Source organism: Malania oleifera, chromosome 8 (genome assembly GCF_029873635.1).
Source record: "Malania oleifera isolate guangnan ecotype guangnan chromosome 8, ASM2987363v1, whole genome shotgun sequence".
Lineage (NCBI taxonomy): Eukaryota > Viridiplantae > Streptophyta > Magnoliopsida > Santalales > Ximeniaceae > Malania > Malania oleifera.
The window spans coordinates 29,705,419-29,777,507 of record NC_080424.1 but is presented as its reverse complement, the minus strand read 5'-3'; the positions used below and the strand labels follow the sequence as shown (position 1 = coordinate 29,777,507).

At 35.4% G+C, this 72,089-nt stretch overlaps 1 protein-coding gene and 1 long non-coding RNA gene across 7 annotated transcripts; one reads left to right on the top strand and one right to left on the bottom strand.

Annotated features, from left to right (window-relative positions):
• Window positions 1-32,682: 32,682 nt before the first annotated feature.
• Window positions 32,683-34,873, top strand: LOC131161354 (NAC domain-containing protein 2-like). Its single transcript, XM_058117064.1, has 3 exons — window positions 32,683-33,082; window positions 33,191-33,465; window positions 34,081-34,873. Exons 1-3 carry the CDS (start codon window positions 32,923-32,925, stop codon window positions 34,540-34,542), a joined length of 897 nt encoding a protein of 298 aa, XP_057973047.1. The 5' UTR covers window positions 32,683-32,922; the 3' UTR covers window positions 34,543-34,873.
• An 8,931-nt stretch (window positions 34,874-43,804) lies between these two features.
• Window positions 43,805-57,129, bottom strand: LOC131162451 (uncharacterized). Of its 6 annotated transcripts, none has more exons than XR_009138815.1 (5): window positions 56,647-57,129; window positions 56,217-56,390; window positions 45,681-47,994; window positions 45,489-45,550; window positions 43,805-44,087 (listed from the first exon to the last, which is right to left on the bottom strand). It is a non-coding gene; the product is annotated as an uncharacterized LOC131162451 (long non-coding RNA). The 6 variants fall into 6 exon arrangements; XR_009138811.1 differs by having other exon boundaries at window positions 43,808-44,136; XR_009138813.1 differs by having other exon boundaries at window positions 43,902-45,550; window positions 45,681-45,770; window positions 46,775-47,994.
• Window positions 57,130-72,089: the final 14,960 nt, after the last annotated feature.

Here is a 72,089-nt window from a genome sequence, read left to right as displayed (position 1 = left end):
TGGAATAGCTAACACGAGGGCAGTAACCAATCGCTACTTCAATTCTTGAAAGCTCTGCTTATATTCATCAAACCATTCAAACCTCGCATTCTTTCTCGTGAGCCGTGTCAAGGGACCTGACAGTCTAGAAAACTCATCTACAAAGCACCGATAATACCCTATCAGTCCTAGAAAACTCATGATTTCTTAAACATTTCTTGGTCTCGCCCAATCTACCACAGCCTCTATCTTGCCTGGGTCAACTGCTATACCATTCCCAGATATCACATGCCCTAGAAAAACGACCTGCCTTTGCCAAAATTCACATTTCTTGAATTTCACACAACTTTCTTTCCCTTGATATCTGCAACACCAGCCTCAGATGATGCTCATGCTCCTCAAAATTCTTCGAAGAGACCAGTATATCATCTATAAAAATCATAACAAATTGGTACAGATATTGATGGAACACCCCGATTCATCAAGTCCATAAACGTTGTCGGTGCATTTGTCAGATCAAACAGCATAACAAAAAAACTCGTAGTGCCCATATCTTGCCCTGAAATTCATCTTCGAAATGTCCTCCACTTTAACTCTCACCTAGTGATAACCTGACCGTAGATCAATCTTAGATCAGACTTGAGTCTCCTGGAGCTGATCAAATAGATCATCAATTTTGGGAAAAGGATATTTATTCTTTATCGTCACTTTGTTTATCTCTCTGTAATCAATGCACATCCCCCAAGGTAACACACTAGGACTGATAAAACCTTTTTCTAACAACTCTTGTAACTGGTCTTTTAACTCTTTCAATTTTGCTGGAGCCATTCTGTAAGGCACTTTAGATATTGGTGTCGTCCCTAGGAGTAGATCAATTGCAAATTCTATCTCTCGATTGGGTGGCAAGTCAGCTAACTCCTTTGGAAAAATATCTTGAAATTCTCTAACCACTGCAATATCAATAAGCTTTAATTCTCCCCCTGACCTCTCCTTTTCATAAGCTACATATCCCTGACAACTGCCCTAAAGCAACCTCCTCACCTATAAAGCTGACACTAACTACAATGGGGTGTGCACACATGATCCCATGAATATGAATTCCTGCGCACCCGGGGGTCTGAAGATCACTTCTTTCTGATGGCAGTCCAAGCTGGCATGATTAGCTGTCAACCAGTACATACCCAATGTCATGTCAAATCTCTGCAGGTCTAATACCACGAGATTACCTGGTAGTACTTTCGCTTAAATGACCACTAGAAAATTCCTAAGTACCTTTATACACCTCACTGTAGATCCAGTCGGCGTGGCAACAGAAAACTCTATATCAAACATTTGTACCTCAATCCCAAATAATTTAGCATAACCCGATGATACAAATGAATGGGTGGTACCTATGTCAAACAAAACAACAACTTTATATGGAAAATTGGTAAGGATACCTATCCGGACGTCTACGGCAGTCTTAGCATCTCCCGATGTCAAAGCATAAACCCTCGTTGGGGCTACATTCCTCTGCTGGCCACCACCCATGGGTGCCAGATTATGTCTCTGGATCTGTCTAGGGACTGATGCTCTGTTCAGCGACCACTAACACTCCCATGCTATGTGTCTAGGTCTTCCACAACTGTAATAAACATTACACCCCAACCGACATGCTCCTATATGCCTCCTACTAGAAATATAGCAAATAGCGTATGCCTGCTCACCTCGATACTCGTGATCTCCTCTCTCCTGTCTCTGAATTCAACCAAATTTATTTCCCCTCCAATGGCCTTGTCTAAAACTCGTATGAAATACTGAAGATGCAAGCCTCTTTCTCTAACTCAAGGCAACCCCATCCCTCTAGCTCGGTGCTCCTGCATCTTCTGCTTACTCTCCTCCGCCACAGTGGCCCTATCAACAAGCTCAAAGAAGTTCTGTAGCTTTAAAACCACCACTTGTTTATAAATATCCCATCTTAAAGCCCTCTTAAACATCCTAGCCTTTTTCACCTCATCTGGACAATATAAGGGTGAAGCATAATAGCTCAATAAACTTCGCTGCGTACTGTTGGACTGTAAGATTTCCCTGAATCAATACTAAAAATTTTGCTACCTTCGCCTCCCTGACGGTGGCAAGAAACACCACTTGACCATAGTTTATAGGTAGCATAAAGAACCCTCTGCTCATTGATGCAATAGAGGACCGTCAGTATTTTTTTTATCTCCTGCATCGAATTCTCAGCCACTACAGGATCGGCTCCTCCTGAGAATGCCAAAGGATTCATCTTTATAATCTTCTCAATAGTACAACCCCGATCTGTCAATGGTCCTCCCTATTCTCTGGAGTTACGTGCAATCTCAGCCATAACCTATTAAGTCATACTACACAGTACTGCGTCTGAATCACAACCGCCCAAAGGGGCATGTACCATCATCTCCACTAACGTGAGCACTGCTACCCCTAGGGTCCATCCTACAATAAGATAAACATAGTCTGAGGACTTTGTCTGTACAACATAACCAGTATATTCATCAAATTTTGAAATATAAAAACATTAATTAATCCATTGTCCTTACCCTCAATTTAAGATTCAGTCCAGTAATTGAGAAACACAACTCGGCCATAGTTTATTATCGCTTTCCTGAAATCGTCACCCCACGAAAGACACAGAAACCAAAACAGAAATTCTGCTTCCTGATCACTAAACAAAACCCTAAATACTTTATCTTCATTCCCCAACATTGATTCACGAAATTCCTAATTTATTCCTAAACTCTGGTATTGTTTCTGCTACACTCTATAGTCTACAGAACCTAGCAACCTAAGCTCTAATACCAAATTATAACGACCTGAAATTTTCATCCATTTTTTTTCTATATTAACATAATTCCTAATACCTTGCATAAGCATAGCTATCATCATCACAGCCCAGAGTGGGACCGTGGTATCCTCTGCATTTCATATAACACCTAAACAGTAGAAGTACATACATATCCAACATATTCCAAAATACAATACTACGGTACTATATACCTAGCTGTACCCATACACACATATACATAACACTTCCCAAAAGTCCCAAAAATATTGTGGGCTCCACAGACTAACCCAAAACTCACCCCAAAAACTATGTCGACTGCACACCACCTCTACCTCTGAGTTAGCCCTGCTCGCATCTTTGGATTACTTGAAATGTTTAATAATGTTGGGGTGAGACACCTCTTAGTAAGGAGAAACATGTTATTACCAGTGTGTGGCATATGAGTTAATTGGCAACATATCATTTAATTAATACTACAAACTTTATACCTCAAGTAAAACATCTGTATAATAACACATGTTTATGTCATTTAGAATATGAAAATTTATGAGTTATCTATTCAAAAGTACTTCTATTTATAATGAGTAATCTTGACTTTCTGTGTGTACTATACATATACATAATTTTGTAAATTCCTCCCTACATGGCTATATGTCATTACTTATCCCCTCATGACTGGGTTGTACGGCGCGTAGGCGGGGCTAAACACTGGTTAGCCCTCCAGTGCTAGCCTAACTATATGCATATGCCTTTAGCACGAAAGGCCCGATACACCTGGTCTAGATGCCAGGGAGCTCAAAATTCTACCTGAGGGCACAATCGGCTATACCATACTTTATCTGAGACGTATGGTTGCACTGTCTATACTGTATCGCAATGATACCGTGCCCTATAAACTATTGTGTTTCATCGGGGTCTAATACTATATAATAATATTTCTAAATAAATCTAACTGTTTTACCATGATTCTGTATTTTTGTAGTAATATAGCCATGACGCGGTAATAACTGTATATCTGTATATTTTGTAGCTCTGTAATTATGTATGTCATGGCTCTATGCTCTATATAATCTATATTTCTGTATGTCATGGTTTTATGTTCTGTATAATCTTGGTACTGTATAATTACTATATAATCATCGTTCTGTAATGTGCTATAAAGTCATGGTTCTATAAAAATGTTGTATCATCATGTTCTGTAATTCACTATATAATCATGCCCTGAAACATAACATATTTAATAATTTAATAATGTAACTGTAAATCTGTAAAACTTGATATGGTCGCAACCCTATATATAAAAATTAATCATGTAACTGTAAATTTGTATAAATATTCTATATTATTACAGTATTTCTCATGCCACACAATTAAATAAAACTCTATAAATATATTCTGTAAAACTGTATAATTTTCATGCTCTCATCAAATACTATGTTTCACTGGTAATATGTCTAACAAAGCTGGTATAACATGTATTCCCCTTACCTGACTATCTAGCTCTAGATACTATTTTATAATCTTACGCATGCGGCATTCATAATTTTCAACACCCTGAAATAACACCCATATAATCCCCAGTCACACAACTGAATTTACCATAATAATTATCACATTCATATTTTTCCCAACTCCACATATCCAGAATTTCTAAACTATAATTTACCTGGGCTCTTGAAAAGATACCTGCTGGGGTCCTCAACCCATACCTGCAGGGTCCCAAAAATACCCTAATCCTAAAAATACAACACCCTAATCTTACTTCACAAAACTCGAGTATATCCTCATACCATACAAAATCTAGGCTCAGATAAACCTGGTAATACTAAAAATGCCCAAATAATCTACTTACCCTAATTTTGGGATGATGCTCAATTGCCCAAACCAACAATCTACTCCAGCAAACTTATAGAGAATCTCCCCAGGATCATCGTGGCGGCTTCTGATCATTGAAATGGGGAGAATAGAGCTAGAAACGTAGAGAGAAGGGGAGGGAACCGAACTAGAGAGAGAGAGAGAGAAATAAGAGAAAATGTTTTCTCTCACTAAAACATGATTTTCAGCTATTTATAAACCTCTAGCCACGTGGCCTTGTTGACGAGCCATGACACCTCGTTGACGAGTCCAGGAAGTTCTTCAACGAACACCCAACTCTCGTCAACGCGTTTCAGGCTTTGAAGTCAGCTCTCTCAGTAAGTTCTCATCGACAAGACATATTTCTATGTCAACAAGCCCAAGAAGATTGTTCGTCGACGAACTCTCTATGTTCGTCGACGAGCCCCTGCAAAGCCTCCTTGAAAAATTCTTTTCTCTCTCCTTTCTTCATTATTCAATTTCTATAATTATCCGGGTTACTACATTTTTTATTCAGAGAATATGTAAAAGCCAGATTTTATTACAGAAATATGAAAATGTTATTTACGAACAAAAATATATTTTATGAAATGTATTATCTAGTAACAGAATCTGGATGGTTATGTATATTAAAAGCATGGTACCATAACTAGTTAATCAGATCGGTGTAGTAGGATGTCCACTGAGTGCCGACCCCCAGAGGTTGTCGATGAGTAGGCTGGGTGGACCAAATTGGGTATAGCCAACACTGCAACCACACTGTTCAGGAAGTGTGGGTTGGTGGCCGATTAGCCCAAAAGTGTAGGCAGTGTAGTAGGATACCCACTATGTTACTGACCCCTAGAGGTTGTTGGTGTAGTAGGCTGGGCAGGCCAGGTTGTGTGAGCAATCATGCATAGTTATGTTATGTTTGACTTAACCTGGTAGGCCAGTCAATGTTAAGTCCAGCCTACAGGCCACACAACCTGAATCATGAGGGGTGGAGTCATGATACATAGATTTACATCTAGGGTATAATTTCAATAAAATATAGATTTAACAAATGAGTTTTAAGATATGAAAATTCATTATGATATAGTGTGTTTTAAAATAGAGATCTTCATATGATATCAGTTACAACTTAAGATATGTACATATTACAGTTACATTATTTGCAGTATATATTTATAGTATGATAATACTCACACTGCCACACACTGATATTAGTCCATTTTCCTTACTGAGAGGTGTCTCACCCTAACATTACAAATATTTCACGGAATCCCGATAGACGAGTGGAGCGAGCTCCGTGATAGAGGAGTTCGTAGGTACTATCCAATCGCAGGGTAAGTAGTCAGGTCAGACTCATGATGAATTTTTGGGGTATATATGTGAATATTTAGAAATAGTGGAACTTTGGTATTGTAAATATGTAAAGTGCATTTCGGTTCCACAACTTAGGTAATATGTATGTATTTATAAATAGGTAAATTGCCGGTACTTATGGGTCAAAGTAATATTATTGTATGTAAAAAAAAATGGTTCTATAGTCAGGGCGTTACACCTCTAGCCTGGTATGCAATGAACGAGTACCACCCCTGATATTTGAACATCTCTAAAATGTTTCCAAAGTGTTGTTGCATAAACGAGATGTCAAGGATCTTACCTAAGGTAGCCTCTTTGGGTAGAAAGTCCCTTTGAAACTTGATCCTAGAATTATTGGATATGAACCAATCAGCTGAGACATTTCCAGCTTCTTGGACAACTTTTCTCTTGTCTGCCTTCGACATTGTGGATTTGAAGGATGTTAAGGTTAGGAATTTTAGTTAGACTGAGAGGATGATAAGAAACAAAGGTTTCGCTTTCAAACAACCGTGAAAATGAACAGTTGGGTGCTGAAATATATATATATATATATATATATATATATATATATATATATACTCCGAAGGGTCGGTCGACTGAGGCATGTCTTGGTCGAGTGACGATCATTAAACACGACCTCTTACGTGTCTAGTAGGCCGACTGAGGAGAATGTGTTGGTTGACTAAATAGTACAACGGTTCAATTTCCGAAGGTCGATCGGCTAAGAGAAATGCTCAGTCGACTAGGGCTCAATGTCAGTCGACTGAGCTCTAGAAGAGAGCACCTATTGAGGGGCTGGTCGAATGTAGGTAAATCAAAGGTGTAACGACCTACTACTCATTTTCCAACTTTTTTGCTTTTTTTTATGATAAAATTTATAATGCTCTGATACCAAACAAGATTAAACCAAACCATCAACCTAAGTAGCGAGAAGCAAAATCCATATAAACACAATCAAGAAAATATACAATACCAGAGTGCTAAAATGTGTTCCCAAAATATACATATATGACTATTTTCCAAAATACCCTTAACTAGGCTAGGGCTATACATAAATACTCTAAAAAATACCCACTCTACTGACAGGGCAGTACTAAAGCCCCGCTATCTGTAAGCCTGATCTGCTTGCCTACCTGGATCACCTGAAAAATGTTAAAGTAATGGGACGAGACGATGCTCAGTAAGACGAAATATGCTATTGCTAATGTGTGGCAAATGAGTTATAATACTATGAAAAAATATTTCTATATAATCATGATTAACTGAATCTATAACTATAGTACAAATAATGTACCACCACCTTTCCCATGTTGCTTAACATATCTATATTTTAGGTTTCTATACATAATACTTTTATCATAAATATATATATATGACATGTTCTGTGAAACTATACATACATAATAATAACTGAAAACTACCCTGGATGGATAACTGTACGTCATGATTTAACCCCTCATGACAAGGTTGTGCAGCCCCGTAGGCGTGATCTAACCTGGCTAGCCAACCAGGTTAAACCACTATACTCTGTCAGTCTGATCAGCCCTCCTCAACCCATATCTAATGGGGAGCCTGTCCACTCGTGGGATCTCTACGATCGACTTATACCATGTATTATCTGAATAGGTGGCTGCACTCGATACTCTATATAGTTACGGTACCGTGTTCTGTAAACTGTATCTGTAATGTCCATCGAGGTCTGATACTATATAATACATCTCTATATACAACTATCTGTTTTACCATAATTCTGTAATAACTGTATTAATCATGACACTATGATAAATTATATCTATATCAACTGTATTTCTAAAATGAACTGTAAAATTGTATATCATGGTACTGTAAACTATATAATCATGGTATTCTGTAATTATTATAAAACATGTCCACTGTCTGTATATTATGTAAAACATAACTCTGAAAAAACACTGTAAAGCACATTTCTGTACTATATCTAAATTCTCAAGCCACACAGTAATTTAAAACATATTATTCATAATTAATAAACTGTATAAAGTTCTGCTGTGAATAATAACCTGGTAAAAATATACACTTCATACTAAGAATCATTCTAAAACTGCCTAGCATAGCATATTTCTCTTACCCGATTCCTGCTAAAATCCCCCTACTATAACGGGTCCTACACCCGCAGGGTTCTCCACTCAACACCCTGAAAACCATATATCCCAAAACAAAATATTATTATTTCTATGTCTACAGCATTTCCTACAACTGTTGGAAAGTCAATTTCAACAAAAAGACCTTATCCTGAATTTAGGATGAAATCCAACTTCGTCCCACCAACGATCCGCTCAATAGACTTGAAGAGAACTTCCCCAAGAGCATCGTGGTGGCCTCATATAGTCGATCCAACGACTAACGGGATCGGGATCGAAGAGAGAAGAGGGAGAGACCGTAGGAGAGAGAAAATGAGAGAATTTCGTTGAAAAATCATGCATTTAACCCGAATTTAGGCTATTTATATTGTAGGATTCGTCAACAAGTCATGTCACCTCGTCGACCAGTCCTGTAGAAAGTTCGTCGACGAACCTGCACCCTTGTCGATGAATTTCAGACTTCCCAAAAATTCTCTCTTGGTATCTTTTCGTCGACGATACGAGATCTCGTCAACAAGATCCTGAAGAATCCTTGTCGATGAAATCCCTGTATTAGTCAACAAGGCCTGGAAAAATTTCTTGGGATTATTACATCCAAAGTGTAACATCTTTCCTCCCTCTTTATTATTTAAATACCATTATTCTTCGGGTCGTTACAGAAGGGGCTTGATTGACTAACCAGTTGACTAAGACAGTAATGTGTAAAGCTCGGTTGACTGACCTGTATGGGTTGGTTGACTGAGGCGTCAATTTCTTTGTAGTTTGGCCTCTTTTCACCCTTTTGCATACAATCTACTAAGCCAAAGTATTTTTCTTTCTTGAATGACAAAAAATTGGATTTTAATCTTAAAACACTTGTTGATATTTAACCCAAAAAAAAATTCCTTCAAGTTTATTTTGAAGCATTTGAAGGGTTTTATTTGAGTTTTTAAGTCAAGGTTCTAAGGTGGGGACAATGGGACACGCTTTGACACCCATTTTTCTTTGAGTCTAGGCAGGAATAAACTCGGCGTTTCTTTGACTCTCCATACTTGATTGATCTTCACACCTTTTCTTTTGAACGGGCAATCAAACTTGACGTGGTCCTTTTTACACAGAAAGCATGTGGTGTGATCATTTGGTCAGGAGGAAGAACTAGCATAGCATTTTGATTCTTTCACAAAATACCCCATGTAGAGGTTTTTCTTTTCTTGTTCTTAATCCCATTAAATCCCCATTTTGTCGAGGATCTAAATCTATCCCACCAACTATAAACAAAACTTTAGAAAAAAAAAAATTTTATGTGTTTTTATTATAAAAGCAACTTAACTTACCATATTTTAAATAAAATTAATTATAGATAACATATACAATCTTTCAAGTAGAATAATACAAATTAAAATTAAAATAATACAAGTTACATTTGGTATGCGGAAAGCCTATTTCTAGAAATAGAATAGTTTTAATAGGTTAATTACAATTAGTTATATAAGAAATTATATTGTTTTTATAAAACAAATAGTAATGTCAAACATTTTGAGTCCATAACAAGGAATAAATAATAAAAAAAATAACTATTCCCAAATTTCATCTTAGGAGATATCTATTTCTCTTATATTACATACTGAATAAAATAATTAGGAATATATAAAGAATATCTATTCACCTATTTCTTAAAATTAAAACTATATTTCATCTTATTCCAAAGAATAATTATTCCGCTGAATCAAACAAGTCATTCGAAACTCTAAATATTTGATTTCTATTAAGTTTAAAGGTATTCAAAGGTAGTGCATATTCAAGGTAGGAAAATACACTTCCCACTTATTGTCCAAAATAAAATTCATCCCAATTATTACTTCAAAATTTATTTATTAACTATCAAAGTTGTCCCAATAGAAAAAAATCGAGACAAGATATCCACCTATCTAAATCCATTTATATAACTATGTGGGGGTTGTGGGGAGAGGTTGACTATGTGGATGTGGTGGGGAGAGGTTGAAAGTTCATTGGACCTTAAACTTTAGTCTGGTCCCTATATTAATTTCTTTTCTAAGCTCTATTAATTTTGAATTTGTAAGTCGACTAGTTAGGTTTAGCTAGTTTAGGAAAGAGTAGTCTCTTCATTACTAGGACTATGGTTTTCTATAGGTTGATAACTAAATTAAGTCATCTAAACTTTGAATAACATGTCTAACCTGAAATAGTATAATGAAACTAACTTCAAATTTGAGCTTGGGTTACATTTATTTAGTGAACGACTTAACACAATTTTCTTTATATTTCTGTATTTTTCATTAAACGAATCTAGCCATGTGAGTTAAGGCTTATCTTAAATCAAACCTACATTATTTATCAATAAATTTCAAAATTAAAGGTGAAGCATGTCAATGATATGCTGAATTGTGTATGGATCTTTGTTTGGATTATTATAGGTTTGAAAAAATTATGAATCCTCAAACTAAAGGAGATGCTGGCAATTGCTCATGACAAATTAAATAATTATAATTAAATCAAAAAATATTTCAAATATTATTTATTTATGATTAAATTAATCACTTAAATAATTTAATTTTTTATATTTTTATATTTTTTTGCAAGTTTTTGGCAAGAAAACTTTGAAATTGCAACTTTTTCTTTTCTTTTTTTTTATCAAATTTATGACAAGGTCCTATATCGATCAACTTTGAACTAGGTGAACTCTTTTTAATTAGTTTATGGAGATGAAAATTTAAACTGAGTAAACTCTTTTTAATTAATATGTGGAGTTGAATTTATATGTATAATTTTTCTTTTATTAATACAAATATTATATGTTTAGTGTTAATTATTTTGATATGCTTTCTTTCACTTCATGTTAGTGGCGAAATGAAATCATTCCTTACAAAAAGTTAAATCATTAAATCTTTTGTGATGGATTAATGATTTCCTTACAAAATAGTAATACTTAATTCAATTTATTTTAGGTTTATAGTGGCGAAACACTTTCTTTGTGCGATCTTCATTTCTTTTCTAGTGGTAGTCATTTTCTTTGCAAAAAATTGACACTATTTAATGTACTAGTAAGGAAAATTACTGTTTTGTTCCGATTTTATTTTCTTTTGTGACCAAAAAAAAAAAAAAAAGCTCACAAATTATTAGAGCTTTTGTGGAGCTTTATAATTTTGTCACAAAAAAAATTATTTTTTTGTAACGATTTTTCCTTTTACTAAAAAAAATAATGAGTCACACGTTATACAAGACAAATCTACAACAAATAGAATTTTATCAAAAAAAAAAAAACATTTTATGACAATTTTAACTTCTTGCAAGGAAAAGTGTGGCCACAAAAAAAAAAAAATGCCAATTCTTGTAGTGTGATTTGAGATAAAATAATTTTTAAAAAATAAATTTCTAAAGTTAATGTTGATTTAAAATAAATATTAAGTAAAATTTATGAATGAATCTCTTAATAAGTCCATAGGCAAATCAAATTGTAACCTATGAACAATCCTACAAACTTATTTCAATAGTCAACTTACTTGTGGTTTTTTTTTAAGCCCAAGATATTATTTCTTTGAACTTTATCCCTTATCAATGGTTGGAGTTTGATATTGTCCTTAGATAGGATAAGACCAAAAGGAGATATCATAGGCAAAATCCTTACCGAGTGCGCATGCACAATGGCCCCATGGGCACAGCCGTTCACACCTCATCATACCAATTTAAAAACCCACGGACATGGCGTGAAAAAGCATCATCAAGTAAGAATGAATATCGAGAATTCAATTTTAGGTAGATATACTCATAAAATCAACGGTATCTATGGATGATGAGAGTTTACTCTATGAATCAACGGGAATCATGAATGGTGAAAGTTAACTCTGTGAGTCAACGGATACCGTAGATGGTGAGAGTTCTTTGTAAGCTAGTAAAGACCGTGGATAATAATAGAGATGTGTGCCGGGAGTCAAGCTGGCCGAACATCCAACTGATGCACAAAAGCAGTATCCGTATTTTGGACTTTACCCTGATCATCGAAATTTTGGGGCAGAGGATGCTGATCCGTAAGTTTAGTGTCGCACCAAGGGATCTGAATGGCTCGTTGATGACTGGAATTCCAATGTATTAGAAAAAAAAAAAAAAAACTCAACTAAAATTGTTCCTAAGATTACAAATAAGAAATCGAGTCGGGTCAGTTCAAGTGGTAAGGGCGACTTGTAATTTTAGTGATTCCAATACCACGGATTCGATTCCCGTTTAAGGCATTACGCTGATAAATTATCAAAAGTACGTTAATGGGCAGACGACTTACACCCTCAGGGATTGGCGTCGCACCATAGTTTCCAAAGTAACGCGATAATGACTAAAGCCCCCAAGTTATTTAAAAAAAGAAAAAAGAAATATCTTTGAAGAGGATGAAAAGGCCCTATAAGGAACATTTATGGCAATAAATATCTCTGATTATACCCTCACCATATGAGACCGTGAGGACTTCCTTCCAAACCGCACATATGCCTTCGATTAGACCTTCCTTTCCACAAAATAAAATAGAAAACTATATTAAAGTTTTTTTTTCCAAATTCACACAAAGGTAGATTTAAAATCTAAAATCTGTAGTTCTAAAAGCTACCTTAAAAAATATAATTTTTCAATTCAACTTTGATTAAGGTTAAAAACGAAATCTAGCCCCCAGGCATTGGATCAATGGAAAGGGTGTGCTAGGGATTGCCGCTTGACGGTGAGGTCCCTAGTTCGATTCTTATTGTTTGATCAAATTCCACTTTATTCTTGCAGGGTTGTGGAGGCGGTTTCCACAAGCATGGAAATAGTCTGTGTACCCCGAAAACGCCGCCATAATTGGATGAGTCGGAAGAGCCAGGACACCTGATGTAATCTATAAAAATAAATAAATAAATAAATAAAAGGAATCTAAAAGTGCCACAACCCATGCATCTCTCTACAACTGTTCATATTTTACAAAAAGGGGTCAATATCTTTGATAAAAATTTATTCTTCCTTGAATCAAACTCTCTACACCTCCTAAAAGAATTACAAGAAAATTTATATTTCATTCTGTCTGCATATATTAAACAACAAATTTTTTTAAAAGATAATTGAAAATTAAGAAAAGTGAAATATTAACTGTATGTAAAATTAATATTTTTTGTTAGTCAATTTATTATATCTTTTATTTTCTTTATTCCTTTCCTAAATAATTGAACATAAAAACAGAATTTTTTTTCGTTTTTTTTTTTTTCATTTGCTAAGTTTTAAATAGAATACTAACAGGAGTCCATACACAAATTTCACCAAAAACTCTGTATTCATAATGTATTTCCAACTAATGCTCCCCCTTTTTCAACACACCTTTTTTTTTTTTCAACTGGAATAACATGATCCAGCCTATCCACCATTCTGGATTGGACTTTAGACTTCCCTACTCTTTGAGATTTAGACTCCATTTGCCTTGAGAACCTTGCTTGAGAAAAAGTAAAGAGAAGAAAAATGAAAAAAAAAATATATATATATATATATATATATATATTTCATTACATTTTTATTTATAACTATTGCTGCTAGGAAATCGAACGATCTTTACAAATCGTTCCTCGATCGCGACCACTCTGATGCCTGAGGGACTAATGAGAGGTTTTGAATTGCAACAGTAGAAAGAGTGAGTTTAAGTGAGATGTCTTACCTCCTCCTAGATTCTCTCTTTATAGTGGTGGAATCAACCCCTCCTTGAATTTGACATTTATGAGTGTGTCACTATGTTTAGCGTGTTATAGGTAACTTAAGGAGGTTGTGCAAGACATCGATAATAACTCTCTTATAACCGTACCATTAAACGTGGTTACGAGAGATATTAAATGTTCGTCTTATAACTGTCCAACCCTATAAGCATTCCTATTAATTTTGGATGTATTAATGACAAACAAAATTAGAAAAATAAATTGGTGTTAATGTGATTCAAAAATTAAGATAAAAAATCTAAGTTCAACTTGCTTAGTAAATAAATTGGGATGATGAAATATGAGATTGAGTACCCACACTAGTTTAGGTTATTTGCAATGCTGATTTAATTTAAATATGACTTTCTTATATAATTTGCCATGAATTTAATACCACAAGAAAACGTGATATATGAGGTATGAGGTGGTCTTATGGCACACGTACCCACTCATGAATGAATGACTTTTTCTTGTGAGGTAGGTAGCCAGAGGTGTGAAAGGTAGAGACGGAGTCATGGCTTCAAGTGTTCGGGCGCCGCCCACTACACTATATGGGTCATTCCAATTAAGTAGTAGAGGTATATGGTCAAAAATTTTAATTGAAAATAAGTAGTAGTGTGACGTGGACAGCTAAACCTCAATCCATCCTTAGTCCATACATGCATTAAATGAAATTTGAAAGTGGCCCCATCCCACAGTTTTCTTCTCCTTCTTCTTCTTAAGTTTGTTTTTCCTTTTTTTTTTTTAAATCTAGGGACGCTAACCACTATCACATCACTTTGGACACTATGATGCGACACCAAACTCGAAAAAGTTAAAATCATCCGCCCATTGAAGTATCTATGGTAATTCACGAGGATAAACTCTTAAGAGGGAATTGAACACATGATCTTGGGATTACCAATCGTCTTTACCACTTGAGCTAATCTGGTTGAGCTTTTCTTAAGTTTGTTAGACATAAGTTTAAAAATCAAATAAATTTATAGCAAGGTTATAAATTTAAAATGTAGTTTTAAATTTTTTATTTAAATTTTTTTTAGAAAAAATATTTGATATAAAATGCCAAACTAGCTTTTCTTTTTCTAACCAACAAAGAAATAAGAAGGACAAAAAGGGGGAATGAAAGCATATTTGTAAAGATATATACTCTCTCAACCTTTTTCAAAGTCCACTAGATATTTCTTCTCTAACTATTGAAGCATCTAATCCCTATTTATCTATCCTCCCATTCTCCTCCCTAAGTTAATTTTTCTGTAATTATATTAACTACCAAGATTTGAATGCAACAACCTCACAAGTAGATATGCAACTTTAAATTTATATTTAAATTTTTTTGTTGACGTCAAAGTGGTCGATGGTAGAGGCATGCACTAACGATGGTTGCGGGATTTTTCGAAGATGCAATAGAGATGGTCGATGACAGTGAGTAGCCAAGCACTTGTCATGGACCCTCGATGACAAAGGCAAACATAGCATTTGTGGCAAAATATTTGTACCTTATATTATCGTTTTCGTAGAACCACGAATTTCACTTTCCATCAAAATAGCCACATGCATAAATTGACAGGAAGGAGCACTGAATATGGTGGTAATGAGTGGAACGCATGTACCGAGAAAGCATTATGAACCGAAGAACAAGGAAGCTAGTTGCAGTGACCATCGACATTTCAATTCAGTCAACAGGTTTTAGCTCTCGACATAAAACCATCAACGATTTGGCTAAAATCGTCGACAGTTTCATTTGGCACAGGTTATGATTTTTTGAATTCGGTGATTAGTACATTGGAGGGATTGGAGGATTTTCCGCCGAGGATTGCTACAGGGATGATTTAAATAGGTTCTAAGGTTCATGTATGCTTAGGATTCGTATTTAATCAATATTTATAACCCTTGATGTAAGCTTGACACTTGTGATAGTGAAAATTCAATTGCTGCTCCGGTGGAAGTAGGCCCATTGTCGAACCACGTAAATCTTGTGTCTTTGATTATTGTTTTTCGTTTATTCTCCATGTGATCAATTGCTTGCTTCCATATATTCATCATTGAGTGCATGCATTACTTGTTCCATATTCAATTGTGTGGTTTTTGCTACGCATTCACATCAACATTTGGTATCAGAGCTATTGGTCGCAATGGCTAGGATCTCTTCAATGAAGTTCGATGTTAATAAGTTCGATGGAACGGAAAATTTAAGACTTTTGCAAAGGAGGGCTAAGGACTTGCTAGTGCAGTAAAGTATAGTGAAGGTATTATACAGAAAGAAGATGGAAGGCATGGAGGACACGAGTTGGAAGCAAAAATTGTGTCCACTATCAGGCATTGTATGGCTAATGATGTGATGTACCACGTCATGGATTAGGAATTTCTGACAACAGTTTGGTTAAAACTAAAAAGCCAATACATATCCAAGTCATTGATGAACAAGTTGCATCTTAAGCATAAACTATATTGACTTAAGATGGTAGAGGGTTCGGACCTAACACAACACATCAACACATTCAATCAAATCATTAATGATTTGAAGCAAGTTGATGTGAAGTTCGAGGAAGAAAACAAAGGGTTGATGTTTCTTAATTCTTTACCTACGTCTCCTATATACGAGAATCTGGTTATGAACCTAACATAGGGGAAAGAAACCCTGGAGTTGGAGGAAATCATGAGTGCATTGTTGGGGTTCCATTAGAGGAAGAAGGCCAACAATGAGAATTCACATGGTGAAGGACTTATGGCGAAAGGGAATCAGGATCGTGGGAGGAGCAAGTTTCGGGGTAGGTTGAGTAACAATAGAGCTCGGTCCAAATCTAGGAAAAGGAAGGATGTGCGGCATTTTAAGTGTAGGAAAAAGGGGCACACAAAACCCAATGTCCAGAGAGGATGAAGGGGAATGCTGAAAACAAAGAAGGGTCATCAAACACAACGAATGTAGTAAAAGAATGAGACTTTGAGAGCAGAAACAGTAATATGCTCTCGGTTTCATTTGGGTTGGATGAGTTCATAGATTCATGGATCTTGGACTCGGCGTGTTCTTATCATATGACGTCAAACAAGGACTACTTCACTACGTACAGATTGGTGAGTTCTAGTTTTTTTATGATGGGAAACAATGTTATGTGCAAAGTTGTCAAGATCAATAATATCATAATCAAGATGTATAATGGTGTGGTGAGGGCATTATGTGATGTTAGGCACATACCATAGTTGAGGAAGAATTTGGTTTCGTTAGGCATATTGGATTGTAATAGGTTTAGTTACAAATCTGAAGGTGGGGAAATGAAGGTGAACAAGGGCGTTCTGACAGTGATGAAGGGGAAGAGAGTAACGAGGAATATATACATACTACTGGGTACTATGGTTGTAAATGGAGCTGCAGCCGTAGAGTTTGAATTTGATAGTACTGTTTTAGGGCATATGCATTTAGGGCATATAGGTGAGCATGGAATGAAGGAAATTCACAAGAGAAATCTTTTGAAAGGAGGTCAAATCATGTAAGATGGATCCAAACATAGGTATATTCACTTGATCCCCTCCCCACTCTCTCTTAAATCTCTTTCTCAATTTGTTCTCTTTCTTTTTTATCTTTTCGTTTTTCTCTTTTATTTTCCATTTCTTTCCTTTCTTGGTGTTGGATTTTGAAACCCTTCCCCTTTTATAGGCAGATTGGCATAGGAACCATCTCCATTGGAAAATGCAGAATGTGGTTGGCCATGGGAACCAGCCACATGGGAAAGTGAGGAACTAGGTGTACAGTGAATGGGAGTACCACTGTGTGCCATGCCTGCTCAAGGGGAACAACTGTGTGAAAGAGGCTACCAACTCCAACAAAAGGCCTTCAAATTGGGCACGTTCACTATCCTCCTCCCAAAATTGGTCTCCTATTTAAAATAAAGGTCCACAATAGGCTTTAACCACTCAAAATAAGCCCACAGGGTTACCATTTCAAATTAAGGCCCATAGTGGGCTTTAAATCACTAATTAACCCAATTAATTAGCCCATTTTGGCTTTAATACAAATAGTGGATCCACTAATCACATCAAGGCCCCAAGGGGCTTTAAAACACAAAATTGGCCTAAAATGATCCTAGAATGCTTCAATATGAAACTAATATTAAAGCTCTTTTGTGCATGGAGGCGATTATAGATGGGGAAGGCCCAGTGCAAACAAACCCAAAAATGAAGACAAAATTTTCTTTTATTATTTTCTTTTGAATATTGTACTTGTGATGCACATGGATGAATTAATGGAAAAAAACACTTTTTACAAAACACCTTGATGAATGAAAATAAAGGGGAGCTTAGGTACAACAATAAGATTGTTGTCGTGTGACCTAGAAGTCACGAAGTTCAAGGCATGGAAAGAGTAAATTGCAAAAATATAAGGTAAAATTGCATACTATAGACCAATTGTGGTCCACCCCTTATTCGGACCCCGCATACTTAGGAGTTTTGTGCACCAAACTGCCCTTGATGAATGAAAATCTCATTTCAAAGCGAAGGGAGGCTAAGAGAGTCAAAATGAAAATTTTGATTAGATATAGACCTTAGATGACACCTATAACTAATGGCTAGAAAGGACTAAACTTAAAGAACAAAAATTAAAAAGAAGAAACAAATTTATAAACTCCTAAATTTTTGCTATATAATGGTAGGACAAAATTCGATGTCTATAATTGCCCCTCTTTATATGTTTGTTACTTAGGACATTAGGAAGGCTCCACTTTCAACATCCTAAGGTAACAAAAATAGAAAGACAAATGCACGGATTTTGGACTAGATACTATATAGCAAAACTTGCAAAAGCGCCCTCTATTTTGCATGTGTTCCCTTTTTTTCGGAATTTGGGTCATTTCCACAAATTTTAAAAATAAAATATAAATTGGCTCAGTTTATGAAAGAACACTACTTAGAATTTGGGAACTTACCCATATAGCTCTTAAGGTAGTTTAACCAACATAGTTTGTGGAAACCTACTCGAATTTGGGACATTGCCACATGCCTTCAAGTAGGATGCAGACTAAACTACTCTACGAAAGAGAAAACTACCAAGGATTAGGGAGAATCGACCCATATATCGAAAATAGACAAACCAATACAATTTGTAAAGAAAACTATCCAGATTTAGGAACTTTACCACCTTCCTTCAAAGTAGGGTGCAGACCATATACGAAAGGAAAGACTCTTGAAGATTAGGAAGACTCAACTCTTATACCCAAGATAGACAAACCAATATGATTTGTAAAGGAAACTACCTGAATTTGAGATTTTCTTACCAAGTGTTGGAGCTCGGTTGTTTCAAAACCTTACCTTCATATAATTATGAAAAAAAAAATGCAAAAAACTTTCATTGATGTAGAGATGTCCTATACATAGGACTTGTATAAGGTATAGTTTGTTACAAATTCAAATACAAATTCAAAAGTATTTAAATACTAAATCAAAGAGATTATAAACTATCAAAATAAAATACAAATTCAAAAGTATTTAAATACTAAATTAAGGAGATTATAGACTATCAAATACAAACAGATATTTAAGTAATACAATCTGAAGAATCAAATATTCACAAATCTTCAACTACTAGGATTCTATGCAAATTTCCTTAATATGCCCCCCCCCCCCCCCCCCAAGATAGGTGTGTCATCATTTAAGCCAATCTTAGAGCACAGAGAGTGAAATTTGTGATGGGATAAAGCCTTAATTAAGAGATCGTAAAGTTGATAATGGGTACTAATATGAGAGACTTGTAGCAAACCTTTTGTAACCAGATCACGAATAAAATGAATATCAATAGTGATATGCTTCATTCTTGAATGTATAATAGGGTTAAAACTCAACTGGTAAGCACCAATATTATCACAAAACAGATACGAGGGCTTAGGAATCAAAATATCGAGTTCTTGACACAACGAGCGAATCCAAACAAGCTCGGAGGTGGCTGAAGCAAGAGCCCGATATTTCGCCTTAGTGGAGGAATGAGCCACAACACGCTACTTGTGCATGCTCCATGAAGTGGGACAATCACCCAGAAATATAAGATAGGTAGAGGTGGAGGATCTGGTATCCCTATCACCAGCCCAATCAACATCTGAAAACCCTTGAAGAGTGAGATTCCCAGTGCTATTGAGGAGGATGCAATGATGAAGAGTACCTTTCAAGTACCACAGAATAAGCTTGGCAGCGGTCCAATGGAGCTGAGAAGGTTTATGCATGAATTGAGCCAGCTTATTGATCGGAAAGGAAATGTTGGGCCGAGTTAGAGAGAGATATTGAAAAGCTCCTAGAACTTAACAAAATTCAGTCAGATCAGTAAGAGAAGATTCATCGTGGAGATGAAGGAGATCTTTTGTGGCAAGTGGAGTCATCACTGCCTTAGCACCATCCATCTTAATACAAGAAAGGTGATCCCAAATATAATTTTTCGGCAGAGGAACATTCCATGGGGAACTGAAATCACCCCAACACTAGGAAAGTAATGCAAGGGACCAAGATCCTTAAGAGAAAACTAATGACCGAGATGTCAAACAACCTTAGAAATAGTAGCAAAGTTACTCCCAATGATTAAAAGATCATCGACATATACCAAAAAATAGAGAGTAACATCAGCACTCGTGTAGATAAACAGAAAAGAATTAGATTTAGACTACTGAAAGCTGTGTTGAAGAAGATAAGCACTCAATTCTTGACACCAAGCATGAGGTGCTTGTTTCAAGCCATACAAAAACTGCTCTAACCTGCAAACATGAGAAGGCAAATTAGGATCAACAAAACTCAGAGCTTGAACCATGAATACATCCTCCTAAAGGCGACCATGGAGAAACGCATTATTAATATCCAGCTGGTGAAGGGGCTAATGTTTCTTAACAGTAACGGAGAGGAGAGCCTAAATAGTTACCAACTTCACAACAGGGTTGAACGTCTCATTATACTCAAAGTTAGATTGTTGATGAAAACCTTTGGCTACTAACCGGGCTTTATAACGAGAAATACTACCATCAGGATTTCATTTCATATGGAAAACCCATTTGCAGCCAATGGGTTTGATTTTAGAGCGCAGTAGAACTAGCTCCCATGTATCAAGTTTAACTAACGCAGTGAACTCTTCAGAGATAGTATGCTGCCACATGGGATCTTTCAAGGCCTAAGACACACATGTGGGCTCAACAGGTTGAGGAATAGGGTGTCGAGTGGCAAGATAAAGTCGTTTAGGTCTATGAATATTCATAGACTAGGTAGTCATACCATGAGTATGGGTGGACCAAGCCAAAGATGTAGGTATGGTGGATGAAGGGATTACCTTTGGTGGAGAAGGTGCATGGGAGAGTGATGAAGTCAGAGCTGCAGAATCGCTATCCGTCATGGTGGTAGGAGAGGAGGGTATCCGTCCAATGGAAGGCACCACTGGAATGGAAAGATCCTTTGTCATAGCACCTAAAACTGACAGAGACGGCACAACAACATGGGCAGAGGAAGAAAAGAGAGAAAACATATTCATAAAAAACTACATGCCTAGACACGTAAATGCAAGAGGTAACAAAGTCCATACACCTATAGGCACTTTGAGAACTCGAGTAACCAAGAAAGAGACAAGGCATAGATTTTGGTTGAATTTTACCAGTGGCATAAGGTGTGAGTCATGGGTAACACTGACAACCAAAAATACGCAACTTTTTGTAATCGGGGTGACGACCAAACAAACATTTGGAAGGACTTCTATTTTTCAAAATAAGAGTGGGCATATGATCTATTAAATAAAATTCCGCCTAAAATGCATAGGACCAATAAGAAAGAGCGAGACTCGCTTGACTCAACAGGGTGAGACCAGTTTCGACAATGTGCCGATGCCAGCATTCACTTGTACCATTTTGCTCAGGCATATGAAGGGCAGTGGTAAGCCAGCCAATTGAATTAGAGGAGAGAAAATGACAAAGAACTTGAAATTCGTCCCCATTATTGGATTATAAGTGTTTGATTTGAAAACTAAATTGTTTTTCAAGTAGCCCTTTCAATTGACAAAAAATGTTGCAAACATCACTTTTTCGTTGGATGGGAAACAACCAACAATATTTAGTAAAGTGATCAACAAAAAAGACATAAAAACAAAACCCATCAAGCGAAGTGGAATTTGTAGGCCCCCAAACAACAGTATAAATGTATTCAAGTGGATGAGTGCTAACAAGAGAAGTGGAAGAAAAAGGCAACTTGTGAATTTTATTGCATTGACAAGCATTACAAATGAAAGATGAAGAGACACTAGACACCACAATTGGTAGAGGAAAGGTACGAATAACAAAATCAACTACTTTATTTGATGGATGCCCAATTCGTCTGTACCAAGTGTCAGCTGCTGTTCAATCACAACAAAGTGCTAAAATAGAAGATGCTTTAGCGAAAGACGCCATCGGCATTAGATAGACACCATCCTGACATTTACCACAAAGTAGAGTTGCCTTCGTGCTCCTATCCTTCACAAGAAAATAAAATGGGTAAAACTCAAGATAGACATCATTGCTATGAGTGAAATTATGAACGGAGATTAGGTTTTTGTGAATATTAGGAACACAAAGAGTATTAGTCAATTTAAAAGACCTCGATGAAGAAGGAAGAGACATAGAGCCAACAGGTGTGACTCGCAAATTTGAGCCATCGGCAATGACAACCTCATCCGTGCCATCATACTCCAAGTGAACAGAGAGATTGACAAGATTGGACGTGATGCCATGAGAAGCAATGGAATCCACAAGCCAATTTTTTTAATGGACGCATTTGTAGTGGTACAATTAACAAACTTCACTCCTGAAGCTAAGTAATAAGTCTTGGCTGAGTGACCAACTTTGTCACACAACTGACAAACGATTCGAGGTTTACTAAACTGCTCCTTGCCATTATTGCAACCAAAGTTGGAGCGATGCTGATCAGAGGAACCAAGGTTGGAACATTGGTTTCGATTGAAAGTGAAAGCAGAAGTGCAGCGCTGAGTGGAGCTCACAGTGGCAACTAGGACAACATTGGACGCATCAACACGTCGTAAGTAATTTTCGCGGCAAACCAGCATATCATGAAGTTCCTCAAACATAAGAGAAGACTCACATGCTCGAATAGGCACTACAATCTCATGGTACTCAGGGCCAAGACCATTAATGACATACAAAGTAATGTCATCCGCTGAGACAGGAGAGTCAATTACAGCAAGTTCTTCAACTAATACCTTGATGGCGTGGAGATATTCTGAGACCGAGCGAGAGTCTCGTTGAATGAGAGTCAAGTCTTCCTTAAGTTGCATAACACGAGTGCGTGAACGATTGCCGCATGAACAGTGGTGGAAGCGGCAATGAGCAACATGACCGAATCGGAGACAGATGCAAGGATGGCTTGGAGGATTAGCTTATCTTGCCAAAGCCAATACTAGAAAATTGGATTAGAGACACCTGCAGAAGATGAACCGACATAGGAGGTGCTGGGAGAAATGGTTTGTGACAAACAAACGGTTGTACCATCAAGATAGATTGCCTTGAAGGTCATAACCAATGAGCAATGACATCAGTTGGGCGCGCCAAGATGGAAGTTGGAAGGGGTAAGCTTCATGGGAAGGTGGGAGCCAGCATTGATGGCAATGAGAGAAGAGTTGCCACTACCGGGAGTGCCTAGGGTGGTGATAACAACAAATTCAGAAGGAACTACCATTAGGAAAGAGAAGGGGAAAAAAATCTCATTAGAGAAATATCTCTGATACCATATAGAAAATGAATAACACTTTCATTGATGTAGAGATTTCCTACAAATTCAAAAGTATTCAAATACTAAATCAAAGAGATTCTAGACTATCAAATTGGAATACAAATTCAAAAGTATTTAAATACTAAATCAAGGAGATTCTAAACTATTAAATACAAATAAATATTCAAATAATACACTCTGAAGAATCTCATATCATCGCATACAATCAGATATTCGCAAATCTTCAATTGTTAGGATTCTCAAAAATTTTCCTTAATAATAATCGATCACTATTACTTTCCTTATTTATGGTAATAAGTTTGAACTCTTAACACTTTTTTATTTGGAACTAGAATTTGTATCCAAAATAGTCCATAAATTTGACATTTGAATGAATAATAGGACAGTACACTGCACTATGCGATTGGATGATGATAAGGGCATTATTCAAATTGTAAAATGCATTATGTTTTGTACTTATTAATGTTGTAGTTGGAGCCAGGAGACGTAGCTGGAGCTAGAGATGCAAGGCTGGAGACGTGTGCAAGATGTAAAACCGCGGCCTTTTAATATTGATTTAATTTAGATGAATGAAACTTATCAATTTTGATTTATTGTAATTAATTGTAAATTGATTATCAGCCCTATAAATAGAGGAGTTGTGGAGAGTTGTAAGATGCACAGAGAATATACAGAGAACAAAAGAGAGGAAGAAAAGAGTGTGAGCCAAAGAGAAGCTGAGAGAGTTGTATTTCTTTCCAGCGGTTTTTTAGTGAATTTGTGGTGTGCTCCGTGGACGTAGGTCAATCTTGACCGAACCACGTAAATTTCTGGTGTCCCAAATTTTTTTGGTTGCTCATAGGGTCCCAACAAGTGGTATCAAGGCTCGGTTGGAGCAGAAATGCCAGATTGGAGTTGTTCACTGAAATCAAAGCTTTGTCTAGTGGCTCAAAAAAAAAAAAAATTTTTAGGCCACCATCACCTTCACCTCACCAAGACGAAGCCAATGATGCAAATCGAAGCTCGAAAGGAGCTCAAACGAAGGCACACGCGCCTTCCCAGAGAAGAACTCCTTGTCACGCATCGGTGACCTATCGCCCACACACCCCACGTGCACCACGCGTCTTCCTCACCTAGATCGCCTCGACTCGACCCGAAAACCCACGATCCAACCCGGCAACCCTCAATCCGCCCCAATATCCTGCAATCCGACCCAGAGACCTGACCTGGCCTGTCCACGTAAGCAAGCCGACGATGCACTGAGTCAGCGACACGTCAGCACTACTGCGTTAGCTCCATATCATCTACCATGTCAACTGAGCCCACAGTGACACGTCAGTTGCCACGACAGCAGGTGGGCCCCATAGTGCCATGTCAACACGGCCACGTCAGTGTTGACCAGGTTTGACCTAATCTTTGATCAAGCTTTTCAGAGTCGTTTTAGGTCCGCTTTTCGAATGACTTAAACCATTTCTAAAGTTTTCGACCATTTTGGATCCAACCGTGCTATCCATTTGAGCTAAATCCATATCTAGATCAAAGAATAGAGATGTCAAACGAAAAGAACTCAAAAATTGAAATGTTCAATGGCAACAATTTCGGTTTCTGAAAGATGCAAATTAAAGATTATTTGTTTGGGAAGGAGTTGCACTTACCATTGAAGGGTAAGCCAGCATATATGAAAAAGGACGAGTGGGAGTTGATTGATTGAAAAGCTCTTAGAGCCATCAGAATGACGTTGTCAAAGTCTGTGGCATTCAATATCAAGCATATATCATCCACCAAGTCTATGATGGATGTGCTTTCTAATATGTACAAGTAGCCATCAGCCGCTAACAAGGTATATCTTATGTAAAGATTATTTACTATGACCATATCTGCAGGTGAAAGTTTTAGCAGGCATTTGAATAATTACAACGAGTTGTCAGATCAACTCGCCTCAATCAGGATAACATTTGATAATGAGATTCATGCCCTACTGATTCTCAACTTGTATACGATGAGGTTGTTAGCATGATTATTGACGGAGGAAATTATAATGCAGTCAAACCATGGCTCCACTTTGAGTTCACCCTTGAACATGGAAAGTCGAGGTAGAGGAAACAAGCATGGACGATCAAACAACCATGGCAGATCTAGGCCCAGACGGTCTAAATCCAGAAATCCTAGAGGTTCTCAAAACACAACTTCCTAGGGCACAAAAATTATTGAGTTCTGGAACTGTATAAAAACTGGTTATTGCAAGAACCAGTGTAAAAGTCTGAAGAAAGAATATGAGACGAGGGTGAAGAAAGAAGCAAATGTTGCTTCAAAAAATGATGATATGTTGATATGCTCTTTAAAGAGCAAAAGGGAGTCTTGGGTGTTAGACTCTGGAGCTTCATTCCATGCCACTTGCAGCAAAGATTGCCTAGAGGAGTATACATCAGGTAATTTTGGTAAATTATATCTTGGCAATGATCAACCCTACGACATTGCCAGCAAGGGGACAGTGAAGATCAATATGATTGGGTCAGTATGGAAACTGAGAGATGTCAAATATATTCTAGACCTAAGGAAGAATTTGATCTCAGTCGATCAATTGGCAGATGAAGGATATAACACATCTTTCATTGGTGATGAATAGAAGATTTCAAAGGGTGCATTGACGATTGCATGAGGTAAGAAAAGTGGTACTCTTTATGTAACTCCTAATACATGCATGTCTATTACAGTTGCTACAAGAAATGACGATAGCAACATATGGCATCAACGACTCAGACACCTAAGTGAGAAAGGACTCAGGGTGATGCACTTAAAGGGTAAGTTGAGTGATTTACAGTCGAAGAAGATTGACACATGTGAGGATTTCATATTTTGGAAACAAAAGAGAGTCAGTATCCAGAAAAACATCAGTACCCCAAAGAATGAGAGACTTGAGCTAGTCCATTCAGATGTATGGGGACCAACAACCATTTCGTCCACAAGTGGGAAGAATTACTTCATCACATTTATCGATGATCATTCATGGAAGGTATGGGTTTACTTCCTGAAATATAAATCTGATGTTTTTTATGCCTTTAAAATCTAGAAAGCAATGGTAGAAAATGAAACTAGTTTGAAAATCAAGAAGCTGGGAATAGATAACGGTGGTGAGTATGTTGACACCGAGTTCAAGAAATTCTTCTATGAGCATGGTATCAAAATGGAAAGAATTGTGCCAGGTACGCCTCAACACAACGGCGTAGCTGAGTGGATGAACAGAACATTGATAGAAAAAGCCAGAAGCGTGCATATGCAGTCAGGCTTGCCAAAGATGTTTTGGGCAGAAGTAGTCAACACAGCAGCTTATTTGATTAACAGGAGTTCATCAGTTCCATTGGACTATAATCTACCAGAAACAATATGGAGTAATAAAGAGGTAATACTTTCACATTTGAAAGTTTTTGGTTGTGTTGCATATGTACATATCAAAGATCATGTCAGGAATAAGTTGGATCCGAAATCCTAGAAATGCACTTTCATCGGTTATGGTGGAGATGAATAAGGATATCGCATTTGGGATGATGAAAACAAAAGAGTGATTAGAAGCAGAGATGTGATTTTTGATGAAAAAGTGATGTACAGAGATAGACACAGAAAATAATCTACAGAGATGAAACAACCTTTGTAGATGTGGATGATGTTTTAGAAGGTGTAAGAACACGTCAGCAAAATACTGAGAATTCTCAGGCAGAGGAACATGTGGAGCAGATTGTTGCACCACCACCTCCTACTCCAGTACTAGAGTTTAGGAGATCTTCTCGGCAGCACGTACCAAACATGAGGTATGTGAATAATTTACTTCTTACAAATGGAGGAGAACCTGAATGCTATGCTAAAGCATGTCAGGCAGGAGATTCGAGCAAGTGGGGGCTTGCGATGAAAGATGAGATGAAGTCTCTTAACTCCAACAAAACATGGAAACTAGCTAAGTTGCCTAACGGTAAGAAGGCTCTTCACAACAAATGGGTGTACATGATCAAAGAAGAGCATGATGGATCCAAGAGGTATAAAGTTTGGTTAGTAGTCAAAGGTTTTGAACAGAAGGAAGGAATTGACTACACTGATATTTTTGCACCAGTTGTCAAATTGACAACCATCAAACAAGCTCCTAGACAATGGTACAAGAAATTTGACAGTTGTATGCAGATGAACAATTTTTAGAAGTGCAATGCCGACCACTATTTCTACTTCAAAAGGTATCATACTAGCTATATTATTCTACTGTTATATGTTGATGATATGCTAGTCGCAGAATCAAATATAGAAGAGATCAGAAAATTGAAACAGCAATTGTCAGAGGAATTTGATATGAAAGACTTGGGTCCTGCAAAGCATATTCTTGGGATACAAATCTCTAGAGATAAGCAACAAGGTACGTTGCAGTTATTTTAGTCAGAGTACATCAGCCGTGTTTTATAGAGGTTTAACATGAGCAGAGCCAAAGCTGTAAATACACCATTGGCAAGTCACTTCCGTCTCTTAAGGATCAGTCTCCCCAGACAGATGAAGAAAAAGACTTCATGGCTAAGGTATCATATGCCTCAGCTGTTGGGATTCTAATGTATGCTATGGTTGGTGCCAAACTAGATATTGGCCAAGTAGTGGGAGCTGTCAGCAGATATATGTCAAATCTAGGGAAGACACACTGGGAAGCAATGAAGTAGATTTTGAAATATCTATGTGGTACTATTGATAAGTGCCTATATTTCGGCAAAAGCGATTTGAAAATCCAAGGGTTTGTAGATGCTGATTTTGCAGGTGAAATTGATCATCGTAGAAGCACTACCGGATATATATTCATTGTTGGCACAACAGTTGTTAGTTGGATGTCACAAATACAGAAGATTGTTGTTTTATCCACTACATAAGCTAAGTATGTAGCAGTGACAAAATTCAGTAAAGAGATGATTTTGCTTTAAGGTTTGTTAACGGAATTTGGATTAAAGTAAGAGAGGAATGTTTTGTACAGTGATAGTTAGAGTGCGATACATCTAAAAAAGAACTCCGCATTTCATTCCAGAACTAAGCATATTGGATTGCGTTATCACTTCGTCAGATCTTTGATAGAGGACGGTGTATTGACACTTGAAAAAAATCCAAGGTAGCAGAAATTCGGCAGATATGTTAACTAAAGTAGTGACTACAAAGAAGCTGAACTTGTATTCAACTTTAGTTGGTCTTCATGCCTGAAGACATATTTTGAGCACATCATTTATTCACGATACTGGTTGAGGAGGTGTCTCCGTCTCCAAGTGGGAGATTGTTGTAGCTGGAGCCAGGAGACGTGGCTAGAGTCAGGAGCTGGAGATGCAAGGTTGGAGACGCGTGCAAGCTATAAAACCGCAGCCTTTTAATCTTGATTTAATTTAGATGAATGAAACTTATCAATTTTGATTTATTGTAATTAATTGTAAATTGATTATCATCCCTATAAATAGAGGAGTTGTGGAGAGTTGTAAGATGCACAGAGAATATACAAAGACGAAAAGAGAGGAAGAAGAGAGTGTGAGGCAAAGAGAAGCAGAGAGAGTTGTATTTCTTTTTGACGATTTTTTAGTGAATTTATGGTGTGCTCCGTGGACGTAGGTCGATCTTGACCGAACCACGTAAATTTCTGGTGTTCCAAATTTTTCTGGTTACTCACAGGGTCCCAACAATTAATATACCCCATCTCATGTATAATGCACTTTTTTTTTTTCTTTTTCTTTTTTTTCCCAAAAATTCAATATACATGGATTTACAACTCAACTGTTTTTTCTTTTTTATAGAATGACAGTGACAAAGGAGTCTTGATGATAGTGTCACCCATCATGGATAGGTCAAAACTAGCCATTGCTATTCTACACATGGCACAATCGAAACAAAGTGACCATTACGTGGCACAACTTGATTTGTTAATAGTAAATACTGTAAATTTTGACAGTCAATCAATATAACGCGCACTAAAACAAATACAGATTGCTCCATCTAGCTAGGGAGCTTGTAGTTTCATGTTTTTCTTATTCTTTTTCATTGAAAACATTTTTATTGCACAAAGAAACAAGTTTGATTTGGTGATTTAGCCTCTACCCTAGTGTACAACTAGCCATGAACACATCAAAATTTAGATGTGCATGCAGCTATACTAAAATTTTAAAATGTCCCTACAAATTTTTAAAAAATAAAATATTTTAAATTTCTTTTCCACAACTCATATATAATTAATTTCTTTAAAAGAAAAACCCCACTAAAATTTTTCAAAGCAAATTTTAAAAATAAAAAGTCTGAAATTCTTTTAAAAGAGAGGACACCTCATTCTATGAATTTGCAAGGATGATAGAGTATAATATGCTATGTATGTATGGTCCTCCTTTAATACAGAAAAGGATATATAGGACATGCGCGTAGTCAAGAAAAAAATTCGGAAGAATTCGCACGCCTAGCTTAGCTATAAGCCTTCCCTCCCAAAAGGAGATAGTAGCCCATAGTAGTGGACCCTAATAATTGTGCCTATGAAGAATTAAAATTAGATCAAATCACTAATTATAATAATTATTATTATTAACTTTATTACACAAAATCATTCAACCAATTTTAATTGATTTATAAAAAAAAATTAAATTAAAAAAGAAAATAATTAAGGCAATAAAAATTACTTATACCCTATGACATTTTCTTTTTGCAGTTTTTTTTATGGCTCTCAAGGGTTCCTATGATAGATCTAGTTAAATTCCTTTATATTCATTAAAAAACGAAATCCACCAATTTTATAATGACACATTAGCATTTGGACCGATATGAGTCGAATAAATATATACTTTGGCGGGAGTTGCAAACATTATGAACCCCAAATACTTTTATGGATTCAAAGATTAGTATAATATCATATAATTAATAGGTTTCAAATCTTATATGTAAGAACTATTTTTTTGTGAATATTTCTCTTGAAAAATTATCTAAAAGTGATGGCATTGATATTTATTTAATATACAATTTGTATGAGCAGCCGATCTGTGTCTGGCGTGTGACGATGGACTCTAATATTTAATTGGTATATGAAATAATAGAGAATGACAACTATGAAAGATAATATTTCTTTTCAAGATATCATCTTAAGAAGACTCGCTGAGAACAAAAAATCATTTCACAAATCAATTTTTGCCACTCTTATAATGGTAGCATACTAATTTCTATATTATAGAACTGAGAAATGACAGAAATAAATCTAAATTTTTATAATCATTTCAATTTTAATATGACAATTATCACTAAGAATTTTCTTACCTAAGATAAAATTATGTACTTCATAAATTTTCTCATGTATACTCTAAATTTTAAGATTCAATCCATATAAAACTAAGTAGATCGATCAAGGACTCCGATTTGTTTCTTAATAAAGCAGAGGTATTTAATGAAAATTTTAGCAAATTTTAACAAATCTTAGGATCTTCCCATGTTTATAACCTCAATTGGCTGTGTTAAAGATAAATTGCAAGTTAAATTTGATGCACATGAGAGTGATCCCAACATTTTAACCGCACGTGCTGTGGACCCATCTGCTTTCATAGCCAATCAAGTCACCCTAATACCCTAATTCTCACCTTTAATTAATACCCTCTTTTTAATGTATAAATATAATAATGATAATAATAATAGTAAATACTAATAATAATGACAAAAGATACAGAGCGGCTTCAGAATTTTAAAAATTCTACGTCCCATTGACAAAAAAGTCCTTATGCCGTCTTAAAATTCTAAAACTTATTTAGATATTGGATTTTTGGAAAAGTTATATGTACTCTATTAATTTATTATCAACTCCAAGAAGATGATGGAAATCTCGTACATTAAATGTTCATTAAGGCTTGTGAGACTTTAGAAATATTAAGAGAGATTCGAAAGATTTTTGAAATATCAAATTTCGAAAGAAGGGTGAGATTTTTAAAACATCAAAGGAGGATCAACATCCTTTTGCCAAATCTTAGAGAAGGTTCGTAAAATTTTTAAAATTTTAAAAGAGGACTGTGTAACTGTGTTCTTTACATCAAGCATTAGAGGAACTTAGGGCACATTGACTTTTGAAAAAATAGTTTTTATTTTTCATTTTTTAGGTTTTTTTTTTAAAAAAATTAGGAAAAAGTTAACTAATTTTTATTTTTATAATATTTATATGAAATAAATTAATAAAAATTGACATTATTTGTTTGTGTTTTTTTTTTTAATTTTTCAGACAATTACGTAAGTCACCCTAATACTCTAATTTCTAAGGATTGGGTGCCAGTTATAAAATGCATGATTCTAACTATTACCTCATATAAATTTGAAAAAATTAAAAAATAAATTGTATTCTTGTGAATATTTTGAAATCTAAAAGCAAAAAATGACAAATTATTTTTCACATTTAAACATCTAATTTTTTAATACAAATCTTGAAAATTTAAAAAAAAAAAAAACAAAAATTTTTATTATTTTTTAGAAAACTAAATTAAAAATATAAAAAAATATTTTTCATAAATAAACGGCCCTCAACATTTTTGCAATAATAATAACAATAAAGGAAAAAAATTCTTTTGAAGATTTAATAAAAGATTTTGAACGATGCTTCAAAATTTTCACAACATTCCATGACATTTGATTTTTTAAATATATAATTATTTTCACTGTTAAATTTAGGAAATGTAAGTGTTTTAAAAATTAAATATTTAATAAAATTTTTAAAATTTTAAACTTAAAAATTATATATTTTTTCTTAATAATTAAAAAAAAAAATGTGTACTTTTTAAAACTCCGTAAATTGTTGCTAAATCTTTGGAGATGCAACTATTATTATTATCATCTAAGCATGCATTTGTGTGTTTATATTAAAAAAAAAGTGGGGCCACCGGAAACAATGCAATGCAGCTAAGGTATGAGAGCGCGTCGACACACGTGACGAGTCGCGTGCACTGTGATCACATCCCGACAAATCACACGAAACAACGTAAAAGCTGCTGCGAACGTGTGTGCGGAAGGCTGCGCAAGGGCTGACGTGTAAACGACTCCCACCGTTAAACTGTCGACCCGATGACCCAAAGCAGATCACCGAAACCTCACACGCTCCCCGCCCCCACGCCCCATCGGGCCCACATTCCCACGTACGTCCAACTTAGCTGTCGTAAGCCATGACACAACCATATTTTGCTATCGCCGCCCTCCTCTTTTCCCCGCCACATGTCCGGCTGCGGTCAGCACTCCAGCTTTCACCCCGTTCTGATCTGGAAATTGCCAGTCGCCGTCCCTTTCTGCCACGTGTCCCCCCTCCCCTCTATATATTCGTTCCTCTCCCTTGCGTTCTGAGTTTCAAGCGCCGTCCCGTTGTTCAAACCAAACACCGCCTCCACACCCAAACCCAGAGAGAGAGAGAGAGAGGTTAAAGATGACGGCGGAGTTACAGTTACCACCAGGCTTCCGCTTCCATCCGACGGATGAGGAGCTCGTGATGCACTATCTCTGCCGGAAATGTGCGTCGCAGCCGATCGCCGTCCCCATAATCGCCGAGATAGATCTTTACAAATACGACCCATGGCAACTACCCGGTAATTAAGTATATAATTTCTTACGTCATCTAATGTTATCTAATTTTTTTCTGGTTTTTGGGACTGGATGAATTTGTTGTGATGAGGGGATTGCTCATGAATTTTCAGAGATGGCCCTGTACGGCGAGAAGGAGTGGTATTTCTTTACGCCGAGGGATCGGAAGTACCCGAACGGGTCCAGGCCGAACCGGGCGGCCGGGACCGGGTACTGGAAGGCGACCGGAGCGGATAAACCAATAGGGCATCCGAAACCGGTTGGGATAAAGAAGGCCTTGGTGTTTTACGCCGGGAAGGCTCCGCGAGGAGAGAAGACGAATTGGATCATGCACGAGTACCGGCTCGCCGATGTGGACCGCTCCGCCCGCAAGAAGAACAGCCTGAGGGTACTTTATTACTACAGTTATTGCATCTCCCTGAATAATTTTACCGTGGTAAAAAGGGTAAAATGGACATTTAGTGGACCTAATATGTCATTTGGCCGATGTCCGTTTTAATGACTCTTTTGACCTCATAGTTCTCAAAATACCAACTCGGTCCTTTCCGCTTTTTCTGATCGGCACCGAGTCTGAATCGGAGGCGGTAAGTACGAGACTCACTGACCGATTAACCAGTGATTAATTCAGTCGGACGGCTCGGATTTGTCCGAAGCTCGATCGGAGGAGCAGAGAAGCAATCCACCGTCCAAAATATGGGTCCCACGTGGAAAAGTTTGTGGTACTGAACACGTGGGGTCTGTCTAGAATGATAAACCTCGTAAACACGGTGACGAAACCTTGTAGTTATTCGAAAGGTTTTTGATTAGTCAGGGGAATTCTGACAAATAGTTGTCATTCTAGGCATTTGCCCGACGTCGTTTAATTAATACTTTCCGTTTACGGAAAATGCTTTGAGACGGTGACCAGATGGAAAAAATATACTCTAGATAACTAACGAGTGGTCGTGATTCAACGTGAATCATCTTGTGCATTCTGATTGATCTGACGGTCATTGTTTTGCAGCTGGACGATTGGGTGCTGTGCCGCATATACAATAAGAAAGGGACCATCGAGAAGCAACACGTGGCTGCCCGGAAACCCAACCTCGCCGGAACTGACGAGCAGAAGCCAAAGGTGCAGATCTCGTCCGGAATGCTGCCGCCTCCGCCGCCAGCGTCGACTCCGTCCCCGTCCTCCGCGGCGTTCAACGAGTATGTGTACTTCGACACGTCGGATTCGGTGCCAAGGCTGCACACGGACTCCAGCTGCTCGGAGCACGTGTTGTCGCCGGAGTTCACGTGCGAGAGGGAGGTGCAGAGCGAGCCCAAGTGGAATTGGGAAAACACCCTCGACCTGCCACTTAATTACGAGGATACCACCGGCCACTCCGCGTTCGCACCTCCCCCACATCCTCCTCAGTTTCCGGGCGTTAATCAGATGTCGCCGCTCCAGGATATGTTCATGTACCTGCAGAGGCCATACTGATGTGGCATGACTTCATTGGTTGTCCTAGGCACCCGCACGGTGACGGGAGACGGAAAAGTCCGTGAGCGCGCTGGTGCGGGTGGCATACATGAGATTTAGCTGCTAGCGAAATATTTTGGGAAAAATCATTTGTGGGGCCCCTTGGGCTTTGAGCTGTTGATCGCTCATCAAACGGTGCAAATTGAGATACATGTCTGCTTCTACACTGTGTACAAGAATGTATATAACGGGCCATGAGGATTTACACTATGATTTTGAGTAGCTCCATGATGGACGGTCTAAATTTTATGCTTGTATTAAAGTTTTGAATTTGAAGGTAGAATTTGCATCATACCATTTCAAATAGTAATTATTACCTCATTTCCATTAAAATTATGAAATATAAATAAAAAAATTTTAAATGTCAATATAGCAACATTTTTTTAAATTATTATTTTTTAAAATACTGTTATAATTATAATTAAAATGAGAGAGGGTATATATGTAAAATGAAAAGATGAGGAGAGCCTTTTTTGTCAAAATTATCTCTGGATTTTTTTTCCTTTCATGTTTTGATTCAACACCTACCATTTTTTTTAATAAATCAAATTTGATTTGAGTGATGACACATATTCTAATATATTACTTTAATATCTAAAATTTATTAAAATATTTATTAGGATAAGAATGCAAACATAAAGTTTAGTTTCATATTTACTCAGTATAAATGCACAGCATAGCAGTTTTTTTTGACAAATTTCATAGAATAGAGTGCAAACAACATGACTCATTAAAAGTCATGCTTTATTTTCATATAAACTAATTGTTCAACCCAATTAATTATATAGACATGGAAAAAAATAAAAAAACACAAACGTGATTCACAAATAAAAAACAAAAAAAAAGTTAAAAACACAACCTTTTTTTTTTTTTTTTCTGATAACGAGGGGACTCCAGCCACCATCGCACCATTTTAAACACTATGACGCAGTACCAAACCCAAGAGGGTGAAAACCGTTCGCCCATTAACGCATCCCTGGTAATTCACCGACATAATGCTTCAAGGGTGATTTGAACTTGTGATCTTGGAGTCACCAAAATCACAAATCGTCCTTACCACATAAACTGGCTCGGCTGAGCTAAAACACAAATATTATTTTATTATACCTAAAAAATATATATTATGACGGCTTCAAAATCACGTTGAATAGATGTCCACTTAGATCCATTTAACAATCAATCAATTCCCCCATTCCTATAGGCACATGCAGAGAAACATGGTATAATAATTTCTTTTGTTTTTTAATTAATAGACCAACTAGGAGTATTAATTAATATAGGAGTGTTGAGCAAAATCTCTGCATCTCCACCTGCAAATGTTGCCCATTAAAAAAAATAAATAAATAAACTAAAATGCTAACACAAAGAAACAAAAAGGGAGTGAGAAGATGATGATGGTGATGATAGTGAGTATGTATATTTAGCGGCGAAAATCCAGTGGCAGTACAGCTCTCCATGGCACAGCTATATAATAATGGAGGTGCTTTCACGTTTATTTGTGTTTACTTTCTGCATGTTTTTGTTGTTGTCACTCGTTGGAAAAGCTAGCTCTAGCTAATCAAGACATAGAGTAATTAAGGTAGCTTATAGCTATTTCCCTCTTTTCTTCTTTTCTCTTTTTAATTTTTCCCTTTTTCATAATAGAGAGGTTTCACTGTAATTTCTCAATTTCCTTTAAAATATTTAATATAATGAGTGTCCATTTTTCACTATTACTATATATAATAATAATAATAATAATAGCACCACATCATGGAGTTTAACTTTATTAAATTAAGCTATTTACAAAGTGTAATCACATTTCAAACATGTAATTTGTGTAAAAATGTATTGAAAGAATAGCTAGTGAATGTGTGATTTATGTTTAAGAAAAAAGAAAAAAAAAATTTGACAGTTAGCGAAATATAATATTAACATAATTACCATGCACTACTCATGTCAAGATTTTCAATTTTTGTTTGCATAAATTATATATATACAACAACAAAATCAAGCCTTAGTCCCACTAAGTGTGGTCGGTTATATGAATCTTTTTTCGTCAATTTATGTGAGCATATACCATTTCTTTTTATAGATTCAAGGATATTAAATTCTTACTCACTATATCCTTTCAAGTTATTTTAGGTCTACCCCTACCCCTTCTACTGCCCCCCACGGTAACTAAATCACTCTTCCTCACAAATGCATTATGTGGCCTACGTTGCAAGTGTCCATACCATCTAAGTCATTCCTTCCTTATCTTATCTTCTATAGGAGCTACACCTAACTTACCATGAATATGTTCATTCCTTAATTTATCTTTCAATGTACACCACTCATCCATCTAAGTATTCTCATCTTGGTAACTTTTACTTTTTGGATATTATATTTCTTCATCGTCCAACGTTTCAATCCATATAGCGTAGCTGATCTTATAAATGTCCTATAAAACTTCCCTTTCAATTTTAATGGTATTCTACGATCACATAGCACACTTGAAGCATTTCTCTATTTTACCCAACTTGCTTTAACTCTATGCATTACATCATCTTCAATTTCTCCTTCAACTTGCATAATAGTTCCAAGGTATCGAAATCTACAAGTGCTATTTATTTCTTCATCATCAAGTTTAATTTTGTCTCCAATATTCCTTCTATCATTACTAAAATTACATTTCATATATTTTGTTTTATTTCCACTTATCCTAAAGTCTCTAAATTCCAAAGCTTCTCTCCATAATTCTAACTTAGTCTCTACTCCATCCTCAGTTTCGACAATTAATATAGTATCATCTGCAAACAACATACACCATGAAACCTCCTTTTGAATACTCTTAGCCAATTGGTCCATCACTAAAGCAATAAGATAAGGACTCAATGTAGATCCTTGATGTACATCTATGGTGATTGGAAATTCTCTAGTTTCTTCACCTATATTTAGTCCTAACACTAGTCATTACTCCATCGTATATATCCTTAATGACATCGGTATACCTACAACATACACCTTTTTTTTCTAAAACCCACCATAGAACTTTCCTGGGTATCCTATCATATGCAAGTCCTTCGTCTTTTCCCTAAACTTTTTCATTAATCTTCTTAAAATATAAATAGCTTCTATGGTAGATCTCCCACGCATAAGACCAAATTGATTTTCTGAAATCTTCGTTTCTAACCTTAATCTTTGTTCAACTACCGTTTCTCATAGTTTTAGTGTATGACTCATAAGTTTAATTCCATGATAGTTATTACAATTTTGAATATCTCCTTTATTTTTGTATATAGGTATTAAAGTGTTTTCCCTCCATTCATCTAACATTTTCTTAATTTTTACAATTGTATTAAATAAATTTGTTAACCATATAATTTCGTTATCACCCAAGCATTTCCAAACTTCAATCGGGATATTATCTGGTCCCAGTTTTCCCATTTTTCATATTTTTTTAGTGCAAACTTAACTTTGTTAACTCTAATTTTGCGAATAAATCTTATATTTTTAGTCTTTTCCTCATTTGACAATTCTAAGTTCACTACAAAAAATAAGGTTATTAGTGAATGATCAAAATCGTCACAAATAATCACAAAACTGTCACTACTAGTACTAGTGACAGTTTTATAAGTATTAGTAACGGTTTTGAATTAGTTGTCACAACTGCGGTTACTAATAATTATTAGTGACGAATTTTACTAACGGTCACTAATAATAGAGTATTAGTGACGAATTATAACCATCACTAAAACCCTAATACCATCACTATAAATTTTACATTGGCTCGGCTCAAAACTGTCACTAATAGTAGAGTATTATGGACAAATTTAAAATTGTCACTAATACTTTGAAATTCATCATTAATACTCTACTATTAGTAACTGTTTTGAAACCTTCACTGTTGACTTTTTGAGTCTGATCCCTGTTTTGATGCTAACAAAGTACTAGTATCTTATGTATGCATTTAGTGTGTGAACAGGTTTTCATTTCAACACCAACGTAAGATACCGAAAAATGGATGTCAGCAAGAACATAAAAGTCACTTTCTCCTAACGTTTTCCATGAAGATTTAAGAGCAAAGAAAATAAAGAAAACATTTATTTTTACTTGTATATGCATTTATTTTTATATTTGGTATGTAATAATGCATACATCTTGCATGATATGTTTTAAATGCTCAGATGATCGTAGAATGACCATAGGGACCGAATGACCTTAGGGCACCCTTCGGTCGACCGACGCCGAATTTTTAGGGTTATTTCTCAAAGGCCTTAAACTGACCTTAGGACCCTGAATATTGCATAAAAATGTCCCTCATAGTCTTGAAAATAAACATTATATAATTATGGGCAATTTAATAAAGGGAAAAAGACCGAAATGCCGAAGGATGGCATGTTCGGTCGACCAAACTCAGTTACACTAAGTTCCTTGGTCGATCAAACTCCCACCGAGTCAACAAGTTAACCTCTCGGTCAACCGAACAGATATATACAGGCAATACCTGGTCGACCGAACCTCCTCCAATTAACAAGTTGACCTCCCGGTCGACCGACCAAAATTATATAGGCAACGCTCTGGTCGACCGAACCCCCACGTGGGAAATGCCAACTACCCGGTCGACCAAACCTTGTAGTTCAAAATGACCCAGTCGACCGAACCACGTGGATTTGGAAAATCGCCCTTGAACCATTCATGTCCGGTCGACCATCCTTATAGTTCAAATTTCTCCCGGTCGACCAAACCCAACCACTTGGTCAACCGAACCTCAAGTACGGTCGATCGAGTCTCTCAGGTTGTTGAATTTTTTACCACGGTAAACAAGGTTATTTTTAATTAAATATCATTAATCTTTTTCTAAAATAACCTCCGTGTCCCCAATGGTCATAATTTTCACAAACTCTATAAATATCCCCTCATTTGCTTTGATTAGCAACTTTAATTAACTAATTTTTCTCTTAAATCTTTTTCTTAATCAAAGTTCCCTCACATACTATTTTACTTGAAAAATCATATTGGGGTCAAATTTTTTACTCTCCCACTCTCTTTATTACTATTTGGAAAATCTTTTATAAGAGAGTATTTATTTTGTTTGTGCATCTATTTTGATTGAGTTTATTGCAAAAACAATCTTTGAGCATGACTCTTAATTTCTCCAATACTTTTTATTGCTAATCTTTGTTGGAGAAATACTTGTTTTATTTTGATCTTTGAAGCATGTACATATTTCTCTCAACATCAAATATCACACAACTTCGTTTTTGCAAAAATATTATTAAGACCAAAGACCCTAAGTTCTCCCATATTATTATTGAAATATATTTTTGGAGAAAATCTCTTATTAGGGTTTAAATATATTTAAGCACCCTTTGTAACGAACTGCTAAATAAACTGTTTTTTTTTTCCATAATATTTAACATACTCCGATACCATACTAGGATAAATCCAACCATAAACCTAAGCAGTAAGAAGCAGAACTAAAGAAACATATCCATATGTGAATATATACAATACCACACCACACAATACCAGAGTACTACATGTTTTCCAAAATATATATACATACGTCTATTCCCCAAAATACCCTTAACTAGCTAGGGTATACAATAATACTCCCAAAATGAACTCACTCTCCACTGGTAGGGCAGTACAGAAGCCCCTCTATCTCTGAGCCTGGTCTGCTCACCTACCTGGATCACCTAAAAAAATGTTTCAACACTAAGATGAACCAACGCTCAGTAAGAAAAAATATGCTATTACTAGTGTGTGGCAAATGAGCTACTATATATCATGAAATCTGTTTTCATATAAACATGAATAACTAAATACAAAAATACAGTACAAATAATAAATTACACCACCCCTTTTTATGTTGCTTAACATAGCAGTATTATTGGTTATAATTCAAAGTACTTCTAGTGTACATAAGTATGATCCCTATTTCTATAAATCCATACGTATGTAATAATAACTGAAACTGTTCCCTGTGGCTATCTGTGTGTCATGACTTGCCCCCTCATGACAGGGTTGTGCGGCCTATAGGCTGGATTTACCCTGGCTGGCCAACTAGGAATAAATCACTGTACTCCGTCAGTCGATCTGCCCACCTCAACCCATATCTGGATGGGGAGTCTGACCTCTTCAAGGGCCTAGGTGATCGACCATACCACGTATTATCTAAATAGGTGGTTGCACTCATAAAGTAACATAGTATCTGTAGCAACGGTACCGTGCTCTGTAGCTGCAAGTTCAACAGGGTTTGATATCATATAATATATTTCTATACATATCTATCTGATTTACCATGATTCTGAAGTACTGAAATAACCATGATGCTACATAAACTGTAACTGTAGTTCATACGTAATACTGAGAACTGTATAATCATAATACTGTCATCTGCATAATCATAATACTGAAACTGCATAATCCTAATACTGATATTCGTATAATCATGATACTGAGATTCATAAAATCATGATACTGAAATATCGTAAAATCAGAATACTGAAATATCGTAAAATATACATTCGTACTATATTCATAATCAAAAGCCACACGATACTGTAATACATAATTTTCATCAATTAATAAACTGCTTAATATTTTAAAAATGCCTAGCATAGCATATTTCCCTTACCTGACTACTGGAAAGCCCCTAGGGAATATTAGCCTAACACCCGCAAGGCCTCCTACAAAACACCCTGAAAATAATATATACCATAACATAACATCAGTATTTCTCCACCTACATCATTTTTTATAACTATCATAAGGCCAAAAAGGGACTAAAAACCCTTACCCTGAATTTGGTATAAAATCCAATTTGATCCCACCGATGATCCATCCTAGGAAACTTGAAGAGAACTCCGCCAGGAACGTCGTGGTGGCCTCGGATCGTCAATCCGGCGTCTGGTGGGGCCGAAAAAGAAGAGAGAAGGGAGAAGGTTATAGAGAGAGAGAGAGGAGAGAGAGAGAGAGAGAGGGGCGCGAGAAATGAGTAAAAAATCCGGTTTTTATCTATTTATAGGGCTGGACTCGTCGACGAGTCCTTTAATAAATTCGTCGACGAAGCCCTGTATTCGTCGACAAAATTCAAAGCAACCCAAAACCTCTCTCGGTATTTTCTCGTCGACGAAACCCTGTGTTCGTCGACAAAATCCTTTATACCTTCGTCGACGAACACAGGGTTTCGTCGACGAAGCTTGGCAATTTCCTTAAAATTATTTTATTCTCCAAAATGCAATGTCGTCGACGAAGTCTACGGCCTCCTTCTGTTTCCATATCTATTTTTCTCTCCCTCTTTATTATTAAAATGTTATAATTCCTCGGGTCACTACACCCTTACTCTACTAAGCATTATTGCATATCATATTAGAGTGTATTTATTTGAGCTTAAACATGTACATCTTAACTTGTATTTTTAGAAGCATTTTCATGTACAAAAATATTTTCCATGTACTGATTGGGTTCAACCCGTTAATTGAACTGGGGAGTCTCAGCCTCGTAAATGAGACCAATTTAGTTCAGCCTAAAATTGAACTGGGGAGTTTCAGCCCCGTAAGTGAAATCGGTTCGGTTCAGCCTGAAAATTGAACTGGGATTTTCCTTACCCCGTAAGGAAAGGATGTAAAAGGTTTTTACTTCGCCCGGTTAAGTGAGCAGGTATAGTGGAATTCTTGGCGGATATGCCCAAGGTGAGGACGTAGGCTGGTTTGGCCGAACCACAATAACTAATCTGGTGTCTCTCTCTCTATCTTATTTAAATTCATACACTTTAATTTTAGCATGTGAATGAATGTTTATTTAATGTCAAAATTATTTACACACACATTTGATTTAAATAAGATATTGCACACGTGCATGTTTGCTTTCATTGTTAAACTCATTTTACATACACGTATATATGTTGAATAAGATATAAACTGTGGTGAATCGGCGAAATGTTTTAAATTAGCAAAAAATTTTAAATGTCCAATTCACCCCCCCCCCCCCCACTTTTTGGGATCACACCAATTCCAACATTCACTAATACTTAAAATCATCACTAATAATATACAATTAGTGACAAATTTAAAACTGTCACTAATACTCTACTATTAGTGACGATTTTGAAACTTTCACTAATATTTTGAAATTTATCAATAATACTCTACTATTAGTGATGATTTTGAAACCTTCACTAATACTTAAAAAATTGATAATTATTAGTGACGGTTTTAAACCGTCACTAATAATTTAAAATTAATAATTTTTTTCAATCATTAATTCCTGTAAAAATCTGTAATTATATTTTTGCATATATAACATTAAACCATAATTACTAAAAAATTTATAAATTATTCAAAATTTTAATTCAAAAGCAAATACAAATACAAATACAAACATACTATACAAATTCAATTAAAATACATAAATTCCATCTGCTTGGGTAACCAAAAAAATAAAAAAATTCAAAATTCAAATTCAAATACAAATACATTATACAAATTCAAATTAAAATATAAAAATTCCATCTGTTCAGATAACAAAAAAAGATAATCAAAAATTGCATCTGACTGTAGTGCACAACATCATGCTGATGTTGTGACAGCTGCAAACCTTACAAATTAAGAATTATAAAAAAAAAAATTAGTATACGATTTTTGAACATATATGTATACGTACCATAAGTATCAATGATTTGATAACAAAATAATCGGACATTCGAACACTAATGCAAAAGAAAAAACTAAAAAAAAAAAAAAAAAAGCCTAGAGAGAAGTATAATAATTTAAGTGCGGTTATGGGAAACGTACATCGGAGAAATTACTAATGAGTTCACAAAAAGATTTAGTCATTCGGTGCATAATGGATAGTAATCTGTAATGTTGTTCACATAAAAGATGAAATTTAATATTCGTTTAACTTTCACTCTTTATTTCAAAAATATTTTAACATTCATTTTATCAAAAATATTTTTGTACATGGTTTTATTTTGGAAAAATTTTAACGAAATTTCGGCAGCATGCCGTCTATAAATTGGACATTTTCCCATTAAACTTATATCTAAAACCTAGTTGTTTTCAGCATATAAATCATTTCAAGCATGTAATAACCTAAATTCACGATCAGCATGCAATTCACAATATACTGCATCAGTCATGCAGTTGGCGTTCAACACAAGCATGTATTCTAGTAGTTCAATCTACAATTCATATAACATAATGAGAAGCACTAAGGGGATGAGCTGCAAATAAAAGAAAAAAATATAAATGAAATTACATCAACAAAATCAATTTCAGCTTTACTATTGAGTATTGACTAATTTATGTCCACCAAACCCCCCCCCCCCCCCAACCCAAAAAAAAGCAAAGTTGTAAGCCACATATCCTTTACAGTATTGAGAGAATTTTTCGCTCCCTCAAAAGCCCTCGTATCCCTTTCCTTTCTGACAAGCCAAAAAACAATAAAGGGGATTGGGTCAACAATCATGTTCCTTTCTCGGTAGTCAGAATACCCTTCCAAGCCCATAACTCCCCCAAAACCAAGCTTGCTGCAACCTTCAAGTGATTCCCATAATGTTCAGAGCACAATCTAACATTCTCTATTCTATTACAATCAACAAGGAGTGGTGCACAACATAGTTATGAAAATGAATTACACTTTTGATTCAACACACTAGCCTTCAGTTCAAATTTAACAAAAAAAAATTAAAGTAGGAAAGAATTGATCATGAATATTACGATTCTCGATTCAAATTAACACTTCACAATTCAATAAGCGTGCACATCCAACCCAGATCCAATTGGTTCCCAATCAAACCCTATTATTTAATAATTTTAAAAAGCCACTATTTTTAAATGCAAAAAGCCTTGAAACCTTCTCCAAAAGCCTCTAGAATCAAAGTAAACAAAATCTTTCTATTTTTATCTCTCTTTTGAATTATTTGCAATTTTTTTTATTCCTCATCTTTTGTAAAGGGTTTGAAAATTCAATAAAGTCTCCATTTGACTAATTCTCTTGAAGAACAGTTTATATTGAAGCTACAAGTGTTTAGATGAGAAGAAACAAATTTAATGTGAAAAATTCTCCATCTAATTTGACCCATATTAAGGGACATGAACCATAATTAACGAAAGCAAGTGAAAAATAAGAACCATTTCCAAATAACCAATGTTTTAGAAGGCTCAATCAAAGGTCACTATGAGGCTAAGTCTGAAATATCAAATCCCAGAAAGGCCAACACATTACACACTGAGGCCTACACATCTCTACAAGAGGTGCATTTTTGCGCTTTTTCTAATTGAGTTTGATGCAGCTTTGGTGAGTGAATCCCAAGTCAAATTTAGTTAGAAAATTTGGATGTGTTTGTATGAAAGGAATGTCCTAATATGAGTTCGTGATAAAACTCTTCAAACTCAACCTATCCAAAACACTTGAGAGTTACATGTTAGATCTTGAAACGATTTGAACGGTTATAAACCATCTCTTGGATGGTTTACTTAATGAATTCAAGTTAGTTTTTTTTTTTTTTTTAATTGGAGAAGTAGTCTACAAATCATATTTGGATTTTTTACATTGAATTTGCAGTTTTCTTTTTCTTTTCTTTATTTTTTAAAAACATATGCACTTTATTTTTTGCATATTATTACCTAAAAGATAATGTTCTCAAAAAGGCTTACGCCTCACCCCGGAAGGGTTAAAAAACCTTGCCATAAGCATTTTCCTTTTAAAACATTGCCAATAACAAAGCAAACACTGATTTTTTAGCCATGGACAAGAAAAATTACTAAAAGCCATCAAGGGGGTTCCAACCCATATAAAAAATTTAGAAGATCAAAAGAGAACTCCAAAACTTGACTATCTATGTTGCTATCCCTAGTATGCCCAGAAAAAAGAATGAACACCATACATCTTTCAGCTTTATTAAGTGATGTATATGAACTGATGGTAAAACATACCTTCCTCTAACCTGCCCCAAAACTTCTTGTGCTTTAGCTCCATAGCCAATTTCTGCACCATCCTTAGGAGAATTTATAGAAAAATGAACCAATAAGAAAAACTTTTTTTTTTTTTTATGTGAGTTTCCTTTTTCATTTTTTGGTTGGGGTGGGGGTGGATGGGGGAGGGAGGGACTAAATTACTTATCAAACCTTTGCCCAATAAGAATTATCTTGAAGCCTCTGATCAGCAAAAATCACCTCATCAATCTTCACTCTTTGAAAAGCATTGACTGACTTGGGCTACAAGAAAAGCCTCCATCAAATTATCTTTTCTACAAATCAACTGTATGAGGGATTTAACAATAATATGCCAGAATCTTCTCAAATCACATATTTATGGTATTATTGAAGTTCTGCAATGTTAATTAAGTTTTTCCATTCTAATAGTCCACTGCGATGGAAGTCAATGGGAGTAACACAACTCGCCAACCAAATTAGATGATTTGGGATATGGGTTTTTTCATATTCTCAATCTTCCAAATTTTCTAATGAGTTTATTTGAAGAATTCATGACTTTTACTCTGTTCATTATCCTTCAATAGATACGGCTAAGATTAGCCTGGTCTCAGCCTCCCTTTTCCCAACCCAGCCCAACCTATAGCCCTAGTTTAATCAATCAATTTTTTATGTAAAATACTTGCAGAAATGTGAGGGTTTAAATGATCCAAAATCCAAGGAAAATTGTTGCACAAAAAGGTACAAGTCAATTGAATTTGGACCCTTACATAGACAACTTCAATATCCTATCAAATATCATATCAAATAAAAATATATATATAACAAAAGATTTAAGCTGTTAGAAGCCAGCAAACCATGCCTCATGGTCAATGTGACAACTAATCTTTAAATGCGCTCACTATAGCCAATGTTACTGATCAATTCAACTCAAATTGGGAAAAAGTAGCAACACTGAGGCAATTTAAATATAACCAGTCATATAGACCAACCACACAGTTCAGTGGCTTCTAAGGACTTAATCTTATAACATACATTCATCGAAAGCCATCCAAAAGCATGCAATATCTTGGATGACTAACATAATCAGTTTTTTTAAACTAATTATGACACCCAATTCTTTCGACAATGGAAAGAAAACTCCAAAATTGAGTGCATAAAACATTAAGTCCCATGAAACTTACAAACGCATTTTCAACATGGCAAAGCACTTTAAGCATGACTACTTTTGTATGGAAAGAACTAAAAATGTTCTTTTATTAATTAAAAAAAAAAAACTAGTCCCATACCTCAACTGATCCATTATGCAGCTTCTTTGTAGTTTTTTGTGAGGAAGACTTTTCTCCTTCATTATTGTCAAAGATCCCATTTCCACGTGTGAAGCTGCTTTTCAGATGTTTTTCGAGATTGATCAATTTTCCCTTTAGTTTCTTTACCAGTAAAACCAACACTTACAGAGAACCCATTTATCATTGCGATGTGCCCACTTTCATTGACTTTTGAAATTAGGAATAACTTCCCAAGAGGGGGGAAGAATTAGCTTTTTAAAACTTTCTCTTTAGTTCTTTTAAAGTCCGTAACTTCTTTTGTGATTTAACCAATTATTTGACTTGTTTATTTATTTTGTCAATCAAACAAGAACTTGATTTCTTTTGAACAATCAAGCAACAACACAATTAAACATTAAATCTTCAACCACACTTTGAAAGTAAAAACAATCAAACAATTAATCACAATTTCCAAACCAACACAACCACAATTTATTTACCAAATATAAGTTCACTGCAGCACTATTAGATTGATGAAATCATTCAAGATTTAAGACTCTTGGAATATAAAACAAATCTTTATACCATCTAATCACAATCAATATAATATATGTAACTTTCAACTTTTGATGTTTTCAGCCCTGTGGTGAATGTGAGTTTTGAACAAAGCCCTGTATATATGAAATTTCTTCTTCAATATGATGTTCAATATAAAATCCAATTACTCTTTGCAAACTTCAGAATTCAAATAAACTCTTAAGTTAATTTATCTTTGGGATGTTTAGCCAATTAACGTACTCCCGTATGGTTTCCGCAAAGAATGGTTCAACCAACGTACTCCCTTTCGGTTTCCGCAACCCAAATCAAAATCAAACTTTAAGGTTTACTTGATTTCCAAATTTACGTAGTTTATATGATTTTAAATTTAAACAATCCACTCAATTTAAATATGTACTGAAAATAAAAAATAGGGAAAGAAAGAGTGAGACGGAGATTTTTACGAGATTTGGCTTATACCCAGCCTAAGTCCTCGCCTTTGGTAAACCACCAAAGGATTCACTAAACCTGTTCTTTTAACGGACGGAACAAACCTTTACAACACTCCTTGGGTAAGGCTAGAGTTCGCCTTCTTCAAATGATATCCCCTCGTCCGGTCACTCTTTAATTAGTCTAGAGTCCACCTCTCTAGGCAATATCCACTTGCTTAGCCAACGATCCAAACAACCCTTGAAATCGTCAATCTACAAAAAATAAATCAAATAGATATGTACAAAAACTTGCTTACACAAAGAGCTTATTAGTACAACAATTTAGAAACTAATATATTTCAAAGTAAATAACAATATGAAATTTAACTTGAAGTTCAATGAAGTATATCACCGATTAATTCTTTCAATGATTGAAAGATTTAGAATTTGTAGCACAATTCCAGTGGAAGAAGATTAGAAAATTTTCAGTTGAATTCGTCAAGTTGAGAGCAAGAGAGAGCCTTGAGAATTTGAGAGCAATTGAGAGATATTTTGAATTTTTGCCGAATTTGAATTCTTGGTGTATTGATTCAATGATCTTTGAAGCTTATTTATAGACTTTAAAAGATATGCAACTTGATCTCCAAGTGATTTGGAGTATCTCCAAGGTTTTCACAAAGTTTGAACCCCAAGAAAACCATTTAAAAAATGTTTCCATTGAGGTTTTTCTCAAATTTTGTTCGTGGCAGTCGCCTACCCCAATCCACTAGTCGTCTACTATGTTATTTTTAAAGGAGTAGCAGGGGCAGTAGGGTGGCAGTCGCCTGCTAGGACACAGCCAGTTGCCTAGCTTGACCACCCAGGCATCAGTCCTGGTTTAGGCAGTCTACTGGTTGCTGTCAATTTCGAGAACCCTTCTATTTTTTTATTATAATTTTTTCTATGTAACTCCAAATTTGATGATCTTGGTGTCAAATGAAAGTTAAGATAAAATCCTACAAATTTCATGTTGAACACTTTTTAAAATAAAGACTTTTTGATAGAGAAAAATACACCTCAATGCAGATGTAAAAAAATTAACATCATTTTGAAAATCCTCTTTTTGATATTTTTCATTCCAAAAATGATTCTAACCATTTTGAAATAATTTTTGACCTTATAAAAATATTTTTCAAGTATGTTAAAAGGTATCTAGGTCCAATAAATTAAACTAAGAGTTTCATGTATCCATATTGAAATTATTTGAAATACTTACATGAAATTTTTTAGACTCTTTCAAATTTTTAATTCTTGAATTCCTTGAAATCTTTATGCTTGCTTCATTTTTCTTTGAGTTTTCCATGTTGATCACTTTGGTTTTCATTCTTGAAACTTTTTCTTTAATATAAATGCTCTCATGAACTTCAAGTTTTAATCCATGCCTCAAGCTTTGATATAATCATCCTTCTTTGAAGTACAAGCTTTCATGAATTCTTTAACAATGCATTCATCATTGAGTCCTGAAAATATATCACTTAAATAAAACATGTTAAGTTCTACTTGTTTGTTAGCATCAAAATAAGATGTTAAACCTTATAAGACCAACAATCTCTCCCTTTTTGATGATTACAAACAAGAAGCAAAAACTGAAGTGAGCCTTAAAAAGACTCCCCTTTTCAATAAGTATCATCTTAACAATATTTGTAAAATCAATATCAATTTCAAAACCTCTTTTACAATATTGCTCATCACTATCAAATACTTCTCCTTTTGATATATATTATGTTCAGGCTCAGTTTTTGCAATTTGCAATATTATGCTCAATTTTTGCTTTAAAACTTCTCCCCCTTTTGACATCAATAAAAAAGAAAAAGAAAGTGATTAAGTTCAAGAAAAATCACATGTTGAGCATATCATCAAACATGCGTATGAAACATATGAACACACTCAATTTATTATTTTTCAAAAACATAGCATGTTTAGTGTGTTATAACATTCAAGTATATGAGTTGTAACTTCATTACTAATAGTTTTTTCCTTTAGACAATATTCAAGATTTCAATTGTTGATTTTATGATACCAATTTAAAATTGAATTCATGATATCTATTAAAAATTTATGATACCAATTGAGAATTGATACCAATTGAAAATTTGATTCATGATACCAATTGAAAATTCTCTGAATTGATTAATAGGAAACAATCATAATATAAGTAATATAACATAACACTCCCCCTGAATTCAATACATTCAGTTTTGTTATCAATTTTGTTTTCATCATAGCATTGATTCTTATTATGCTCATATCATCAATGTCATACCATGCTCATAGATATAATTATTCTTGTCATGCTTAAAAAACCAATTGATCTTTTAGATTGTGATACCAGATGAGCTTTTTTAAAAAAAAAAAAATTGGGATACCAATTAAAATTTTTAAAATGTGATACCAAAAATATTCATGGATACTAAAAACTTTATAGATACCAAAGTCATTATCACATTATACACATCTCATGGATACCAATATAACCATTATATCTCTCATAACTCATGGATATTAATATAAAAAATAGTAAGTTTATCCATGTAATTCATCAATAGCATGCATAATCAAGAATTAATCTCACATCAAAATTCATGTTTATACTTAATAATCTCATGCTCAAATTTTCAACATAGTGAACCATTAATTTTCAATATAAGTCAAACATATCATGTAGCATATCATATAGGCATGTAAGCATATAGCATCTCATATAGTCATTCATTCTCAAACTTATCTTAAATTCTTCTTTAAGTTTTCCTATTTTAACTAGTTTATTTGTTGATCATGAATTAAGTTAATTTCTCAATTTTTAAAAGGAGTGACTTAATCCATGGAGTTTTTTATTTATGAACTAGTCTATCATCTCGGTACCCATACTTTCTTGGGTTTGGTTGGTTTCATAAAGAATGTTTCTTTAACTCTCCATATTTATTTAGTTTTCACACATTTTCTCTTAAATGGACATTTAAACTTTATATGCCCATTTTTCTTACATTGACAGTATATGGTGTTAGTGTAAGCATTAAGGGATGTGCTTGCATTATCTTTGGAGGCTTTTGAGAAATAACCTATGTAAAGACTCTTTTTCTTTTTATTTTCAATTCCATTGAAACCAATGCCTTCTTTGTTTAATGACATTCTTTGTGAGTCAATCATCTTATCAAGGTTTTCATTTCCTTTTGTAAAGTTGTAAATAATTTTATCCTTATCTTTGATTTGATTCTTAAGATCATTTAACTCTATGTCTTTCTTGTTATCAACCTTCTTTAATGATTTCTCTAGTTCTAAAGATAATTTTCTTATTCTATCCTCTAATCCATAAATATACACATCTTTCTCATATACCGTAAAGGATAAGGATCAAAAGTCTTCTATCATTTGTTCATTCTTACTTTCTAGTTTCTTGATTTTCAAGTTGTTTTCTTTTTCAGCAAGATTTTTGGATTCTATTTCTTTCGTTGCTGATTCATACTTATGTTCTATTTTCTTGATCCTTGAATCCTTTTCTCTTTCATTTTCTCTTTCAGCATTTCTAAGGGATTCTAATTCTTTCATTATACTTTCATTTTTTTTTCTTCAATGAAGTATTTTGTTTATTTGCTTTGATCAGCATCTTATGTACTTTGAATAAATCATTTTGAAGTTCATCATAAGATGGCATGCTCTCATCATCGGATTCATCACTACAAGAATTATTTAAAGATTTAGATGAGAAGCTTTCCTCATTGTCCCAAGTCATAAAGCACGTATAAGCAACCTCTTGGTCACTTGATTCATTCTCTGAACTACTTGTACTCATCACGTCCCAAGTAGTGGCTTTCATGGCCTTTTTCTTTTTCTTCTTACATTCTTTCTTTAGTAGTGGACATTCTGGTTTAATATGTCCAGTTTTGTTGCAATTGTAACACGTAGGAGTTTTATTCTTTGATTTCTTACTAACTTCTTCGTCTTCTTCATCTGATTTAGATTTGGATTTTCTTTTGAATTTATTTTTCCTTCTTAGAATTTTTGCGAACCTTTTAGATATAAAGTCTACTTCATCTTCATCCATTTCACTACTTGAGTTTTCTTTTAAGGCTTTAAAGGCTATTAAATCTTGGGCTTTGGTTTTTCCACTCTTTTCATTCATTGTCATTTCATATATGAGTAAAGAACCTATAAGCTCATCTAAGGAAGTGGTTTTCAAATTTCTTCCTTCTATTATGGCAGTGGCTTTTGGTTCCCATTTAGGTGGCAGCCCTCTAAGAATTTTCCTTATCATCTCATAAGTAGTGTAGGTTTTTCCTAAGGCATTTAGGGAATTTATTATGTGAGTGAACCTAGTAAACATATTAGTTATGGATTCATCCAGGTTCATTTTAAACGTTTTATATTCACTTGTAAGCATATCGATCCTATTATCCCTAACATCTATAGTGCATTCATATGTTACTTCTAATTTGTCTCATATATCCTTAACTGATTTGCAAGCCATTATTCTATTAAATTCATTGGCATCTAAAGCACAATATAGAGCATTCATGACACTAGAATTTACTTGCAGCATCTTATAGTCTAAGTCTATCATATCAATTTTCTCCTTAGGGACTTGTTTTCAATCAACTATCTTAGTGGGAATTTGGTCGCCATCTATAACAACCTCTCATGTTTTCCAATTCATAGTTTGGAGATATATTTGTATTCTCTTTTTCCAGAAAGTATAGTTCAAACCACAAAAATTGGGTGGTCAGGTTGAAGATTGTCCCTCTCTAAAGGCAGCTACGCCTAAGTTAGCCATTACGATCTTTATATAGCTACTAATTAAGATTTGTTATAACCCCACTCTGATACCAATTGAAATTAGGAATAGCTTCCCAAGAGGGGGGTGAATTAGCTTTTTAAAACTTTCTCTTTAGTTCTTTTAAAGTCCTTAACTTCTTTTGTGATTTGACAAATTCTTTGACTTGTTTATTTATTTTGCCAATCAAACAAGAACTTGATTTCTTTTGAACAATCAATCAACAACACAATTAAACATTCAATTTTCAACCACACTTTGAAAGTAAAAACAATCAAACAATTAATCACAATTTCCAAACCAACACAACCATAATTTATTTACCAAATATAAGTTCACAGCAGCACTATTAGATTGATGAAATCATTCAAGATTTAAGACTCTTGGAATATAAAACAAATCTTTATACCATCAAATCACAATCAATATAATATATGCAACTTTCAATTTTTGATGTTTTCAGCCCAGTGGTGAATGTGAGTTTTGAACAAAGCCCTGTATATATGAAATTTCTTCTTCAATATGATGTTCAATATAAAATCCAATTACTCTTTACAAACTTCAGAATTTAAATAAACTTTTAAGTTAATTTATCTTTGGGGTGTTTAGCTAAGTAATGTACTCTCGTATGGTTTCCCCTAAGAATGGTTCAACCAACGTACTCCCTTTCGGTTTCCGCAACCCAAATCAAAATCAAACTTTAAGGTTTACTTGATTTCCAAATTTACATAGTTTATATGATTTTAAATTTAAACCATCCACGCAATTTAAATATGTACTGAAAAATAAAGAATAGGGAAAGAAAGAGTGAGATGGAGATTTTTACGAGGTTCGGCTTATATCCAAGCCTACGTCCTCACCTTTGGTAAACCACCAAAAGATTCACTAAACCTGTTCTTTTAACGGGCAGAACAAACCTTTACAACACTCCTTGGGTAAGACTAGAGTTCGCCTTCTCCAAACGATATCCCCTCGTCCGGTCACTCCTTAACTAAGCTAGAGCCCGCCTCTCTAAGTAATATCCCCTTACTTAGCCAATGATCCAAACAACCCTTAGAATCGTCAATTTACAGAAATAAATCAAATAGATGTGTACAAGAACTTCTTCACACAAAGAGTTGATTAGTACAACAATTTAGAAACTAATATACTTCAAAGTAAATAACAATATGGAATTTAACTTAAAGCTCAATGAAGTATATCACCGATTAATTCTTTCAATGATTTAAAGATTTAGAATTTGTAACACAATTTCGGTGGAAGAAGATTAGCAAAATCTCAGTTGAATTCATGCAAGTTGAGAGCAAGAGAGAGTCTTGAGAATTTGAGAGCAATTGAGAGAGATTTTGAATTTTTGCTGAATTTGAATTCTTGGTGTATTAATTCAATGATCTTTGAGGCTTATTTATAGACTTTAAAAAGTATGTAACTTGGTCCCCAAGTGACTTGGAGTATCCCCCAAGTTTTCACAAAGTTTGAACCCCAGCAAACCATTTAAAAAATGTTTTCGTTGAGGTTTTTTTCAAATTTTGTTCGTGGCAGTCGCCTGCCCCAATCCACCAGTCGCCTGCCATGTTATTTTTAAAGGAGTAGCAGGGGCAGTAAGGTGGCAGTCGCCTGCTAGAACACAGCCAGTCGCCTGGCTTGACCACCCAGGCGCCTGTCGTTCAGGTAGTCTACTAGTTGCTGTCAGTTTCGAGTACCCTTCTGTTTTTTTATCATAACTTTTTTTGTATAACTCCAAATTTAATGATCTTGGTGTCAAATGAAAGTTAAGATAAAATTATATAACTTTCATGTTGAACACTGTTTAAAATAAAGAGTTTTTGATAGAGAAAAATACACCTCAATGCAAATATAAAAAAATTAACAGCATTTTGAAAATCCTCTTTTTGATATTTTTCATTCCAAAAATGATTCTAACCTTTTTAAAATAATTTTTAAACTTATAAAAATATTTTTCAAGTATGTTAAAAGGTATCTAGGTCCAATAAATTAAACTAAGAGTTTCATGTATCCATATTGAAATTATTTGAAATACTTACATGAAATTTCCTAGACTTTTTCAAATTTTCAATTCTTGAATTCCTTGAGATTTTTATGCTTGTTTCATCTTTCTTTGAGTTTTCCATGTTGATCACTTGGGTTTTCATTCTTGAAATTTTTTCTTTAATATCAATGCTCTCATGAACTTCAAGTTTTAATTCAAACCTCAAGTTTTGATATAATCATCCTTCTTTGAAATACAAGCTTTCATGAATTCTTTAACAATGCATTCATCATTGAGTCCTGAAAATACATCACTTAAATAAAGCATGTTAAGTTTAACTTGTTTGTTAGTATCAAAATAAGATGTTAAGTCTTATAAGGCTAACAACTTCTTTCTCATTTTCAATCTTCCTGCGTTTGAGTTCTCCAAGATTTACTTCATCAACAGGAAGATAATCATTTTCTTCACAGGCTAACTGTTTTCTTTTCTTAGAACACTTTACTTCTTTCTTAGAAACGTTTTCCTCTGAATTTTGAAAATCAACCTTTTCAAAATCGATTCTTTTTTATTTTTCTTTATCAAATTCCGCTTCATGCCTATCGCATAATCCTTCCAAATCCAAACTCTTACTCTTTCGCTTCTTCTTTAGATTTCCCATCCTCTTCCAACAAGGTGTCCAAAGTATTCATTGCTGCAGCATCATCTATTTGGGAATCTCTTGAACCCTCAAAATCCTTAACTTGTGTTCCAATAGCCTCTTTCTTGTCCTCTAAACCATGTTGCTTAACATTGAGACCAAGAAAATTGGAAGTTTTCCTATTCTTTTTCTTATTTTCTTTAGACTTAATGTTTGTCTCATGCTCAGTCATACTCTTTCCTTCTGAGGGTGCTAAATCCTTAGATTTTTCTTCAGTTACCTCAGGCAATGGTTCTAATTGGTGATGATCTACATTATAATCAAGAGATTCAAAAACCAACTTGCTTTTCTTTTTCCTTTTGCCCTTGCATTTCTTACTGGAATCATTCAATTGTAATTTGCCCACAATATTATCATCACATGCCTTTACTGCTTCAGGGCTGAGTTGTTCAGTTCCATGACCAAAAGAATCAGATATCTGTTTTCGCTTTTTCTTTTCTTTAGATTTTATCTCTAATTCAGGAACCAGATTATTTGTACATGTGGAAGAATATATATTTTTATACTCAAGATTGATAATTAAATTCAAGGTCAGCACAATACATTCACACACGGAGGTTTATATGTCCTAAGCATGTGCAATATCATATGATAATAATCAAAAACACTTTCAGCATCAACCAAGTACTAAATTTCCTGCAGCAAAGCTATGGTTTAAGCACTGCCTTGTAGCCCCAGTCACATCAAGCTAGCTACAAACTAAAATAAGTCGGGATCAAATTTTCCAGATGAAAAATTCCAATCTTTAAAGCATCTTAGCATGTTTAGGTCTATCCTAGTTTGATGTTGACCAGTCACAAAACGAAAAATTCTCCAGATTCTGTCTATACACATGTATATGCTAGCATGAACTCCAAATAAAATAGAAACAGGTATTCATGGAATTTTTTCTGCACAAAACTAACAAAGAAGTTTCAAAATTTTCAAAATCCCACAAAAGTGCTTGCATTATTTAACTAATATATAGACAAATATGATGATAAAGACATGCCTCCGGTTACCTTCCTAAAATATTCAAGGGCCTCTGGACTGACTTTGCATAGAATTGTACAAAGCTAAACCCCAGTTATTAAAACTCCATGGTGCTTTTCTTTAATCGGGGAAGCAGCAGAATTTATAAAATTTTCTGCAAGGTCTGGGACTTTCCTTATAATCCTTATTGAACATAATGCTGCCTACATTACAAAGAGTAGAGTCAATAAACAGAGAAGAAAGATAACAATTTATGGATCAAATTAAAGAGAAGGAAACTTCAACTTATCCTATAGTGCAAAAATATGCATGGTTCAAATAAAAATTTTCTGTCAAGAAAGTTCAAAAAACAAAAATGCAGCATTTTAACTTAATCTTTTTTAAAGAAGGTATTTCTGGCATAACACAACATAATTCAACGATGGCTCGCTCCACCGTGGTGTTTCTGTTGATCGTTACCTTGGTGGCCGGATCCGCCAGTGCTCAGGAGCCCGGAGCTGTGCAGGTTGCTTCCCCGTCGGGCTCACCCACTCCTGCCACTCCCACCGTCACTCCTCCTGCTTCTACGTCGTCTCCCGCCGTGAAGCCCCCGACCTCTTCTCCCAAATCATCTCCCGCTCCGACGACGACCATGCCCCCGGCTGCTTCTCCGGTCAATGAGTCCTCGGCTCAGTCTCCCCTCGCTCCCCCGGCATCGACTCCTGACCTTGCTCCCACTGACGCTGAGCCTGCTGGTACTCCCGCCGGCTCTCCCGCGAAAGCCCCTGCTGCAAGCGGAGCCGCTTTGAATAGAATCGCAGCCGCCGGATTTGCCGCCGGGATTGTCCCCTTTGCGGCCTTGCTGCTGTAGATCTGATCTAATTATCTCATTTTCCTAAATCAATGATTTAGGATATTTATGAGGATTAGTGGAAAAGGAGTGAGGTAGATTGGGGAAACCGGGGGTTTTAATTGCAATGTGAGATTAATAGTAACGAAAATCTAAAATTGTCACAATTATTATGAAATAAATTTTTTTATTTTTTTAAATAAAAAAATTATTAATGACGGCTTTCTAAACTGTCACTAATAAGACACTAATAGTGACAAATGTGTAAAACTATCACTAATGTTGTGAAATAAATAAAAAAATTATTAGTGATAGTTCTTTAAACATCACTAATAAGGGATTAATAGTGACGAAATTCCAAAACCGTTACTAATATAGTGAATTTTTTTTATTTATTAATATAATAATAATAGTGATGATTTATTAACCGTCACAAATAAGTTCCTTTCAGTAATGCATTTAAATCGTCACTAATACCTCAAAAATCGTCCCTAATATTTTTTCGAGATAGTTTTCGCACGAAAATTGATTTCCCGCACTTGTTGGAGTGGGGGAAACTAGTTTTCAAAAATCGTCCAACCCATATTTAACATTTATATGTTCAAAATACTTTTCATTTCTTATTTAATTCATCAGAAAATTCTTTTCACTTTCATTCGTTCACTTTCACATATACATAACTATATCGACAATCCTAAACACAGAAAACATAAATTTCATGGCTGACATTTTAAACCCACATAAAAACATATAGACATAAATAACACATAATCATTTTAATTCATGAAAATTTTGATTTAATATATAAATTTCCCCCTTACCTTGTTTCTTGAATTACGCCAACAGAGACCTTGAAAAGATGCCTACGGCGCTCACCCAGACTCTAAAATTAAATTCCTAATTTCAATAAATTATTCATAAATAAAATATTATTTAAATATTTCCTAGGGCCATAATTCCTAAATAAATAATAATACCCGCAAATATACCCAAATTGTCAAATTTCCTAAATCTCACTCTCGCTTTGGAATAGAGTCTAGAAAACCCCAATTAAAAATTTACCTACACCAAAATGATGACAACCGTGATTAGAACCACGTGATGGCACCCGATCGTCGATTTAACTGCATATTAACAGCGAAATTGAAAAAATGAGAAAAAAATTACCTTTCCCTAGGAACAGTGCTTAAACCGTTCCTATGAAAAATCTGCTTTAGTAGAAATGTCGACAGCGGAACCAGAAATCTAAGGCACCTTCTATTTCCCGATCTGCCGTAAACTCGTCGAGAAATTGAGAGAAGGAGAAAGACGGAGACGAAGTGAATGTTGGCTGCGTAGGAATGAGTAGGGGGGGCGTGAATGCTCTCTGACTTCTTCTTCTTTCTTCTTTCAGTTACTTTATATATATCAAACTTTATCTTATACTTATTTTATATATATATATATATATTATAATAACTTACCTAGTGCAAATTATATGTCAAATGTATGAGATGCAGGCTAAGTAAGTAAAGCAATGAGAATAAAATATGCTATGGACAATGTTGCATGTGTATGTTAAATGCAACCATGTAAAGGTACGACAGCTGAAAGCTGGGTTAGCAGATTCTAGTGCATTTTTATGTGGACTAACTGTAGCAGATTCTAGTCATTTCTATCTGGACTAACTGTAACAGATTCTAGCACATTTCTATGTACACTAACTGTAGTAGATTCTAACGCATTTCTATGTGGACTAATTGATGACGGCTAAAGAGTGGCTGTAGTACAAAGGAATGAAATGAAAATGTTATGAAATGAAATGACAATGAATGACAATGAAATGAAATGTGAAATGTGAATGATACAAATGGGAAAGAGTCACTTAAAGTGAAACACAAGGAAATGTTAAGTTATAAACATGAAAGAATATGAATGATTGAATAACGATGGAAAGAATAATGTATTATGATATTAGAAGTATCTATGTATGTAAAACATGTTATGATTGGGCGAGACATACTCTTCGCCTGAGGGCTTGCTGAGTAAGGCGAGTGCACTAGTAGTTTCAGATGTGGCAGTAGCTGCATAACGCACTAAGGCAGAGGGAACCTACTTGTATGGGCGGGTAGAATTCTCTATCCTTAGGGCCTTTGCCGATAAACTATTATTAAATGCGTGAGTACAAGATCAAGTTAACACTTGAGGGCTTATTAAGTAAGGTGAGTGCTCTGGTATGCTTCAGTAATGACCTTCGAGTTACCTGAGTATCAGAGCAGAGGGGTGCTACTTGTATGGGCAGGTAATCACCCCTATCCTTGAGTAATCTCATAGGTAAACATTTGCATGTGATTGTTAGGTTCAGAAAATGACTTTCAGTGTTATGTTAATGTTTTGCAAATATTATAAAATGATATGTATAATCTCATGATGGCCACACGCTGAGTTTAATATATTATTTCTTCATTTACTAAGATGTGTCTCACCCGAATATAAATGTATTTTTTTTTTCAGGACATCCTCGAGGTTGAGCTTTGAGAGCTCGAGATTTTTATAGCATTATTGGGAAATAGAAAAAGAAAATGGTATATTTCTATGTTAATTTTGGGGAATGTAAAAATTTATGTTTTATGTCTTTATGTTTTAAGGCTATTGAGTAAGGAATAATTGTGAACATACTGAAATGTTTTGGAGATATATGTAATTATGGAAATGCAAGTGATGGATGATTTATTATAGATTATAGTTAGAATTAGTAAAGTCTAGTATTATGTTATATGGAGATTATGTTTATGTTTTCCGCTGCGTATATATTAGTTTATGGATTATAAGGGATTTTATCAGGTATAACGCACCGGACCCGAGTTTAAGGGTTCGGGGCGTTATATTTTTCCCATTCTTTTGTACTAATTTATCATACAAACTATTAAATGATCTATATTTAACTTCACTAATAGTTTTTTTTGTATCTTTTCTTGTCTCCTTATATTTTTCAAAGTTATATCTGTTTCTACATTTTTGCCACGTTTTATACCAAATTCTTTTTGTTTTTATGATTTTTTGTACATCTTTATCCCACCACCAACTCCCTCTACTATTCAAGAATCTTTCCCTTGATTCACTTAAAATCTCTTTTGCTATCTTTTTAATAGAGTTAGCTAATCTATTCCAAAGAGTATAGTATATATCTCATCCTCTATGGTCTAATCCCCATCTTTGATCATTTTATCTTTAAATTTTATTATATTTTTCCTTTTAAATTCCACCATCTAGTTCTCTTACACTGGTTTATTTTATCTTTTTTCTTCCATTTTTTAATACATATATCTAACACTAAGACTCTATTTTGTGTGATTAGGTTTTCACCTAGAATAACTTTACAATCCTTACATGATAAACAATCTACCCTCCTAGTTAAAAAAAAAAAAAATCAATTTGACTTATATTTTGTCCATTTTTAAAGGTTATTAACTGTTAATCTCTCTTCTTAAAGCAATTATTCATTATATTAAAATCATATAATATAGTAAAGTCTAAGATCATCTTCTCAGACTCATTTTTGTCTCCATGTCCATATCATTTATGTATCCTCTCATAATTTTTATTATCTCTTCCAATGTGCCCATTCAGACCTCCTCCTATAAATATTTTCTCAGTCCTTGGTATGCCTTATATAATATACATAAATTATATATATAGTAATAATTAATGCAAAGTATGCCTCCCATGTAGTTGGGCTACTAGTGCTTGGTGAGTATAATATTGCACTATTTCTGTGTGGAAAATAGAATGACAAGTTTGACATATGATTTCCTCAGTAAACAAAGAAAAAATTACATATTCAAAATATAATAAAATAATGATCAAGATCATTCTTTTGAGGTTTAAAATTCGAATTTGTTAGTTTAGTAGAAATTTAACATAAGTTTATATTATATTTTATTCAAACTCACATAATAACAACAACAAAACGAAGTCTTAAGTCTCATTAGGTGGGATCGATTATATGAATTATCTTCTACTAATTTATATGATCATGAACCATTTCTTTTGAAAGATTCAGAGCTTTTAAATCCTTACTCACTATCTTCTTTTAAGTTATTTTAGATTTATCCTCACCTCTTTTATTGTCCCTCATAATAACTAATTCACTTTTCTTCATTGGTGCACTATATGACCTACGTTACAAGTATCTATATCATTTGAGTCGTCCCTCCCTCATCTTATTTTTTATAGGAGTTTCGCCTAACTTACCATAAATTTGTTCATTCCTTAATTTATCTTTTAATGTTATATCACTCAAATTTGTATTAGTTTAGTAGAAATTTAATATAATTTTATATTATATTTTGTTTAAATTCACATAAAATAGAGCTTAAGGTTTTAGTATTTATAAAAACTTCTATTAAAAAAATCGAATATAAATGTTGTGCAACTTTTTCTTTCTTTTTTATTTTATAAATTATTAATATATTACTTCTTTTTTATTTGATCGTTCTTCTTTCATAATTATAATTTGTATGAATAAAATAAAAAATTATATATTACAATGCATTTATCACATGGCTAAAGCATATTTGCAAAGAAAAATATGGGAGAAGTGTGTTGGGGAATAAACCGACCTGGAGTAATAATCACGCACAAAGAAAAATTCAAACACACACAATGAACACCGGATTTACGTGGTTCGGTCCAAACTGACCTACGTCCACGGGAGCACACCACTGCACTATAATCTGGGAGAAATAACACACGGAGGAGCCACTGCTCAACTCTCTCTCTCACCACAACTCTCTGCTCTCTGCACTCTGCACTCTGCAATACACACACTCTCACAACTCTCTGCTGCACACACCACTCAACACCCCTACGCACAACTCTTTACACAGCCCACGCACACTTTCACACTCCTCACAACTCATATATATATACACAAGGTGAGGGGGAAGAAGTCAAACAAAGGCTACTGCAAAGTCACAAGAGGTGGGCAGATTTGGTGGCCTTCCATTTGCAATTCAAAGTCGGCGGCTGGGCTGGTGCGGCTGCCGACGGCTCCACACCAGCAATCCTAACAATCTCCCACTTGGAGACGGAGGCAGCATCTCAACCAGTGTATATGCAAATGTTGTGCTCAGGTCCGTCTTCAATCATGAAGACCAACTGAAGTTGAGCACAACTTCAGTTTCTCTCTAGTTGCCACCTTCCTGTCTATTAGATTTCTGCAGACTAATCTAATGGCTGGTATCTTCACAACTGGTGTAAAAATGCCGGTGTAGTCAATCCCTTTCTTTAGCTCAAAGCCTTTGACTACCAACCGAGGCTTGTACTTTCTGGAGCCGTCATGCTCCTCTTCAATTCTGTACACCCACTTGTTGTGAAGGGCCTTCTTACCTTTGGGCAACTCAGCTAGTTCCCACGTTCTGTTGGAGGTGAGGGACTTCATCTCGTCCTTCATTGCAAGCTCCCACTTGCTCGCATCTCCTGCCTGACATGCTTCATCATAGCATTCGGGCTCTCCTCCATCTGTAAGAAGTAAATAATCTATATACCTTCTGTTTGGTATATGAGGCCGAGTAGATCTCCTAAGCTCCGGAGCTGGAGTAGGAGGCGGTGGTGTGACGAATTGCTCCACTGGTTCCTCTGCCTAAGGATTCTCGGCATTCTGCTGTTGTGTTCCCATACATTCTGGGACATTATCCGTATCTACACAGGTTGGTTCTCTCTGAACTGGTTCGGTGGATTCAGCTGTGTGCCTATCTTTGTACATCACCTTTTCATCAAAAATCACATCTCTACTTCTGATCACCTTTTTGTTTTCATCATCCCAAATGCGGTATCCAAATTCATCTCCACCATAACCGATGAAAGTGCATTTCCGGGATTTCGGATCCAGCTTATCCCTGACATGATCATTGATATGTACATATGCAACACAACCAAAAACTTTCAAATGTGAAAGTCTTACCTCTTTGTTACTCCAAACTTCTTCTGGTAAGCAATAGTCCAATGGTACTGAAGGACTTCTATTAATCAAATAAGCTGCTGTGTTGACTGCATGTGCCCAAAACATCTTTGGCAAGCCTGACTGCATACGCATGCTTCTGGCTTTTTCTGTCAACGTTCTGTTCATCCGCTCGGCTATGCCGTTGTGTTGAGGCGTACCTGGCACAGTTCTTTCCATTCTGATGCCGTGCTCATAGCAGAAATTCTTGAACTCGGTGTCAACATATTCTCCACCGTTATCAGTTCTCAGCCTTTTGACTTTCAAACCAGTTTCGTTTTCTACCATCGCTTTCCAATTTTTAAAAGCATTGAAAACATCAGATTTATACTTCAGGAAGTAAACCCATACCTTCCGTGAATGATCATCGATAAACGTGACGAAGTAATGCTTTCCTCCTGTAGACGAAATGGTTGTTGGTCCCCATACATCTGAATGGACTAGCTCAAGTTTCTCCTTCTTCGGGGTACTGATATTTGTCTGGAAACTAACTCTTTTCTGTTTCCCAAATATGCAGTCCTCACATGTGTCAATCTTCACCGACTGTAAATCACTCAACTTACCCTTTAAGTGCATCACCCTGAGTCCCTTCTCACTCAGGTGTCCAAGTCTTTGATGCCATAGGTTGCTATCATCATTTCCTGTAGCAACTGTAATAGACATACATGTATCAGGAGTTACATAAAGAGTGCCACTTTTCTTACCTCGAGCAATTGTCAATGCACCCTTCGAAATCTTCCATTCATCACCAATGAAAGATGTGTTATAACCTTCATCTGCCAATTGACCGACTGAGATCAAATTCTTCCTCAGGTCTGGAATATGTCTGACATCCTTCAGCTTCCATACTGACCCGTTCATTTTGATCTTCACTGTCCCCTTACCGGCAATGTCGCAAGGATGATCATTGCCCAGATATACTTTACCGAAATTACCTGATGTATACTCCTCCAGGCAATCTCTGCTGCAAGTGGCATGGAATGAAGCTCCAGAGTCTAACACCCAAGACTCCTTTTTGCTCTCCAAAGAGCAGATCAACAAATCATCGTTCTCGGAAGCAATATTTGCTTCTGTCTTTGCCCTCGTATCTTTCTTCTGACTTCTGCACTGGTTCTTGTAATGACCAGTCTTTCCACAGTTCCAGCACTCAATAACTTTTCTGCTCTGAGAACCTGTGTCCTGAGTACCTCTGGAATCTCTGGATTTGGACCTCCTAGTCCTGGATCTGCCACGATTGTTAGATCTTCCATGCCCGCTTCCCTTTCCTCGGCTTTCCACATTCAAAGCTGAACTTGAAGTGGAGGCATTGTTCGATTGCATTCTGATCTCCTCTGTCAAAATCATGCTGATAACCTCGTCGTATTTCAGCTTCGATTTTCCTGCAGAGCTACTGATCGCAGTTACAATACCTTTCCAACTCTCAGGCAGCTGGCTGAGAATTAATAGAGCACGGATCTCACTGTCAAAGGTAATCCCGACCGAGGCGAGTTGATCCGACAACTCGTTGAAATTATTCAAGTGTCTGTTGAAGCTTTCACCTGCAGACATGCTCATGGTAAAAAGTCTCTTCATTAGATGTACCTTATTTGCGGCTGATGGCTGCTCATACATGTTCGATAGCGCATCCATAAGGGACTTGGTGGTTGTCAAGTGCTTGATGTTGAAGGCAACAGACTTTGCCAACGTCATCCTCACAACTCCGAGGGCTTTTCGGTCAAGCAACTCCCACTCGCTCTCCTTCATGGATTCTGGCTTCTCCATCAGTGGTAAGTGTAACTCCTTACCAAACAAGAAATCCTCGATCTGCATTTTCCAGAAACCGAAGTTCGTGCCGTCAAACATCTCGATGTGAGAGCTTTTCTGGTTCGACATCTCGATTCACTGATCTAGAGATGGAATTAGCTCAATCGGACAGCACGGTTGGATCCGGAACGGTCGAAAACCCTAGGAATGGCTTAAGCCGCTCGAAAAAACGGACCCGAAATGGCTTCAAAAAAACCCGGTCCAACTTTTGGTCAACCCTGGTCCACCCTGCTGACGTGGCACGTGGGACCCACTGCTGACGTGGCACTGTGGGGCCCACTGCTGACGTGGCACTGTGGGGTCCACTGCTGATGTGGCACTGGGGCCCACCGCTGACGTGGTACTGACGTGGCGTGGACGTGGCGGCTGACGTGGCAGATGACTGGCGCTGACGTGGCGCTGACTGGAGCTGACGTGGCGCTGACGCAGCAGCGCTGACGTGGCGGGCCTGGCTGACGCGGCGCTGACGTGGACGCTGACGTCAGCGTCTTCAAGCTTCTTCTGGTCGCCGGACGTTCGCCGGCGCGTGGGGGCGCGTGAGGACCACTCCCTTCCTGTCGCCGGCGCGTGGGAGCGCGTGAGGGCGCGTGGGAACGTCCTTTGGACGTTGGCGGCGCGTGTGGGCGCGTGCGGCTTCGTCTGAGCTCTGTTTGAGCTCCGGTTACTGCCGTTGGCTTCGTCTCGGCGAGAGGACTTCGATGGTAGCCTCAAAATTTTGAGGTACTGGACAGGGGCTCAAAAAACCGAAATTTTTCTTGATCTGGCTATTTTTACTCCGACCAAAGCTCTGATACCAGTTGTTGGGGAATAAACCGACCTGGAGTAATAATCACGCACAAAGAAAAATTCAAACACACACAATGAACACCGGATTTACGTGGTTCGGTCCAAACTGACCTACGTCCACGGGAGCACACCACTGCACTATAATCTGGGAGAAATAACACACGGAGGAGCCACTGCTCAACTCTCTCTCTCACCACAACTCTCTGCTCTCTGCACTCTGCACTCTGCAATACACACACTCTCACAACTCTCTGCTGCACACACCACTCAACACCCCTACGCACAACTCTTTACACAGCCCACGCACACTTTCACACTCCTCACAACTCATATATATATACACAAGGTGAGGGGGAAGAAGTCAAACAAAGGCTGCTGCAAAGTCACAAGAGGTGGGCAGATTTGGTGGCCTTCCATTTGCAATTCAAAGTCGGCGGCTGGGCTGGTGCGGCTGCCGACGGCTCCACACCAGCAATCCTAACAAAGTGGTCGATGTGTAAAGCATATTTAAAAGTATGAAAACAGTGTCCACAAAGCATTGAAAAATTGATATATTAAAATAAATTATTATAAATGATTACACAATATGGTAAATTAAGTATTTGTAAATTATTTTAATCAAAATTAAGATTTAGATATGAATTTTGAGAATGTTAAAAAAGAAAAAAAGAGTTATGTACATATGAATTATTATTAATTTCATTTATTAAGCAATACTCACACTAAAATATTCCTTTTTAAAAATTAGCTTTAATTTTTTTAAAAAAAATTATACTATTATTTAAATCTCTTTAAAAAATAAAAAATTCTAAATTCTACATCTTTTATCCTTAAAAGTAAAAGTTATTAACCTTTAAAAGTTATAAATTTAGAGCTCTTAAATGAGAGAGCCAGTTTAGTTGTGCAAAATATTTTTTATTTTTAATTTTTAGTTTTAAAAAAATTATAAATTTTTAAATCATTCTTTTAATTTTTCAAAATTCATATTAAAAAAGTACATAATAAAAAAATTTTAAATGTTTAAAATAACTTTTTATTTTTTATTTTAAGATCTTATTTTCATTTTTTTTAAACTTTATGTAAAACAATATTTGGAATTATAGAATTTAGGACTTAAAATTGGATTTGTATGGATTTAAAAGAAACTTTATACATAACCTAAACAAATTAAAATAATTTAATGCTAAAGTAATAGTTAGAACTTAGAAATCTGGAAAAAGGATGAATATATATATATATATATATATATATATATATTTCAACTTTTTCTATATAAATTTAGAAAAATAAAAAAAGGTGTGGTGTTTCTGTAATTATATGAAAATTTTGAAATAAAAATGAAACTTATTTTCAAAAAAATAAAAACTATTTTTCACAACTAAATGGACCCTCATTTTTTCTCGAACAAAATTTTTTATGTCGTGGTTCTCATTGGTTTAATTTTTCTTTTTCAGATATTACAAAATCATCAATATAAATAAAAATACGTATCTATTTTAATTATTTAAAATATTTTAGACACTATATAAAATATAATATAAAATTATTATTATTATTATTATTTTAAAAAAATGATACAAATTTTAGTTAGTCTACCCTCAAGATGGGGAAAAGTTCCTGGAGCTACTTCTGAAATGGGTCTTCTGATGGGCTTTCTACATCCCACACCCACACCCACACCCATTACCCACTGTTCATGACGGCCCAAGTTCTTTTATTTATTTATTTATTTAGTTCACGGTTGATATTATTTTTAGTTTTATTTTTGTTTTCATCACAATACCGTGAAAGAATTGTAAACTTTCTGTTTTCCAATTGTCAATTTTCACTCGTCCTAGCAAAATTATTCCCACAAGACACCCACTACTCATCACTTCTTTTGTGAATTAAGTTTTAAAGTAATTTCAATTTTACAATACTAACTAATATATAAATTATTTTTAATTTTGAATTTCCGTGGCATTGTCGTTGTCGCAACATTTTGGAGAAGGGTCTGGAATGACGAGGGATAATAGATTTTGAATTTTAAAATGGAGTCACCACTGACCTAATCTTTGCCTTGGTGTGGTTAGAATACATAATCTTAGTCTGCTTTATCAGAATCGGGATCGAGAGTTTGGTTATGCGAGGAAGAAAATTTTAACACTTCGTACATATCCGTTCTACAAACGATACCTAATTAGTTGTGAATTATCCCTAAATTGAATTTTGATGGTTTTTAATTGATTCTTTTAAAATAAAAAAATAATTAAATAAATAAATAAAATCAAAGTGCGATTTAAATAAATAAAGATGATTTTTTTTATTTATGATTTTCTTGATTTTTGGGCGGGTCCGTCCTGATGATTTCGAAAAAGGTAAAGAGGTATTTTAGACCTCACTTGTATTAGTTCTGAGGGGAAGTTTATCTACAAGATTCTCTCATTTTGAGGTCTTATTAGACATTCCTAAATTGCACTTTAATTTTATTTATTTTTTTATTTTAAAAGAATTAATTAAAGATCATTAAAATCAATTTAGGGATAATTCATAATTAATTAAGTACCATTCGTAGAACGGGTGTGTAGGGGGTGCTAGTACCTTTCCCTCACATTACCGAACATCCGATCCCAATTCTGGTAAAGCAAATTAAGACTAGATGTTCTAACCGCACTAAGATAAAGAATAGGTTAGTGGCGACTGCATTCAAATTTCAAAATCTATTATCCCTTCATTCTGGACCCTTTCTCCAGGACGTTACAACAGCTTGACGACTCTATTGGGGACATAGAGAGTCAAGCCATCAATTAGTTTTGAATTATCCTAAATATGAATTTAATGGTCTTTTGATTATTCCATGATGTTTTGTCTTTAAGTATGAATTGTTGTGTTTATTTATTTTTTGTGTGTGAATATTTTGATTTTGCGAATATATTACTTGTGTATAATTAATTCTTATATGTATGGAATGGATGTTGGGGGTTAAGGGGATAGGCTTTTGAAATTTATATCAACACACACATTTTCACTAGCCTCTGACCGAACTTTACCTTTAAGGATTAAAAAGGAGCACAGTAACGTTAGCTCTCATGAGACAAGGTCTTTGGGGCGCACGAACGACTTTGCTCAGTATGAACTTTGTCCAAACCTATTGGTAAGGATAGGAGACATGTTGGGAACCTATTGTTGATAAGGAAATGAGCTTAAACCACACATATTTTAACTCTAACTTCCTTCCTTAGGATAGAGCCATGGTAAAAACTTGTAAGAGATAAATCCATCTGGGGTTGGGATAAGAGTTTCATCCTTTTTCAGATGACTTAATCTAGTCTTTGTTGTGTTTGTTTAAATTCCTTTGTGTGGTATCTTACATGTTGCATCCATATTAGGCATACATACTGCTCAATCAAAATTCTGGAAAAACTCTGAGTCACTCTATGGAAAACTCAGTAGTGGTACACAATGAAGAGGAAATAGAGGTTCAACAGTATTTTGGAGGCCAATAGAAAAGTAGTTGAATTAAGTAAATTGAGGTGATTAAGGAAGGACCTGAGGGGCAATCTTGTCAAGTCAACGCATTCAACTAATTAATCCTTCCTATCTCCAACCATTGTGTCCTTAAGAAGTTCCCACTAATCTGATGGAAGGTTTATTGTCAAGTCTCATCTCAACAGGAATGGTATGGCCATAAAGAAAGGTAGGACTACTAAAGATCTGTCAAGGGTAAAATACTCAACAGGTGGGACAATTCTTATGAATCAACAATGGAAAATAAATTTTTGGGGAAAAGCAACCTGATTTTTAAGTTGAGTATTGTATATTAAGAGCTAGGTTGAATTGGGAATTAGGTGATGAGATTTTCCTAGAATTATAGTAAGGTGGTTATTTAGGTTGTATTGCATTCATGCATTTCATGCATAGTCATTTCTAACAGGTCACTACTCATATTCTAGTTGCCTGTAAAACCAGTGTGCCAGGGTGGTAGAACCGATATCTGGGGTTCCAACATTGAGCAAAACATGACAATCTCTCTACATCATTATCTCTTCGAGTGAAAGGCTAGAATGATGGGTGAGCGTTTGGAAAACTGCCTGAAGGGACTTAAGCAGAGCCATGAAGAGATTTGTTAGGATGTAAGGGAAATTAAAGAACAGATGGGCTGGCTCATAGAAATGATGACCACTATAAACAAAGGAAAGGTTGTACAGGTATCAGAGCCTATAATAAAAGAGGTGTAGAGACCCAAATAATTATCGTAATTTAATAATAGGAGGAGAAGAGGGAAAAGGAATTAAATAAGGAAATTATGTAGGGTCTCATCGACGAACACAGAGGATTCGTCGACGAGAAAACATAAGGAGCTCTTCGACGGGGACGTGTCTCATTGACGAGAAGATACCAAGAGGATATTTCGCAGTTGTGAATTTTGTCGATGAGGGGTGAGAACTTCCTTCTTGACCTCGTCGACGAAGGCTAATGTATAAATAGGCCTAAACTTCATTTTTTTGGCCGAAACTCATGCACAATTCCTCTCTCTCTCTCCTATTCGACCCATCTACCTTCTCTCTAAGTTTTCGGGCCAAAATCTTGCCAGTTCGACGATCCGAGGCCATCACGACACTCCTAGGAAAGTTCTCTACAAATCTGCTGGAGTAGATTGTCGATGGGACTACCTTGGAATTCATCCCAAATTAAAGGTAAGGCCTTTTATTCAATATTTGGCTTTTCTATAGTTATAGGAAATGTTGTACACGGAGAAATACTGAAGTTTAGTTCTGAGAGATGTTGTTTTCAGGGTGTTGAACGGGGAACCCTACGGGTGCAGGACTAAATCTTATATGGGCTTTTCAGTTGTCAGGTAAGGTAATAAACTATAGCAGTAATTTTTTCATGAAAATTATTACAAAATTATTAGTAAATTTATGTTCAGAACGCATGTATTATATGTGAGTATCACTGAGAAAATGTATATTTGGGAAAATACTACTGTTACACTAGAATATATGTTTTAGTATAAAATGCCAGAAAATATGATTTTAGTATAGAATGTATGGTTTTATTCAGCATTATGTGGCATGAATATTATTTTTACGCAAATTATATGATTTCAAGGTAATTTTGCAAATATAGTATATTTCATTTATTTTCAAAGATTATGAAATAATGCAGTACATTATGATTTTAAAATACATGATAAACAAATTATTTATTCAGATTGATAAGTATGAAATGTTTGGCGTAAGGCTGTGATTGATAGCCGGCACAAGGCCGTGTACTATGTATGATTTCGGCGCAAGGTCTTATTTATGAATGATTTCGGTGCAAGGCCGCATATATGAAAGTAATCGGCGCAAGACCGCATTTTTTTATGTTAATACAGAAAATGCTATCAATTTATTTACGTTAAACAGTATATTATCATGTATTATATATTATTAGAACCCGGATGATAGTTCAGTTCAGTTTTATGAGCACGGTACCATAGTTATACAGATCAGATTATTACAGTTCAGACTTGTGTTAACCGCCCCTGCAAGTAGAGGGGGTGGGAGATGGATAGTCAATGTGGCTTTCAGTGTAGAGTTGTAGACGTCCACCTAACAGTCCGGACCAGAGTGTGGCAGGTCCATCGTACTTACAGACATTTTTTACTCTGCAGTGGTCGGTCAGTCATTGTCGGGTCTCGCCTTCGGGCCGCATAACCCATCATGAGGGGTAATACATGACATCAGCTAACTATACGTACTAAGTAAATTACAATATTATTAGTTATATCAAACAATTTATGAATAGTATGATTTATTAGAATTATGAAATTATATGTTTACACAATCACGTGATGTTCAGTATTTTCTAGCATGTGAAATGTACTGTATATCTACTATAGCACTAAATATTCATGTTGTCACACAGCTGTACTTAGTTTACTTTCCCTTACTAAGAGGTGTCTCACCCCCAGCTTAAATAAATTTTCAGAAAACCCAAAAAGATCGGCAGATTGAGGCCGTCGTTGAGTTAGTTTGGTGCTACCCCGTTAGGAGGGTAAGTTTTGTACCAAGATTAGGAGATTTTTGTTACGGGATCCTAGATATATTTTTGGATGTTTTGGGGATTGTATATAACACATTATTATGATGGATTGTAGTTTACTCTGGTATTACGTACATTTTGGTTTGGAGAATGTAATTTATATTTACTAATACTTAGGTTTCCGTTGTGTATAACAGGTGCGTCCCCGTTACCCACGGGTTCGGGTTGACTATATATTATATGTCATTAAGTATACGGGAATTTAAGCAGATCGTTATAGTTTGGTATCAGAGCCTAGGATGTTAGGTTTTGTAGACTCTAGAATGCAACAGTAATAATACCAAAATATAGGATAAAGGAATTTGACATCTGGTTTTGTAGTTTAGATGTAGGACTTCCATGATGGTTTGTGTGATTTTCCTGGGGTAATGATTTCAGGAAAGTCATATTAAACTATCGTCGAATTGGGTATCTAGGTTGCAGGATTGAATCTTG

Coding starts and splice junctions, on each gene's coding strand:
- LOC131161354 (XM_058117064.1), top strand. CDS start 32,923: ATGACGGCGGAGTTACAGTTACCACCAGGCTTCCGCTTCCATCCGACG. Junction 33,083..33,190: donor CGACCCATGGCAACTACCCG/GTAATTAAGTAT, acceptor ATGAATTTTCAG/AGATGGCCCTGTACGGCGAG. Junction 33,466..34,080: donor GCAAGAAGAACAGCCTGAGG/GTACTTTATTAC, acceptor ATTGTTTTGCAG/CTGGACGATTGGGTGCTGTG.